General features: G+C 50.8%; 3 protein-coding genes across 3 annotated transcripts; all 3 read right to left on the bottom strand.

Moving 5' to 3' along the window:
• Nucleotides 1-5,600: 5,600 nt before the first annotated feature.
• Nucleotides 5,601-9,281, bottom strand: HOXB13 (homeobox B13). The gene is made up of 2 exons (XM_045985919.1): nucleotides 8,545-9,281; nucleotides 5,601-7,706 (listed from the first exon to the last, which is right to left on the bottom strand). The coding sequence occupies exons 1-2, from the start codon at nucleotides 9,152-9,154 to the stop codon at nucleotides 7,453-7,455; spliced, it is 864 nt and encodes a 287-aa protein (XP_045841875.1). The 5' UTR covers nucleotides 9,155-9,281; the 3' UTR covers nucleotides 5,601-7,452.
• Nucleotides 9,282-20,450: 11,169 nt separating this feature from the next.
• Nucleotides 20,451-21,093, bottom strand: LOC123929894 (fatty acid-binding protein 5-like). The gene has a single exon (XM_045986044.1). The coding sequence runs from the start codon at nucleotides 21,068-21,070 to the stop codon at nucleotides 20,663-20,665; it is 408 nt and encodes a 135-aa protein (XP_045842000.1). The 5' UTR covers nucleotides 21,071-21,093; the 3' UTR covers nucleotides 20,451-20,662.
• Nucleotides 21,094-43,894: 22,801 nt separating this feature from the next.
• Nucleotides 43,895-67,419, bottom strand: TTLL6 (tubulin tyrosine ligase like 6). The gene is made up of 13 exons (XM_045985667.1): nucleotides 67,379-67,419; nucleotides 66,325-66,443; nucleotides 66,053-66,183; nucleotides 64,404-64,560; nucleotides 63,325-63,468; nucleotides 62,578-62,663; nucleotides 56,610-56,835; nucleotides 54,469-54,644; nucleotides 51,901-52,089; nucleotides 50,872-51,046; nucleotides 49,613-49,882; nucleotides 44,918-45,284; nucleotides 43,895-44,427 (listed from the first exon to the last, which is right to left on the bottom strand). Exons 2-13 carry the CDS (start codon nucleotides 66,343-66,345, stop codon nucleotides 44,168-44,170), a joined length of 2,202 nt encoding a protein of 733 aa, XP_045841623.1. The 5' UTR covers nucleotides 66,346-66,443; nucleotides 67,379-67,419; the 3' UTR covers nucleotides 43,895-44,167.
• Between the last annotated feature and the right edge of the window lie 2,343 nt (nucleotides 67,420-69,762).

Raw genomic sequence — 69,762 nt, 5'->3', positions numbered from 1 at the left:
TATATAGGGGATTTTGCTACCTAAAAATAAGATAAGAAAACACGACTTAGGAAAGAGTGAAAATGAAAAAGCTGCCATTATGTCGATCCTGACTACTAAACTGCTCTCACTTGCTGGAGAGCCTCAATAACCGGGATTTTTAACGCAGACCTGGCGAGTTTTCCGCGGAAGACAAAGAACAGACGCTTGTTGATAAAGCAGTGCAGGCTTGGCTGGGAGAGGCCCGGCCTCTCCGTTCCGGATCCTTCCACAACCCTCCCCTGCCCCCTTTCTCTCCGCCCGCTCCGCGCCCGGATCCAGCTCCCCGAGGGGTGAAGGAATGTTTATGGCCTGGCTCAAGTTCGATGACAAAACCCTGCCTGGAGGGGGAAGGGCAGTGAACTTCAACCGTCAGTCGGACAAAGGCCGAGCGCAGGTCTAGGACCAGGCTAGAATGGGGAGCCCAGGGTCCTCAGGAAGGGTACCAGTCCCGCTGTCTCTTTTACCCTGCCTGGGGCCTGCGGTGCCCGGCCGGTAGCCGACGCGGACGCCGACATTTGGTGCAGTCCCGCCAGCGCGGGAGTGGGGCGGTCACCGTAGGAACGGCGACAAGCGGCGGCTCACTGCGCAGGCTTCGCCCAGCTCTCAGAACCCGGTGCCGACGCCCCTGCCCGCTCCTCTGCCTGCTCTGCCCAGCCAAAGCCCCGACCCCACCGATCTCTCTGCACAACCTGCGTTTTCCAGCCTCCTCTCGAGTTTTGCTCGCATCTTCCCTCCCGGATTTATGTTATAAACATCTTTCGACGACCTTTTCTGGGAAACTCCTCCAGATGCCATGGGGAGAGGGGCGAATCTTTCTCACTCCTTGAGAGAAAGACTTGTTCTGGGTGTAGTCATGGACCCCACCATGCGACGTCAGAGGTCCCATCTGAGGAAGCTGTAGACCCAAGATCTGGCGGCAAGCAAGAGGCAGGGCTCAGTGGGATGGGAGATGGTCTTTCCATTGTCTCTCCAAAAGCCTCCCACCCCCAGGGGAAGATTCTGCACGCGCGGTAGGCCCTTGGTAAAAGAGTAGTGGATTGAACTAAATTTCCGTTTGCCATTAATCACGGGTTGTTGGTGGTGTTATTTGCACTCATGCAAATCTGCCTGGTGCACCCAGGAGAAGGTAGGTCTAGGGAGTTTAAGAGCACCTGTGTGGCATCAGGAGATGGCTGCTGATGCGAACAGGTGTTTGTCAGTGTCGAGGGGGCCCTTGTGAAAAGGGGCATGCAGGAAGAGACTGAGATTCCTGATCTCTCCCGGTGGTAGACAGAGGATTTTAGACATTAAGAGATCCTGCTTGGGGCTCCTGGGTGGCTCAGTGGGTTAAAGCCTCTGCCTTCAGCTCAGGTCATGATCCCAGGGTCCTGGGATCGAGCCCGGTATCTGGCTTTCTGCTCATTGGGGAGCCTGCTTCCCCCTCTCTCTCCCTGCCTCTCTGCCTACTTGTGATCTCTGTCTGTCAAATAAATAAATAAAATCTTAGAAAAAAAAAAGAGCTCCTGCTTTGGGGTTCAGCTCTGCTGCAGCAGGCCGAGGGACACTGATCAAGTAATTTACCCTCTCTTGGTCTCAATTTCCTCATTTCATGAAGTGTGCGCTCAATTGTAGGTTTTGTCAGTGTGAGAGCAGTAGCTCTGAAGGGGGCATGAGCAGGAGGAGTTCACTTGCCATGGAGGGAAAGGGGTACCGGTGAATCCAGAGTGCGCGTGTAGATTACTGTGTCCCCCTTAAAACCAACGGATTAGCAGTGTGAGTTCCTAAGACTTGGGCAAGCGCCCCCCTCCCGCAGCGGCTGATCCGGGCTCTGAGCCCTTGTCCACATATGCCAGTGGATCCCCTCCAGCTGCTCCTCAGATCCTGGTGCTTACCAAGCTTCTGGAAAGGATTCAGGAATGGTGGGGGCGGGGGGGGGGGAAGGGCAGCGGTTCAGAGACTAAAGTAGATTGAATTTTTTTTAAAGTTTTATGTATTTAAGTCATCTCTACACCAAACGTGGGGCTTGAACTCAACACTCGGAAATCAAGTCCCACGCTCTTCCCACGAAGCCAGCCAGGCGCCCTCCGATTTATCTTTTTAAGGGCCAGAGCCTTTCTCTTAACGGTGAGTTAGTCAATCATCAGTGTTTTCATTTCAGTTAATTTTCACTGAGTTTTCAAAAACAGGTGTGTTGCAAAGAATTCTGATTTTTAAATAAGAACAATAGCAGTAGCATTAACAATAATATTGATTTTTGTCTCTGCCAGGACTCCATCCAGTCAGAGACCAACAGCGGTCATCTGGGGGTCTGGCGGCTGGCGCTCGCTCCCACCTGCCAGCCTCTCCCCTGCCCAGGCCAAGCCCGTCCCGCATGCTGCGAAGCGCTTTCCACTCCCACAGCTGCCGGTCTCTCCAGGAGCCAAGGTGGAGATGCCCTTGCCTGGTGGTCAGTCTCTGGGCTTGAGTCCCTTTTACCCGCCCTTCCTTGCCCGCCTAGATCGCGGACTCTCTGCATTCCTGGGAAGACCTCTCCAGAGCTTTCTGAAGCGGGTCCCAGACAGAGTGGCAACGCCTTCGGCCCATGGGTCAGTTCGTTTACCTTATTACGGAGAAACGCACTCTTGGAGGTATAGAAACTGGCCAGTCCCTGGTCTGAGGAATGGGTGCACCACACTCGTGTTCTCTCTGCAAAGGCCGCGCCCGGGATTCAGCTTGCGTCGAGGCCTTGAGCTCGGCAGGCGCCGGCCTGGAGATTTCAGCCTCCGAGGGGCGCAGGGCTCGGCTGGCTCACCTTAGGCTAGAGGAGAAAGGAGCGAGCGCGGCACTGGGTGCCCCCCTCCCAGCAGAGTCTGGGGCGGGGCTCAGGGAGAGGGCGCACAGCGGAAGGCTCCCCACTTCGGGCGAAGGCCGGAGTGTCCCCTCCCCCAGTGGCTACAGAGGCCTCCTCGCCTCCCCCCAGACTCGGAGTCCCCAGCCCTTCTTCAGGTCCCTCCAGACTTTCCCCCCGCGGCTTGACCTTCTCCCGCCTTCCCAAGACCGGAGGTGCCCTCCACCCCCTCCTCCCCCTTCCTCCCTCTTCCTGCAAAGCGTTTAAGAGAGTCGGGGCGGAGGCGGTGGAGACCACCTACCAGAAACTTCAAGTTCAATGGCAAAGTCCCTGCGCCTCCCTCCGGGCGCGGGCAAAAGCTGTCCCTCTTCCTCATTCTGGGGGCCACTGAACTCTTGCTGCCGCTGTCCCCTCTCTCTCTTCGGGGGCAGTTTAGGGGAGGGGAACCAGTGGTGGAACTTTCCTTCCCCCCCATCGATCACCCCCACCCCCTTTCTAGACAGAGGCAACTTGTAGGGGACGGAGGCAGAAAGGCTGGCATCGGTGCCCCGCTGGATGTTTTTAAGTCTATCTCCAGGCCCAGATCAGCGGCGGGGGGCGGTGGGGGGGGAGGGGGAAAGGTGCGCGGCGCGGGGGAGGGGCGGGGAACAGAGTGGTGTCCCACTCAGGTGAGAGGCCAAGGGCCGCTCTAGGGCTTTCTGCCCCCTTTCCTGCAGAGGAACTGTTCAGGTCTGGGAGAAGATACAAATTGCTTCAAAAACAGCAGCTCGGCCTCCTTGGCCCCGCGCAGCAGGCGCCCCGCGCTTTATTGCAGGTTTACGTATCTAACCCACCATTGTAGCTCCGCGGCTTCTATTAGACCGGACGCAGGCGGCGGCGCAGAGCTTCCCCCGAAGGAAGCCTAATTAAAGTGCAACACTTAGGACCTCGGATAAAACTTTAATGAAGGGGAGGCGGGGAGGGCAGTTTTCGCGTTGGAGGAGGGGAGCCGGGCCGCTGGGAGCGCTGGCGGGGCTCCATCAGGGCCTTTTTCCAGCCGCGGGGGCAGCTTCCGGCTCCGGAGCGACTCACAGTAAGACGCGGGGAGGGCGGGGGGCACAGCAGTGCGGATTCTCCGCGGGCCGCGGCCTCGCGGGGTCCCCAGCGGCCGGCAGCGTTCGCCAGCGTGAGTAAAGGACCCCAGGTCTGGAGCCCCCTGCCTGGCTCTCCGCCGGGCTCCGCGGGAATTCAGATTCGAAAAGAGCTTCCAGAGGTCGCGTCTATGCAGCTCTCCACCAGTGCCCCTTAATTCAGCCTCCGGAAGCCTAATAAAGTAAAACTGCTTTGGAGTTAGACCTGATTTCTGTCCTGGAGCCGGCATAGACGCGACCCTCTGATCCCGTTTGGACGCTTGCTGAGACTCGAAGCCCGAGGTGTTTGGCTGGGAGTCCGGGAGAGGGCGTGGAGGGCAGCTCGGAGGGCAATTACGCCTTGCGGGTGGATAAAGACGCTCGGGGCTATTTTCGGGAGTGTATTTGTACGCTTCCCCGTGCATGTGTTTATGAGAATGTTGTCTGAATTTGCCTATTTATGAACGTTGTGTTCACATGTTTCAGGCTGAATAATTTTTAGCAAGACACGCTGCCCAATAGCCAAAAATGGCCCTATTCCAAACCAAATCGCTGCAGACAAGCGACTGCGGATAGATGGGTTTTGTTGAACTGGAACACAAATTAGCGAGAGATTTTAAAATGCTTGGTCTCGGTGGGGGAGGGTGTCTAATTTGCCTCGGGAATTAAAATGCTGTTTGGAAAAGGATTTCATGAAAGGATTTAAAGCCAAAAGAAATTTAAATTTGTTTTGTTTTGCACAGGTTCCATACAAGTTCATCCCTGGGCGGGGTGGGGGTGGGGTAGGGAATATGAGGGGGCGGTGTCGCCGAGAACCGCTCTGCGGAGGAAGATAACACTCCAGCCGTTTGAAGTCCTAGACCCGGGGCAGAAGGTGCCACGGCCCTGCTCCTGGAGGCCCGACTGGCCTGTTCATTCCACATCTCTCATGCTGCCTTCCTTGCCTCCCTCCTGGGTCTCCCGCTCGCTGGACCGATCCATCTGCCGGTACGCTGGCCCAATTCCAGGCAGCTCCGGGTCCTGGCTCTCTCACAAGCTGCCCCAAACTCTCCACCCCCGGAGGCCCGAGACCCCAGGCATCCGGAAGCCAGATGATCGGTTGGGCGGTTAAGGCCCGGCCGCCCGGCGAGTTTCCCTGAGATAGCAAACTTCTGCCGGCAGGGGGCGCCCTTGCCTTTGTAATAGTCCACAAAGTCACACTGCTAGCCAAATAAATCTCTAAAATCCCAAATCTTTTGTTCCTTCTGAAATTATTGCGAACGAATAATAGAACGAAACTTTAAGTCCCCGGTAACGGTGTGGAGGAGTTAGAGCCCTAGGAGGGCAGAGTCTCGAGGTCTCTTTCAGGCCTCCACCTAGGTTTGCTAGTTTAGTCCTAAATTGTCAGCTCTTTGTGGGACATTTCCTCTCCTCGTGTGGGGACCCTGCACCATGGAGCCCCCTTCATTTGTCCCACACCCTGGTCCCCTGACCATAGGCACTGAAGTCTTGCCATTTCTGAAGTGGTGAAGGAGGGGTCTGCACCACTATTCTTGAGAACCTGCAAAGTTCAAAGCTACTTGCTGGAGAAGGCTTGAAGGACAATGTGAAAGGCAGGAAGTAACTTCCTCTGAGCCAGGCGCTTTACCAAAGAGCTTAAACTGGACCACGGGGCTTGGAAGGGGGTTTTTTTGTTTGTTTGTTTAATCACAAAATTGACACACACCCCCAAGCCGACAGTCTCTCGAGACCCAAGAGGGGAGGGTGACAGGCAATCTTTGGGGCCTTTCCCCTTAGCCCTGGGTTCCTCTTTGGTAAATAGATTTTAGGAGAATCTGAGTTGCTTCCTATCTCATTCCCAGGAGAGGAGCCAAGACTAGGATCCCACCCAACGATGGGCTGTAAACACCCCAAACCCTGGGCAACACAGGGCTTCCTGGAGAACCAGGAGGCTGAGCCAGCTCTTAGAGGCCATTGAGAGGGTCACCGCGGGCCTCACAGGCTGCTCCGATGGCGGCTTGGATCGTGCGTGGTGCAGGTCCTCTCCACTTGGAGCCTGGGCTCTGGATCGCTGGGGGTGTGTCTGCTGGATGCCCCAGCCCAGGCTACAGGAAGACCCCGGGCAAACCCGCTGACTTGGCTGCGGGGCCATGGTCTTGAATCCCACAGGGCCCTGGGCCCAGGTACACGACAGGAGGGAGGCGGCACAGAGGTAAAGACTCCATGTCAGGGTCCTGGGCTCTGCAGCTCTGCAAACAGCCCCAGGTTTCTGGAATTCGAGACTATGAGTCTCTGTCTACGTGGATGGAGGAAAGAGAGTTGGCGCCAACGTAATCTTCCACCCACCCAGGGTTCAGGGCACTTGGACTAAACCAGCGCAAAGTGACAAGGAAAGAAATCTTCAGCCCCAGTTGCCTAAGATGCCTGACCTGGGTCTTTGGGTTTCTGCCACCTGCTGTTCTCCCCCCCCCCCACACACACACAAAAGGGCCTGCCCCATTTCCCAGGCCTGAGGCCCCCTGCAAGCCTCTCTTGGTACCAAGGGGAGGCAAGCAGAGGGGGAATGGGTGGTGAACGGTCATTTTCTGGTTTTCTCTCCAGCCTGGCTATTCCGGCGTGTTTGCGACGTGCCTGCCAGTAGGGTCACTTTCTACTCTCTAGTTCTGTTACTATTTGTGCCTGGGAGGGGCACGTCTGCAAGGCCACAAATACCTATCTCATGCAGCTCCCAAATGCCCAATGAACCATAACGTGGACAAAACCACTAGGAAGTTTAAGGGAAGACTTGGAAAGTTTAGAGAAGGAAATGAGAGATGGAGAATTATCCAGGCGCTTTCTCAAACTCAGTTTTTCTGGAGGAAGGAGGACTTGGACTCAGGAGGACAGCTCTCTGGCTTTGTTTTCACCCAAGGACAAAATCTAAGAGTTCACAGTGGGGACTTTTGGGACGGCTGGGTACAACCTTGGGAGTGGACAGCGAGGGAGGGAGGGAGACGTGCCCTCCAGGGTTGTCCATCCTGCCCAGGGGTCATCTTAGAAAAATGCTAAATAAGAAACAGTAGTCACAGGGATGAATCTGCCTGTTCTCCTCTCTGCTGCAGTTACTGGGATGGGGGATGGGATTTGGAAAAGTAAGTGGATCCAGAGGAAGATTCCCTGCCTTGGGTCTCCCTCCAAGTTTATTCATAATCAACTCAATCCATGCAAGCAGTTTCTAAAGTGCTCTTCAGAGCTCTAATTAGAAAATACGAAACTATCATAGTAACTCATACTGGTTATGGTGATTACTGCCACCACCAGGATGAATGATTGGGACTGCCAGCGGCCCTGTGGGTGGTATGTTACTCTGGTGGACTGAACTATAACTCTGGGCCTCACTGGTGTCCTAGAACACACGGGGGCACCCAGGCCAGCCCTGACAGCCCAGGGGTTGTAGCCTGGGAGCCCCTCAGCAGAGTCCTGCGCTCCAGTCTGGCACCCTTGGGCTCTGGGTCTCCCCAGGATACTCCCACTTCTCCCCCACGCCAGAGATCTCCCTCACGGATTAGTGGTGGTCTTGACCTTGGCAAGGACTTTCTTCTCCTTAACCCGGCGGTTCTGAAACCAGATGGTGATCTGGCGCTCTGAGAGGCTGGTGGCCGCTGAGATCTTGCGCCTCTTGTCCTTGGTGATGAACTTGTTCGCTGAATACTCGAGCTCCAGCTCCCGCAACTGCCCCTTGCTGTAAGGAATGCGCTTCTTTCGGCCACGTCGGAAGGCACAGCCATCTGGAGGGTACTGCCCGCCTGACTCTGCGCCCAGGAGAAGGAGGGAGAGAAAACCTCGTTCAGACCTCTGCCCGCAAGCCCAGGTGGAAGCCCCCCCCCCCCCCCGGCCCTATAAGCTAAGTAATCCTGCAGGAGCACCCAGATCACCCTCTGGACATGCGTACACTCTCACTCCCCCAGAGCACCAGGGGACACCTTGACTTCCGGCTGGTTTCTGATGACTGCTTAGGCTTGGAAAGACCAGGCTTCTGCAGGCCACCCTCACCTATCACTGTGCTCGCGATTGACTGCAGGTCTGCAAACACACCCATCACACATGGCCAGACCTTTGCCCACACTCACACATACCCACCCTCCCATGCATTTTCAGCCTCTTGGCCTCTCTTATAGATCCTGCAGGCAAATTAAGTAGAGAAGGGCATGCATTTACACACACACACACACACACACACACACACACCACACTTATACACACAATATGCACACATATACGCACCCCTAAGTTATGACTTCAGGAAATCTAAAATTTCCTTTGGAAACTGAAAAATTCATCTGAGACAAAATGAGGGCTTGAATTCTCTACAGAATATCCAATATCTGTGTTCCTACCCACCCCACCCCCCCTACTCACTGAATTGAGTCATTTTGGTGGAATTAAACCTGGGATCTGAGAGGTGGAAACAGCCTGAGCCCCAGCAGCAGCAAAAAGAACCAAACACTCGGACCTAATGAAAAGCTGGTCCCAAGGCCTCCTAGGTTGGCAAAGCCCACAGCCCCGGCTCCCTTCACTTCCTCCCATGCCAGCGCGGCCTACAACCTCCCCATCAGCACCAACGGGACCCAAAATAGCGGGGCAAGTTACCTGCAAATGCCGCCTTCCAGAAGGGACCCGGTGGGTTCTGATCCCCCTGGCAACACATCTGGCCGTTCCAGCCCCCGGTGAGGGCCCAGGGCTGGTAACTGTCCACAGGCAGCAGGGAGTCGTGGCGGGGCTCTCCCGGGGCGCCCAGAGTCTGCACCACCGACACATCCAGGTAACTGGCCATTGGCTGGTAGGGTCCCGGGTACCCCGGATAGAAGGCAAACTCGGTGGGCCGGCTGGGGTAGTCCTCCCCGGGCGCGGCAGTCTCGGCGGGGTAGGCAGCGAGGGTGGCCGCCTGGGCACAGGGCTTCAGCGAGCTCCGGGACACCCGGCAGGAATAGTACCCGCCTCCGAAGTAGCCATAGGGCACCGCAGCGGGGGCCGTCCCCTGGGGCACCCCGGGGCACGGGTGGCACTGCTTTGGCGGTTCCGCAGAGCCCGGCAGGTCCAGGGGGGCATAGCTGACGGCGGCGGGCAGCAGCGGAGGCGCCCCGGCGGCGGGGTGGCTGGGGAGAGGGGAGCGGGCGGCTAGATTCCGGCTCCCTCCGGCTCCCGGCAAGACTTCCACGGCCTTGGCCCCGTCCAGGGTGGCATAATCGCCGGGCTCCATGGGGCCGAGGGTCGGCTCATGGGGTGCCGGGGGTGGGGGATCCGGGGGGGCACCCAGCTCGCTCTCCCCACTCAGGCCCCCAGGAATCCAAGGCTTTTTAAATCGCTCCCAGCTCGCAGGGCGCCTGCCTTCCCTCCAGCCTGGCGGTCCTGACGCAGGACACGCAGGTGCCAGGGCACGCGCGCTGATTGGCTGCGGCCCTGGGGAGAGAAGCTCATAAAATCTTCATGGCAGAAATTGCGAAAATACTTTACCCTGCTTCTGTCTTTCTCTCTCCCTTTCCCTCCCTCCCTCCTCCCACCCCGCCTCCTTCCTTCTCTTCCTCCCTCCCTCCCTCCCTCTCCCTCCTTCCCTCCCTCCGTCTCTCTTCCCCTCTCCCTCTCCCTCTCTTTTATTGCATTGGAAAACAGGAACAGCAAGGAAAGCTGCTTCCCAGTTTGGGGAAACCCAGCTCTGTGGCGGGAGGGGGCGGGGAGAAGTGGGAGGAGAAGGGAGAGAAGACAAGGAGCCAACCCCAACCTCGGCCCGCCTCCTCTCCCTCCCTGTCTCCTGCGCTTTGGCAGGTTTAACGAGAGAATAAAAAGCTCTCCCCATAAAGTGTGCGTCTCATGGGGTGGGGTGGGGGGAGTCGGGGGTGGGGCCGGAGGCCGCTCTGCGCCTGAAAGGGGAACCTGGGAATGTGCGTGAACTAGAGGAGGCTGGGAAATGGAGACTATAAGGTATTTCCGTGAGCCCCTGGCTTGGGATCCTGGGTACAAGCATCCCAGCTCACTCCAGGTGGCCCTCCAATTCCGGATGCACGTGATACGCTGCCCAGGGAAGTGCCTAGGAAGCCCCTTCCTAAGGATTCCAGATACGACCCAGGTGGCTCCCAGACCCGGGTGGTGCAGAAGTGGTGGGGCAGGGACAAGATCTCGGAAGATCTGGGGCCTGGGACGTGCAACGTTCAGATCTGAAAGGAACATGGAGTTTCCAGACGTAGCCTGTGAACGAGGGTCTGGATTTTAAGTTAGTGATGTGGAAAGAGATTCGGAGAGAGGCTACACACATAACCTGAATGTCCAGAGAGAGACAGAGACCCAGGGACCGCAGCACAAAGAGAAAAAGAGAAAAGCTGGAGGAAGGAATGGGAGAGGAGCTTACAAAATCCTGAAGTACCAGCCAGAAAAGAGGTCCTCTTCTCCCCCCTTTTCTGGGATTTAAAGAATTTCTGGGAAGCCAGGCCTAATTGGCCATACATTAGTTGCAGGAGTTTTGGACCCCACGAAAGAAGGAGGCTGCCCTGTGCAGAGATGTCGGGCCTCTCTGCCCGGCAGCTCTTCTCTTATATTGACCTGGCACCTGACCCTGGCACATTCCTACCCAAGCTGAGTGTCCAGAAAGCCCAGGACCCCTATCTGCTTCCTCCAGGCTTTACATTTCCTTAAAAGGGGAAAGGGAGGGAGAGAATTGCTGGAGGTTCCTCTATAGGGCCCCTTTGTACAGTGAAATTCAGAAGACTCAAACCAATTTCTTTCACAGAGCTTCAGAGGTTTTGTTTCCTTTGCTATCCCTCCCAAATCAAATCCTTCTGACTCTACATTTTCTCCAGTTTTTCTGGAGAGGGCAGGAACTTTTCCACTCCACACCAAGGTCATGGCAATTATATAGAACAAACCATTCTGACTCTAGGTGGGCTCAGCCATGCTCAACCTTATCAACCTGAACCTGAACCTGAGCCATCTTTCAGGAAAGGGCCCATGCAAACTGGAATTTCCCCAAGCTATGCGGCTGTACTGAGATTACAACTCACCCTCAACGAACATCGAACATCGGTAGTAATAGAAGACATCAAGCACAAAACCCCCGATAGATTTAATTGTATTTGAAAACAATATGAGAGAAAAAGGAGAAGATATCTCTTTGATGCTTTCTAGTTTCTTGTCATTGCCTCTTGCTTGTGTAACAACGAAAAGCAGAACTACCAGGATTCGTACCTACAGACTAAGACTTCTTCATTTTATTGTTGTGTTTTTTTTAAGTATACCCTACACCCAATGTGGGGCTTGAACTTATAACCCTGAGATCAAGAGTTGCATGCTTCACCAAATGAGCCAGCCACAAGCCCCTTTTCACTGGTTTTAACTTGGTAGATGACAGGACAGGCATATAGATCCCTAAATTTAGAAATAAATAATTCTTTTTTAAAAGATTTTATTTATTTATTTATTTGACAGACAGAGATTACAAGTAGGCAGAGAGGCAGGCAGAGGTGGGGGGGGGTGAAGAAGGCTCCCTGCTGAGCAGAGAGCCCAATGTGGAGCTCCATCCCAGGACCCTGGGACTAGCCAAAGGCAGAGGCTTTAACCCACTGAGCCACCCAGGCACCCAGAAATAAATAATTCTAATCCTAGCTTATGACCCAGCAATTCCATTCCTGGACATATACCCAACAGAAATGAATGCTTATGTCCATCAAAAGGCAATTACTAGAATGTCCAAAGCCGCCCAGTTTGCGGCATTTTGGAGCCCAAAAATAAAAACAAGCCAAAGGTCCATCGGAAGTAGAACAGGTAAGTAAATCATGCTCTAATTAAAGAATGGAGTACTATGTAGCAATAAAAAAAAAACTACCACTACACACAGCATGAGTGAGTCACACAGATATGTGAATGAAAGTAGCCAGACACAAGAGAGCAACTTTTGTATGATTCTGTTTCTGTTCAGTTCAAGAACAGGCAAAACTGGGGCACCTGGGTGGCTCAGTGAGTTAAAGCCTTTGCCTTCAGCTCAGGTCATGATCCCAGGGCCCTGATATGGAGCCCCACATCGGGCTCTCTGCTCAGCAGGGAGCCTGCTTCCCCCCTCCCCTCCCCCCCCACTTGCGCGGATCTCTGTCAAATAAATAAAATTTATTTTTTTTTAAAGAATAGGCAAAATTAATCTATGGTGATAGAGATCAGAAGAGATTACTCTGGGGAGGGAGGTTCCTGACTGGGAGGTGACATAAGGAAAGCCTTCGGGGGTGCTGGAAATGTTCTGGAGCTCAGTCTCCTTGCTGGATACCTGGGTGTGTTCACCTTGCTAAAATTCAAGCTGTACGCTTGATATTTCTGCACTTTACTGTCCTTCCGTTTTACCTTTATTTTTTAGAAGGAAAAATAATTAAACACAAGAATGTAAAGATTCCTAGCAACACTGGCTGTCACTGTGATTTGGGGATGTGAAGTGTTCTAGTTCACATCCGTGGCCGTCCAAATAAGCAGACAAATGCCCCGGGCTCTGCATTACTGTGGAATGTGGAGAGGATGAACTCACACCCAGCCCTCCCTAAGCTCCCCAGCTGTGCTGTGGACCCCTATATAAACAGATACAATTCAGTACAAATAAATACCATAGGATTTTTGTTATACTCTACAATTTATTTAGTATCTACTAGATCCCAGGGAATAGTTCTGGCTGTCATGTTTATTAGCATATGAACATGCGTTCCCATGATCTGTACAGCATATTTATGTGCATCTGTCTGTGACCTATCATAGACCTTAACTGGAGTCAGCTAAGGTAGGACTAATTGTCCTTATCTGTAAAAATTATCTGGCTCCTCCTGGGGACATTCACAGGAATGCTGTGAAGATTAAGTGAAATTTTACACTTGAGAGCATTTTATAAACTGAATAAAAATGAGTTCTATCTGTGCCTCTCTGTGTGTACCTGCGTCTAATCAACTCGGTTGAAAAGGACAATTGCCCTGAAAAGTACCTGTCACTTCTCACTAGCCTCTCTCAGGCCTGAGTACGTCTGAGGTGCCCACAAAGAGAAACTGAGGTTCAGGGCTTCCAAATCCACCGTGGAGCTCCACGGGAGCTCCGCTGAGGTCTCGGACAACTCAGACCTCCTGACCTCCCACCCTGAAGGGGGGGAGGGAAGGAATGGTGGGAGGCGGGGGCGAGCCAACCCTTCCCCCAGCCCCACAGGCTCCTTTGTGTCTTGCTGGGAGCCTCCACGCCCACCCTCCCTCCGGGACCCGAAGCCGCTCCCCACCCCCAGCTCCCTTTACGGACTCAGCCAAACGCCCTAAAAGCCTCAGCGGCTCCTTTACATACCGCCCAGACACCTCCAGGAAGGTCAAGGCCAAGTTGAAAGTTAAGAGTCTGTTTACCTCCGGGAGCCCATTCAGCGCGGCCCCACAGACCGCCTATGACCTTTACAGCCGGGCCTTTGAGCGCAGCCGCCGCGCCCCCAGGGGTTCCGGCCACTGGGACTTGGAACCTCCGTGTCAACTCCCTCCCCCGCCCGGGCTCCGGCCGCCGGCCAGCGGGGAGGGGGCGAGAGGCGCCCCGTCGCCCCACTTGGGGCATCTGTGAAATTATGTTTGTTTGTTTGTTTGCAAAGCGAGGTGAGCGCCCCGTAGCTTCGTTCTCCCACCTGGAACAGTGTACACGATCGCGACAACCGCAGGCCTCAGGGCGGCCGTGAAGAATAATGCGAATTTCTCTGTGGCGGCGACAATTCATTTTCTGGAAAGTTCGGGGCTCCGCTGCCACTAAACTGCTTGGACTCTCTCTCTTCCTTTATGAAAGGGCCTAATTGCGGGGAGGGGAGGGGTGCCCTTTTCTTTCGTCGTTTCTAACATTCTTTCTTCCCCTCTGTATTTTCTTTCGTCCGGTCTTTAGTTTCTGGGTATCTTTCTTTTCTTTTTTCTTTTATCTTTCCTTTTTACATGCGTAGTTCCCTTTATGCCTTCCTTCCTTCAATTTTAATGAGCTTTCTTTTTGCGCTTTCTTTCTTGCGTTCTTTCTTTCTGTTCGTAGTGCTTACCTCCTCGCCCACCCCCATCTCCTTGTCACTTTATTTATCCTTTGGTCGCCTTTGCTCTGTCTGTCCCTTACACCATTCCCTTCACCCTATCTGTCCCTTACACTATTTTTAATTCGTTTGCTTTTTCTTCCTTTCATTTTTCTTTCGTTTTCCCCCTTTTTCCTTTCTCCTTTTCTGTCTTTCCCTCTCATTTATTTCTTTGTTGTGTTTTTTTTATTTCTTTTTCCCTTATCTCTGATTTACTGCTCTCTGTCCCCTTCCCCCCAACGCCCGCTCTCGTTTTTCCTTTCCAGTCCTCTCAATTTTCCATTGTTCTTCTCCAAGTCTAGAAGGGGTCGGCTGGGAGCCTGCCCATGGCAAGGGCGATCGGCTCGCTGGCCTGGAGCGGGTTGTGGCAGCGGAGCCCTGCCAGCGGCTGGGGGTGAGAGGGGGCCCAGGCCCTTCTCTCAGAAATGAAGTCAGGCGGGGCCTCCCCCGACCTTAGAGAAAAGGTTTTTGGAAAAAAAGGATGGCTGGATACAGGAGCTGCAAGAACCAGAGATTGGAGGCAGGGATCTGCAGGAGGCCACTATTACCGGCACCGTCCCTCCCCACCGAGGGAACCTCGGCAACAACCCCGGGATCAGGGCCCTCTCAGGACAAATCCAGATGCTTCAGAAGCAGGGACTGAGGAGAGAGCTACAAAAGGAGCCGATCAGGGCCTCCAGTATGGAACGCTGGATCTGAGGAGCAATGAAAAGATGGTCTCCTAAGGGAAGCGGCTAGCCCCAACCGCAGGGCCTCTGCCGCCCGCCCTGCTGGCGCCTGGAAACTAGAGGAAGCGCCAAGCCAAGCCCCAGAACCGTGAGTGGGGTCTGGAGGGGAGGGAAGCAGGGAGGGAGGAGAGGGGGCAAAACTGAAGATCGCTGAACCTCCAGTCCTCTGGTCCAGCCGCTGTGGGCCAACCAGCCGGCTGTGCCCTGCCTGCCATGTGTGTCGTGTCCCAGCTTGGAAGGCCCGCTGGCGCTAACGTCCCCAGCCCCCTCTCCCCACCCGGGCTTTGCTGGGGAGAGACTTCAGTCATCCCCCCCCCCCACTCCTGCACCCCTGCACGGGGCACTCAAGCCAGAAAAGCCCAGCACAGATCTGGCCCAAACCACTAGGAATTTGGGGCCTAGAAGGCGGCACTGCAGAGCCCAAGTCTTAAGGAATGTTTTCTTGGACAGTCATTTCCACTCTGCGAGCCTGTTTTCTCATCTGCCTGTGTAAGGAGAGAAGGGCCGGACCAGCTCTCTAAGTCCGCTTCAATGTTCCCTTTGGCCGCAAGAGCAGGCAGCAGGCAGGAGCAGAGAAGGGAGCATTTCTGGAGGTTGCGGGCCTTAGTGGGGGAGGAAAACTGCAGAGAGAGCCACAAATAGGCCACTGGGCTGGCCACTGATGATTCTGCAAGGATCTAGGGTGGAAACCACTTACTAGGTCCTTGAGGCGAGCCCTGCCCTGAGACCTGGCTCTGTGGGTCACCCTGGGTCACCCTGGCTGACTAAGTTGGGATGGTCAGTCCTAGGGTGTAAACTCCCCAGTGACCCATTAAATGGAACCAGACTGGTGGGAGAGATCGCCTCCTCTACCCTTATCCCTGAGGAGCCCTCCAGCCTCCCTGATCATACATAGGCTGGAAGTGGAGTAACGGGGGAGGGGGCGGGTAGTTCTCAAATGGAGACTCACAACCAACGTCTTTGGAGTTTGCAGCAGCTTCTTGGGTCCTGAGAGACTCTGCCTTCTTTATTCTAGCCCCTGCGATCCTGGATGGGACTCAGGAATGGGGAATGTATCAAAAAACCTATCTATCACTTCCAGGAAGTGATAGGAGTCACTCCCCCCCCCCATCTCCATGTGTTTTTTTCCCAAGGGTGGGGGGATGGCTGTAGATGATAATTATCAGGTTAAATGCTGGCTACTGTTAGAGCTCCCGGTGTATTGACCCCGCTAGAGATGAAGACTGAGTTTTCACTCTGCAATCAAGTGGAAAGTCAGCACCAAGGCACTGGCCCCTCGGAGTCCAAACCTTCCCATTTGTCCTAGAGCGAAGCTGTAGGTTGGAGACTTCGGAGAGAGTAAGTTTGAGAGATTGGATTTCTTGCTCTGGTTCCCTCATTTCCCTTGCGGAGAGGCCTGAGACCTTCCCAGTGGTCCAGAACCAGGAGGTGTAGCTCACCTCCTTCCCCCCGTCTCTCCCCCACCACTGTAGCAAAAGATTTCCCCTTTGCTTTTCACTAAGCTATCTGTTCCAGGAAACAAAGTTGGGAGAGGAGAAAGGTAGGCATTACACACACATACACACACACACATGCACACACACGCACACATGATGTAATCTATGCCTACTAAGACCTGTCCTGCCCATGGTGCTCATGGATTCCTTTCTTGGAAGAAGCATAACTAAGATGGCAGGGGAAAGTGTCACCAAGGACTCAAAAAAGGCTTGAAAATAACAAATAACCCTAGTGCATCCAAGAGCGTTTGGCTGTACACACACACACACACACACACACACACCATATGCTTTTCTGAACCTCAGCCCCAGCCTGAAATGAACATCGAATAGTTCCTGGTTACTGTCTAAGTACTCTGACCTGGAGAAATGTCCATCTTCGGCAGGCCACCAAGGTTCTGGGCCAGCCCGTTATCCCAGACCCCAACATTTAAGAGTCTGGAGAAATCTGGCAGACTGTTGCCTGTCTACATTGACTATAAATGTCCAGAGCCGATATTGGGCCATACACAGGGAACCCCTCCATTAAGGTGAGATTTGGGATTGGAACAGAGCTGTGGACTCTGGATCACATGGGCTTAAATTAGTATTTCTTCCCTTCTCACCTCCTTCAGGGATTTTCTAAGAGCTCTGAGAGGATAGATGAAATGTCCTCCACTTTATTTTTTTTTTAAGATTTTATTTATTTATTTGAGAGAGAGAGAGATCACAAGTAGGCAGAGAGGCATGTGGGGGGGTGGTGGAAGCAGGCTCCCCGCTGAGCAGAGAGTCTGATGCGAGGCTCCCAGGACCCTGAGATCATGACCAGAGCCCAAGGCAGAGGCTTAACCCACTGAGCCACCCAGGCGCCCCAAATGTCCTCCATTTCAAATTGGAAAACCACCTGCCAATTTTTTAAAAAATATTTGATTTCCACCAAGTCTATGGCTTTGTCCACAGTCAGAGGAAGCTGTAGCTGCTATTGGCCCTGGATTGGCCCTGGATGCCAGAAATCCTCCCCCTGAGACTTCCCCCCAAGAACGTTGCTCTCCCTCAAGTTGTTTCTATGGCTGGGGCAGGACTTGCGAGAAGATTCTGATCATGGAGGCTGCTCTCTGCAGAAACTTCGGGGGACATGTGGGGCCCCCCTTTCTCTCTTCTCCCCTTGAAGAAGAGGAAGTCCCAAATTCTGCAGTGACTCGAACTAGTCTGTTGGTGTTTGGGGTTGGGAGGTCCTTAGAGATCACTCCGTTTTAGCCCGTGGTGTGTTCAAGTGGTTGGGTGGCAGATGCCTAGGGAAAGAAGCTGTCTTGCCCAAGTCAGAATGAATCGACCTCAGAACGAGTGGCCCGTTCCATGGCTCCATGGTTCTGAGCTGCCGTAGTAGGAGCAGGAGGACAGATGAAGAACACAGAAGGTAGACAGCTCTGGTGGCTAGGTGCGATGCTGGAACTTGCAGGGATGCCCTAACTGTCCTCTCCATGCTTGCCCTGGGGGAATCCCAAAAGCCAGGCTGGCTGGGACATGAGCATGTAGAAGGTCTACAAGCTTCGTTTCATGTTTCCCAGGTTCTATGGGGGCCAAAACTTGGCTGGGACTGCTGGTCTGGCTGTTCCAACCCCATTGAGCAAGACCAGGATTCTTAGTTTCTTATTCCTAAGGTTAGCCTAGAAATTTCCCCTGAGAATGGGGCTCAGCTGCAAGAGGCCCAGATGGAGGCCTGGACAAGAGCCATGGTAAGCAGGCCCCCATCTCTTCATCCCCCCTGCCAATTCCTTACTAACTCCTCGGGTCTGAGAAAGCGCAGCCCAGGTCTCCAGCTACATGCTTGTGTGTTTGGGGGTGATGCCCACAGGGATTGGGGGTGCTTGCCCTCCAGCCTTGGATCAGAATCTCCCACACTAGCCTACCTTCAGGCACACCAGGTGTGGTGTTTCTAGCCTCAGGAATCACCTGTCCCAGGGGTGCTGGCCAAGGCTCGGACGAGGGCAGTCACAGTTGGACAGCGGACCAGCTCTTCATCCCTGGGCGCTTTGTAGTCTGAGATCTGTGCTAGGCGGCTAGGTGGCAACCTCCAGAGAGGAGATTTCATAGGAACCAAAGGGCCCTATGAACAACTCTCCGGCTAGAGGAGGGGCAACCGAAAGACTTTTCCCTTTTAGTCCAAGAGCCTTGGACTTTACTTCCTTTACTTCCGGACATGTAAACACCTGGTGGGGCAGATTTTTCTGGAATGCGGCTGAACACTCCACACCCGGCCAGGCTTACCCGCCAACTCTCAGATGGCCCTGCGGACGAGTGGCTCAGATGGAGCCGCTGGAGAGTGTGGGAGCCTCCTCCTAGACCGTCCTTCCACACACAGAGACCTCTGTGCCAGGTTGGAACCCTCACCCTGAGGCAGAGGCCTGGCCTCCTGGCGGAAGATCCCGCTGGACCAAAACCTGCTTTGTTTGCTCAGAGAGCCATGTGTGGTAGGCTGCTATACGCAGCTTAGGACGGCATTCCCTGCACGCCACTTTGGCAGGTCTGCAGACCCCTGCATCCCTGCCCCCTGCCCCTTGGGCTCCTGTGGGGCTGCCCCTTCAGAATTCCTGGGATCCTAATCTAATGTGTCTGGCACAGCGGACTGTAAGTGCCCTATATGTAAATTTCGTTTAATCCCCACAACACGAGAACTGGGTTGGGCAATTGTTATTACCGGTTTTGTAGAGAAGAAAACTAAGGTTGGGGGCACCTGGGTGGCTCAGTGCGTTAAAGCCTCTGCTCAGGTCATGATCCCAGGGTCCTGGAATCGAGTCCCGCATCCGGCTCACTGCTCTGCGGGGAGCCTGCTTCCTCCTCTCTCTCTCTCTGCCTGCCTCTCTGCCTACTTGTGATCTCTATCTGTCAAATAAATAAAATCTTAAAAAAAAAAAGAAAACTAAGGTTGAGGAGGTTAATTTGTCCAACTTCTAGAAGCTAATGATAAATGCTGGACTCCAATACGTGTCCTTACAGAAACCAAATCCTGGCTCTAACCACTTCACTTTCTCTTCCCTGTTCGAATGCCAAGCTGTTTCCAGTCTTTGAAATGGAAATAAGGGGCACCTGGGTGGCTCAGGTCGTGATCCTGGGGTCCTGGGATCGAGCCCCTGCACCTGGCTCCCTAGTCAGCAGGAAGCCCGCTTCTATCTCTCCCACTGCCCGGGCTTGTGTTCCCTCTCTCGCTGTCTCTCTCTCTGTGTCAAATAAATGAATAAAAATTTTTTTTAAAATATTTTATTCAATTATTTGATAGACAGAGATCACAAGTAGGCAGAGGCAGGCAGAGAGAGGGGGACGCAGGCCCCTGCCGAGCAGAAAGCCCAGGACCCTGAGATCATGACCTGAGTGGACTGGCAGAGGCTTTAATCCACTGAGCCACCCAGGCGCCCCTAAATGAATAAAATCTTAAAAAAAAAAAAAAGAAAAGAAACAGAAATAAATCTCATTAAAAAATACAAACTGATACTGAGGATAGACCTAAGATATTTGAGAGATCCTCAAAGGGAAAAGGGAAAAATAAAGGGGTTTGAGAAAAATAAAATATTGACTCCAAAATAAAGGAACTCTAAACACAGTAATTTTAGACCAGTGACACCACCCCTCCCGATTTTCAAAACCATAAAGGTGGGGACTAAATTCAAATCCCTCTCTCCACCGCACTCTCCCCGCCCTTTCACTTTGGAGTTCAGTCTAGATGAGCAACAAGGAACGACGCTGGGAAATTTTTACCTAGAGCTGAATGACTGAAGACCAGACTCCTTAGCTTCTCTGCCTGCTGGGTTGTCCACACCCACAGCACCTAAATCACTTTCCAGAGCTGTCCTGTCCTGGGGGGGAAAGCTGTTTAGTGAGCCTGAAGATTCTGCACCTGTTTCCATGTCCTCACTCCTTGAAATGGAGGGTGAACGTTGGTGCATGTGTGCGGTTTTCTTGGAGATGGATTCACAACTTTACTGATTTGTTTTCTAGTGGCAAATTTCACATATACAGAAAAGTGAACAGTAGGGAAAAAAAGGTAAAATTCACATATGTTGAATAGGATAATAACCCCTTCTTTATACTTATTATTCAGCCTCAATTATCATTCATAGCCAGTCTTATTTCATGGGTTTTTTTCTAGAGTATTTTAAAGCAAATCCTTTTACCCAAAATTACTTCAGCTGGAATGTTTAACAGAGAAGGACTTCTACCTTTCTTTCTGTTTTCTGGGGTTTTTTTTTTGTTTTGTTTTGTTTTGTTTTGTTTTTTTTGGCATAGCACAAACACATTTATTTACTAACCAAAGGGATGATCCTAATTAAATCAACACTTTGAAATAGTTGCATGTAAAATGTTTGTGATAAAGATAACTGAACACAGTAATGGGAAAAAAAAAAGCAGTATGGAGATTTGCTCATTGAACTGAGCTTGTTCATCCTCACAGCTAATTCCTATCCAAAATGATGATGGAATTTTTACTCTACTTTTTCATAGACCCGAGTACAGGTGACATTGTTCATGACGCATTCCACCACTAATTTCCCATTTTCCAATTTTCTTGTGATTGTGCTTTCCTTCCCATCCCATTCCTGATGTTGAACCAATGCGCCGTCTGTGAAGTTGCAGACCGTCTGAGTTTTTCTGCCATCAGCTGTAGTTTCTTCAAACTTCTCTCCTAGGTTACATGAAAACTGGGTTGTTTTCAAAGTGCTCTCAGTTTTTATGGTGAGGTTTTTGCCATCAGAAGAGATGATACAATCTGGTTTGGCCATTGCACCCACTTTTCGCAGAGCCATTCCCACTCCTACTTCCTTCATGTATTCGTCAAAGCCTTTGCTCTCCACTAAGCGCCATCTTCCTACCAGCTGCTCAATGGTGGCCATGGTGGGTGCGGGCGGGCTGAGCTAGCAGAGCAGAGCCGGGGCGTTGGGAAGCGTGGCTTCTTGGGTTTTTTTTTAAGATTTTATTTATTTATTTGACAGAGAGAGACAGCGAGAGAAGGAACACAAGCCGGGGGAGTGGGAGAGGGAGTAGTAGGCTTCCTGCTGAGCAGGGAGCTGGATGCGGGGACCCTGGGACCATGACCCCAGCCAAAGGCAGCCGTCTAAGGACTGAGCCCCCCAGGTGCCCCTCTGTTCTCTTTTAACAAATCCTCCATATGATTATCACATGTAACAAAATTAACAATAATCCCTTAATACTATCCATGTTTCAATTTCCTCAGCTGCCTCAAAGTTCTTTCCATGATTGGTTTTTCAAAGCATGACCTAAAAAAAATCCATACCTTATATTTGATTGCTACATTTCTTAATTTGCCTATGACCTGTACCAGCTTCCTCCTTTCCTTTTTCTCATGCCATTTATTCATTAATTGGGTCAACCCAATTCTCAAAGGTATTGGTCATCCTCCAAAAAGATGACTGCCCTATGTTGCACCAAAGGACTTATCTTTACAGATTCCTGCCCTGTTGTTCAGTATAGCTTGTGTCCTGGAGAGCTATCCTGGTTCCCTCTGCTCCCTCCCAGAGAGAGTGGAGCAGGGCCAGGCAGAGCCCCCTCCCCACCACCACCACTTCCTGACTCCCTTCGGTTCCTTTGTTGCTCTTGGAATGGGAAACCTTCCTCTCTCTCCCTCTCCCAGACACACAAGTCTAGGATCCTCTGATGAGTCTTTGGGTTATCCAGCTCTCAGACTGTCAAAGATAGAACATATAGTCCCAGACCTAGAGGCAAAATTGCTGCCATTGGGCCAGGACTATCCAGTTCCTTCCTTGGGGATGCCGCCATAGACCTTCGTGCTCCCCAAGGGAACCAGAGCACCCTCAGTTTCTGAGGTGGAGTGGCCGGACTAGCTTTGCCATCTCTTATTCCTTTCTGCCCCTAGGGCATCACTGACAGGGGGACCTTGAACTTCTTTCCCTGCTCTGTCCCGTGTTGCCAGCTGTGTGCCCTTGGGCTAGCCATCTCCTCTCTCTGACCCTCAGTCTCCTCATCTGTAAAATGGAAGTGATTTTCTCCGCCCCACCTTCCACACGCGGCTGCAAGACAAAGAGGAAGGAAGGGAAGACTGTCAAGTGTGCTATACATATGTAAATATCGTGTTGTTTCTCTCGCAGTTGGTGGTATCTGAGATGAGGATTTCTACCCGGAGAAGAGGAACCAGCCTACAGACTTGTTCTGGCATCTCACTAGAACAGGACCTCCCAAACTGGAAAGAGACCTGAGCTTGGTGATGTCCAGCCTGCGCGGAAGCTGTGACTTCTAGGCTCGGAGAAGAGTTTCAGGATGCCGGCTCCTCTTTCCCAGGGACTGCCAAGGAGCTTAGAGCCAGGATTTTGTCTCATCCCTGAACTCCCTTCCTACAGTCCACACCCCTTCCCTCTTTCCAAGGCTCCCAGCTTTGCTGTATCACCCATCCCAAAGCCCCAACTTGTTTCCAGGAAGAACTCCAAAAAACACTGGTGGGGCCCTGGATACAGAAGCTGAAGTTGGGGGTGGTGGTGGTTGCAAGCCAGCTGCTCTGCTCTAGACTTCCAAGCTCAAGTCCCACCCACCACTAGAGATTTTGCTCTCTGGGACCTGGTGAGAGGGAGGCTCCAGGAGCTAGAGCAGAACGCAGCGCAAACCTCATTCATTGAAGAGTACTCAACATTTTTCATTTCCAAACTACACTTAGCTCATAAAAAGCCGGCAAATGTAATAAATTCTCTCCTGCAGGACATGGTTTTAATTAATTATTGGGTTATTCAAGGTGAGTCATGTGTGAAATACAATTTGCCCTCGTAAACGGAACCTCGCATAATCCATTCTGAGTAACAGGCTGCTTGTGATCCTCTCTGAGACATACGCAAAGCTTATATGGATCCTTTGAAAGTCTTGGGGTGAAAAAGAAGCGTGACTGTGGCTTAGAACGAGTTTATTCATCTCAGCAGCAGTGCCCTCGCGGGGGGGGGCAACTGGGGGAGCTCAGGGAGAGCGAGTGAGTTCAGCCAGCTAGGGGTATTAAGAGATTGAGTCTGATTTTCTCAACGCTGGTTTGATAGCATTTCTTTCTTAGAAAATTTGGTGTTGGGGCACCTGGGTGGCTCAGTGGTTAAGCCTCTGCCTTCCGCTCAGGTCATGATCTCAGGGTCCTGGGATCAAGCCCGCATCAGGCTCTCTGCTCAGCAGGGAGCCTGCTTCCCCCTCTCTCTCTGCCTGCCTCTCTGCCTACTTGTGCTCTCTCTCTCTGTCAAATAAATAAAATTAAAAAAAAAATCTGGTGTTATATTCCCCCCCCTCATATATATTTATATACCTTATTCACTTGTTTGGCAATATCTACAGGAACATGTGAAGCCATCTCACTGCAGAAAAGAAATTTATGCTGACTTTTCCTTCCGCTGACCTGGCAGCCTCCTGCCAGGAGGCTGCTCTTGTTACTGAAGCCCCTGGGTCTTTATCATTCAAGGTTCATGTTTGCCTTATAGCACGAGGTCTCCGCTGTGCAGCCTGGAGTCTCCATTTGGGAGTTAAACTCGCTTCTATCTAACTTAAAAGCCCTTTCCTTCAGGCTCCTCATCTACAGAACCGGCTGCTTCCCTCTGGAGAGCTGGATCCCTACAGAGACATTAGCATTGCGGGGCTGGTTCCCGGCACCAGCGAATCTACAATTTTAAAACTTTTTCTCCCCCTGTGATTGGAAAGCTGATGCTCCGGAAGTACAATGGTGGGGGACAGTCAGGGGACTCTGGGCAGTGACACCGGTATGTCAGACTCCTCCCCCCTGACCAAGGCAGGGCAGAGTGGGGTGGGGAAGGTAGGAGGAGGGCAGGATTCAATGCTGACTTTGAGCCGGTCACCCAGACTTCAACCACAGAAAGGGGGGAAGACACCAGCACTGTGTCTGGTTTCCTGCCCCAGAGAAGAGTATGGGTCTTGGAGGGGCAAAAAGACGGGAGATTTAAGGAAGAACAGCAGATGCCTTGTTTTCTCTTACCTCATCTTTGGCCCTTGAGTTGGGTGTGGAAGGGTCTGCCAGGGGCCCTGTGCTGAGCCAGTTTTGAGCTAAGAAAGGGCTCCCCCAGCTTTTTTTTTTTTTCTTCCTGGTCTTCTCTTCCCTTTTGCGTCCTTTAATTTCCTTCCCTGATTTGGATGCCAGAACTTACTTATTTTTTAGTAAAAGAAAGGCTCGATTCTGAACACCCCCTTAACTCCCTCTGGACCCCCGAACTCTGTCCTGGCCAGTACGTCCTTCCAAATGCTGGGTGAAGTCACATCTCAGCTGGAGTCTTGGTCTGGATTTTTTTTTTTTTTTCCATTCACAGCCAGGCCAACAAGACTACAAACTGAAACAAAATAAAATCCTCTTCCGTCTCTGACCTCCTTGAATGTTCAGTTTCAGGAGAAAAGAAATTTTTATACCATTTCAAAGTATGTGAATTTAATAAACACAGGTGGTGGTGGGTCACCCTCCCCATGAAGGTAAACTTTACCCCCAAGCACCTGCCGGTGAAAAGACGGACTGAGGGAATGACAGGCAGCAGCTGAGTCCTCCCATTCAGGTGCCCTGACCTAGAATTTGAACAAGCCAGTGAGGCGGTAACCAGTTAATTCCATCACCAGACCTGTGGGACTGGACCCAGAGGACCCTCCCTCGCCCCCCAGAGAAATGGATGCAGAGTGTAACAGAGAAACAGGAGCATACATAGATGGGGGCCGGGGGGGGGGGTGGAGGATGAAATTTGAAGTTAAAGAACGTAGGGAATTTCAGTGCAAATTCCCTGAGCAAAGGGGAGTCTTGGCAAGCAGGACAGGGGGGCAGCAGCAGCTGGGATCGTGCAGAACCCATGTCGACACAGATACAGATCACCCAGCTCAGCACCCCCTAGGCTGGCTTTCCAAGACGTCAAAATAACCAGCCAGCTCAGCCAATTCTGGGGGAAATCAGCCAGAGCCATCACCTGGCTTTTCTTTGACCAAACACTATTTGATTGGCTGGAATCTTTACTTGACCTGAGTTGTTAACTCCTGTAGGGAGTCTGTCAGGACCCCCTTTGCCCTCATCCAGGAACAGACCCACCCGCATGGGGGAAAATCCCTCACCTCCGTGGACTGAATATCAGAGAGAAAACGGCCTGGTTCATTTGTTTATAAACAAAACAATCTAGAGTGATCCTGAAGTTTTATCAACTCTCACCTTACGTCGGAAACAAGACCAGACACCCACCCACAATTTTAACGTCCCCCAAAGCCAATGAGATTTTGTTTTTATTTTTTATTTTTAAAAAATAAGAGAGCAGAGAGATGAGAGAGAGAGAGAGAGAGAAGCAGACTCCCCTCTGAGCCGGGAACCCGATGTGGGGTTACATCCCATGATCTGGAGATCATGACCTGAGCTGAAGGCAGACACTTAACTATCCGAGCCACCCAGATGCCCCTAGTTTTTATTTTTAGTATTAGTCTTATTCTTGGTCATCTCCTCTCTGGTGTGACAGAGTCACAGCCACACGGACACAAAGAAAGCTGGCGCACTCCTGTTCCAAGCCTCCCCCAGTTTTAGCCACACCAGTCAAATGGGGGGAGGGGAAGGGGGGTGGGACAGAGGAGTAAGAGTCCAAGGACCCTACTGGCTGACTCTAACCGTCCTTCATTTAGCAGTTTCTTTGGAGGGAACTGACGGGTGCTGCCAATGCACAGCACAGTCCCCGGTAAGGGACAGGAAGGAGAAAAGAGTGGACATTGTGGTTTGGGTGGGGGGTAAATCCAGTCACTTTATCACTCCTGTAATATTTGGGTCATTTTAGCATGTCAGAGGCTGCCTTTTGAGAAAACACCAGAAGGTGGGGAGGCTGACGCGCTAGCTCTCAAGTCAGAGTCCTCCTCCCCAGGGCTCCTTGTGGGGTTCCTGGGGGCGGGCTGCTCCTGTCCTCCAGACCCCCTCTCCTAGCCCAGGTGTTCCTCACCCCCCCCCCGCCCACCATTACCTGTTTGTTTCCTTTCGCACGTTGCATCCTCCAGCCTTGCCAAGGATTCTATTAACTAAGAAACCATCCCCAAGATCTCCTAACCCAGCAAAAGTCTTTAACCTCGCGTGCCTCCGTTTCCCTCTATTTTTAGCGAAGGAGACTCAGCAGACCGCCCAGGCCTCGGTCTAGGCAGGAAAGAGGATTTGGGCAAAGCTGTGGGGAGGGGGTTTGACCGGAGGCCCAGGTTTCTCCCGCACGGGTCGGAGTCGGTCGCTCGTCGCTCCAGGGACCCGGAGAGCAAGCGCGCAGAGTCGCCCCCACCGAAACGGGTGGGAGCCGCGGACCCAGGGGCGCCCGGCTCTCGCCCCTGGGGGAGGCGGGGAGCCAGCTCAGTGCAGGCAGCGTGAGAACCTCAGGGCCCCAGGCTCCCCGACCAAATCCTCGGGTGACCGGCACTAGGGGCCGACCTCCTTTTGGATGAGGCGCGGGAACCGGCCCAACCCGGTGAGATTGCCCCGAAGCGGGGCCCCAGCGGCCGGGGCGGGTCGCGGAGCGAAGGGCTCCAGGTTTGGGCCCTCACCTCTCCCCTGAGGGTCGGGAGAAGGCTCAGAGGGGCGCGGAGGGGACGCATTTCCCTGGAGACGCATTTCTTTCGGTCAGGGGTACGGTGCACGCTCTCTCCGCAGGGTGTGGGTCTCCAGATGTCCTGGGCCACCCCCCCCCCCCCCCGCCTCCGCGGCCCAGTTGGCCCAGTAGCGGCGCCTCTGCGGCCCCCGGCGGGTCGGAGATCTACAGAGCCTCCCGCCCCGGGCGGGGGGAAGTCGGGGAGCCCCCAACAGGCACATAAGGCCTATGTTGCCACCGTTAGACTTTGGCTTTTTTAGTCTGAATGGTGCAAATTGTTCATTTGTTTGAAATGTTCAATTGTTTGAAAAAACAGGTTTTTTTTCATTCTGCATTCGGAGGTCTCAGCTGTACAGACCTGGTGTTCGAGCTGAAAGAGCGAGCTCCTACACACCCTCCCCCCCAATACATCTTTGCACGCAGACTACGAGCTAACTACCTGCTTTACCATCGTTCTCGTTCGATTAAACTCTGTAAACTTGCTTCAGAAAAAAACAACTTTGTGGGGTTTTTTTTCGCGAATTAAGTCAACGATCTGATTTTTGTTAGTTCTAAGTATCTGAGAAAAGTCCACACTTTGGTTATCATCTGGATTGTGTCGAGGAGACCTTATAAACAGAAATGTAATTCGTTTTTAATTTTTCTGCTTTCAGTTTTTTAATAAGAAACTTCTATTGCTTCTATAACTAAAAAGGAACACCATTAAAATAATAATTGCTGGATTTTAATCTTTTAAAAAATCAGATAATGTATGCTTAAGGAAAAATTCAAAAGTTACCTTAGGACATACGTTGAAAAGAAAAGTAATTCTTTCTCCCACTTCTTAACTCCTTCCCAGAAGCACGGTGGCTGCTTTTCAAATACAGCCTTTGCCACAAACGGCAGCATACTGTACACAAAGCCTTGTATTTTGTCTTTTTTAAGATTTTATTTATTTATTTGACAGAGATCACAAGTAGGCAGAGAGGCAGGCAGAGAGAGAGAGGAGGAAACAGGCTGTCCGCAGAGCAGAGAGCCTGATGCGGGGCTCCATCCCAGGACCCTGGGATCATGACCTGAGCCAAAGGCAGAGGCTTTAACCCACTGAGCCACCCAGGCGCCCCGATTTTGTCTTTTTTTTTTTTTAAATCACATTGATAATGGTTCTGTATCTTTACTAATGCCTCATTTTTAGTGACTCCATTTTATTGCATGGATGTGCTGTAATTACTTAATCAAGGCAACTACAGATAGCTATTTAAACTGCTTCCAATTTTTTTCTTCCTTTTTTTTCTGCTACTATATCCAATTGTCACGACTCTGTATATATGCAATGTATCTGTACGGTATATTCTTAGAAAGGGGTTGTATCAAAAGCCTTGTGCATTTTTAATGTTCACAGAGTTTAAACTTATTTTCTTAGTGTTACTGTTTAACAATTTGCGTGTCCCTTTTTAGAGAACTGTCTTTTTGTGTCCTCCCGTTTTCTATGTTTTTTGTTGATCTAGATTCTGACTGATTTGTTTTGATGATACTTGGTTAAAATGCAAGATTGTGGTTTTGTTCTGTCGATAGGGTGAAGCACGTGACCGAGGATGTGCAGTTTATCCATCCGGACGTACTGGAGTTTTCCCAACAATTTTTTTCTGGGAGATGGAGAACAGAATGGAGGAAATGGGGTATAGATTTTGGACTATTGCCCACTTGGATTTTCTCTTGCAGAATTCCATCTGTATTCGAAAACGGAGGGGAGTTCTTTTTCTTAATCATCTCCTCGTCTTCACCACTGTCCTTAAGATTAGAGGACACAGGGGCACCTGGCTGTCTCTTTCATCTTGGGTTGTTAATTCAAGATTGAAGATTACTTTAAAGAAAAAAAAAGATTAGAAGACACAGAAAAGCCCCTCGTGGGACTCTGAGGGAAACTTCAGTGCTGCAGATAGAGCCCTCAGGTCCAGTGCCCCCGCATCCTGGCTCCCTCCGATCCTCACCCCAGGGCAACCCTCTCCCCAGCTCACCAGACTCTCACCCAACAGCTTACAAAACACTAAAAATTGGGGTAGTGTCTAATATATGGCTCCTCCAGACATCCGGTATCTGGGCTTCTGGAAATTCTACATTTTCACGAGGGGTCTGTCTTCTAGGCCTCCAGTTTTCTGGGGAACAGAGAGAAAGCAGCCAGTGCCCCTGGCCGCTACCTCCCACTACCTAGCGACATGCGATTATTATGTCCCCAGAAGACACGTGGGGGACTGCAGACTGGCGGGGGCGTGGGGAGGGATAGGAGGGTCAGTGGGGCTGGTGTTGGGGGGCAAGAGGGGCCAGCAAGGGGTCAGAGGGATCCAAGGGACCCCAGAGACCACTCTCAGCCTCAGGATCCCCGCAGTGAGCCGACCACCCCTCATCCCGCGGCGCCAAACTCCAGGTCGGGGCTCCGTTGTCCCAAGCTAGGTCGCAAAGGCTGCCCCTTGAGGCTGCACGGGATTTTCGTCTGGCGCACTTTTCAGCCGTAGCCAACGCCTTGCTGGGGGGCTTACTGTTCAGCCCCACGCTCCCCGGCGAGCCCTTTGGAAGACAGAATGGTTTGCATCCGTTTATGCACTTGAGATACCAGTGGAGAAACTGGACAAAACCCCTAAGGGGATCTCTAGAGGGAGGTCAAGAGAGAATTCGGGCCCTGCAGAGTCCCATCGATGAGAGCCAAGCCCTCCGCCCTGGGGGGAGAGGATGTTGCCAGCATTTCCTGAGCACTTACTTGGAGCTGGGAACTTGCTAACAACTTCTGATGTGCCAGGTTCTCCCTTCTGGTCAAATGCTTCAGGGCAGTGTTGAAGATTTGAAAATGAGATATATTCCCCCCTTGGTTTTGTTATCGAGTTTGATCTCTTCAGAATTGTTGGAAGTGACATATAGACTGGGGAAAATCAAATTTTAAAGGTTTTCTTTTTTTTTTAAGTATTCAGGTAATGACTTAATATCTATTTCTTTTTTGTCAAAAGACCTCTCTCTCAGGAGAAGTCTTCAGGGCTTTATTACCTAATTTCTGACCAAACGACATTTAACTTCTTGGTCCTCTTACTGCATTGTTTTAAGTTAGAAAATGTTCCGATGTATCCAAATAATTGTTCGAAGTGGTAGAAACTGCACACTTGGACCTAAGAGCCGAGCTCCTCTCTGGAAAAGGGGGGGTGGCCGCTGCAGGAAGGACGAGCTCCCATCCCCACCCCATCCGCCTGCTCCCGTGGATGCCACGTCCCCACATCCCCACCCTGCTTCCTTGGCCAGAGCCTGTCTTCCAGGGGTCTTTTCCAGGAACCTTCTCTTTCCTTGGAGAAGGAGTGGGGAGAAGAGAGCTAAGAAAGGATTTGAGGGCAGAATCCATGTTGCTGGTGGGAGTGGGGGTGCCTGGAGCAAGCAACTGTAACAGTGACCAGCTTGCTTTCTTTCCTTCCTTTTTTCTGTCTTCTTAAAGCTCTATATTTATTTATTTTAGAGAAAGAGAGAGTAAGTGGGGACAGGCAGAGGGAGAGCAAGTCTCAGGCAGACTCTTGAGACTGGATACTCAGTGCCCAGCCCAACATGGGACTCAATCCTGCGACCCTGAGATCATGACCTGAGCTGAAACCAAGAGTCAGTGGGAGACTTAAACAACTGTGCTACCCAGGGAAAACCTCCATCCCGATACTTCCCAGCAACTGGTTGTTTTGGAGTAGACATTTTCACCTATCCTTTTTCGTGTGTGATTTCTCCTTTTTGTGTGTGAGCGAAGTTTTAACAAGGCAAAGAAAAAGGAAAAAACGAGAGCCCTATTCGGATATGCAGTCCCAGGGGACAGTCCAGCCCTTCTCCCTCTCCCCGTCATGTTCAGGGTTGAGCTGAGAGGGATTTTAAGTTTCAGTTTCTGAAAACGTTGTTGACCTTCTCCGACATCAACTTCCCCTTTCTGTCTTTTGGGTTTTACTGGTTTCTGGAAGTCTTCTTCTCGGACAGGGTCCACACGGCCCTGGGGAGATGAGCTGTGGCATAGTGGAGGGTGAGGGGACACTATTTTAGACCACCCGAATGTGGCAGAAAGTTCGCTCCCGGTCCAGAAGCGTGAAGATGGGAAAGGGAGTGTGTGGCGAAGTTCAAATGTATGGTGTGTAAGAGTCCAGTTCCTGGGGAAGCTAGGGGCACACACCCAGGCAAGCCCTTAGCCCCAGGTTGGAGAAAGGACAGGCAGGAGTCTAGAAAGGCAAAGAAGTTAACGATGTTTGGCCGTCTGGGGGCTTATCAGTGCATCGGGGTCAGGCTGGGCACTGAGGCGACCGTGCTCAGGCAGAGGCGGCCGGGGTGGGAGCTGGGCAGGTGAGGAGGGGCTGCGTGGGGCCCAGGCCTCCCCACTGACCCAATCTGGGACAGCGTGGTGGCTGGGCCCCTGGGGACCTGCCCTTACCGGGCCTCCAGATGGGAGGGGGTAGCTGGTGAAATATTAACCCCTTTTGGGTTCTGCAGTGGGGACGCTGCCAGTCCTTGGAGGGTATGGAGAAAGAGAGATGGAAAGCTGCACCCCCTTCTCCTTCCCTGCATCCTGGGACTCAGATACAAGACTTTCAACCCCCAACCCCCGGGTGGGGTGGGGGGAAGGGGCAAGTTCTTGGGTTTCCTCTGCCTCCAGGCTCCTCCTCCGCCAGAGGGAAGAGCTGTCAGCCTGGTTAAGGGGTGGAAGGTGGCTGAGCAGAGATACCAGGAGGGGACGCCTCAGGCAGGGTCAAGAAAGTCTTCTAGTGAATTGAGGGGGAGCAGATTACGGGCACTCCCTCTCCACAGCCCTCCATCTCAATTGGGACCAGAGGATGGGGGGTGTCCAGGGCCCCTTGGAGTTCTCTCACAGTAGTGCCCACATCTGGGCCAAGCTGATAGAGCGGAGAAGGGGGTCGGTAGCGGGAGGGATGCCCTCAGGTCTGGGGAGTTGCAGAGTCATTTATTGGCTGGGGCGGGGTGGCGTTTCCCAGTCTCAGTCTCCTGGCTCAAGCTGGGGCGCTGGGTGGGGGCCGGGCTCGGGTGCCTCCCTGCGGTGAATCAGGCTTCTGACCTCAGCCCCAAGCCAGCCTCACTCCCGAGGGTAAACATCCTCTGTGCTCTGGAAACTGGTGGGACCAGAAAGGCGAAGGGGGTTGAGGTTGAGGGGAGGCGGCGGGTAGGAGAGAGACTGAGAAGAGGGGGATTCTGAAATCCTGTCTGTCTCCTGCCAGGTGACAGTGTGGCCTTCCTTGTGGGCAGCTGTGCTGCCTGCTTTCTCCTGCTGAATCAAGAATCCATTGCTCAAACCTAGGAAAGTGCTTTGGAAAAGGTCCCAAGCTTGGGGGGCTAGGGGGAGAAGGAAAGGGCTCAGAGGTGCTGGCCCTGTTCCCATTCCTCCAGGATCACCTGAAGGACATCTGTCTGAAGCAAGACTGGGTATGTGTGAAGGGTTAAGGACGGAGGCAGGAAAAGAATGGAAATCCTCATTCCTTAAGGAAGGACTTGGTCATTAGACTTTAAGAATGTGGTTACTATGGCATTCGTTTTTTTAACGTTGAAGATGATGTGCGAAGAGTCTGTTTTGACTCAATGCAAAGTCATTCTTAGAAGGGTAGAAAGAAGCTGTCAAGTCAAACAGACCCAGCATAGACCTGGATCCCAGAGCCCACGAGCTTCAGGTCCCAGAAAGTGTCTTCATCGCCCTGAGCACAGTCTCTTTGCCTGTAAGAGAAGGTTGATACTAACATCCACAGAGTTGATGCTGGAATGAAATCAACCAACGAGGGACACACCCAGCACAGCAGAGCCGCAGGGTTGCTCTGCCGGCCTCAGCTTCCTCTCAGACCTTGCCAAGCCCCAACTGCATGTATCCCAGAGAAACCCTCAGCCACTTGCCCTTTGCTTAGTAGTCCCAGCCAAATGACTGGAGGCACTGAGAAGTGGATCAAAGGAAAAGCCATTCTCGGCTCTTCTCCTCAGCCCCCCAAGGAAGGGAGGGAGGCAGGGAGCTCAGTTCCCTTGGCTCTGGTGCAGAGAGGTAGATGTGAGTAGATCTTAGCTACTGTGGCCTAGAGATACTCCACAAGCCTGTGTTTTCAGCACCCCGCTTTAAAAACAAACAAACAAACATTTTATTTATTTATTCGTCAGAGAGAGCACAAGCAGGGGGAGCAGCAGGCAGAGGGAGAAGCAGGCTCCTCGCTGAGTAGGGAGACTGATGTGGGACTCAATCCCAGGGGATCATGACCTGAGCCAAAGGCCAGGCTTAACAGGTGGAGCCACCCAGGCATCCCACTAGCACCCTGTTTACTTTAAAAATGAAAATAATTCAGCAGAGGACGGGCTGAAAACCCTTCCTGGGTTTAGGACATCAGAAGACCTTTCTCGGAGCTCACCTCTGGACGATTTGCCCTGGCTGCACCTGTTCCTAGTCTGTAAAACTGGGGAACCGCCATTCCTACCTTGTCTGGGGGGTCCTTATGAGAACAGTGACAGAATGGAGGTGACTGCCCTGGAATGCTCTGTCCCCTGCATGGTATTACACTGAATTCCAGGCTAGAAACTAATCTTGAGTGCACAGTTCTAGTTCAAGCAACTTGAACTTGGCCTGGAAGGGTCTCACCAAGGTTTTGCGTGGTCTTGGAGCCATGCCCCAGTTCAGCCTTGCCTTCCACACATAGTGCCTCCAAAATTATTCCGCCTCTCAGGGCCCAGTTTTCTCGTCTGTAAATGGGGATTGAACTCCCCCCCCCCCAATCAGGTAGTTTGGGGAGGAATAAAGCTTCTAAAGCGCTTGGCTCCGCTCCTGGCACATAATACGCGCTAAATAAACAGCAGGGACGCGTATTCCTAAATAGATACCGGAGGCCACTAATTGCAATGCCCCCTGAGGGGGACTTTACCTCCAGGCTTTGGGGTATTTGAGCGGGAGCCGCTGGGGCGCAGCCTGGAGAGCAGCGGGAGGGAGGCTTTTCATAACTGGCTGTCTGTCCGGCCTTGAGCATTGTTACTGGGAGCTCTGGCGCATCTCCTCCAACCTCCGTCGTACTTCCTCCAGCCCGGAGCGGATCCTCCTGGAACCCTGCTGGGGCGAAGGCCGGCTTCTCTCCGGGAGCCGCGGGAACCCGCGCTGCCCGTGGCCGCCCATCCGCCTCCCTACTGGGACGCCGGAGCCGGGTTGCGCCAGGCTGGGCAGCGCTTGGAGCGAGGCGTCCGGGAGGCGGGCAGGGAGCAAGGGTCCACCCGGGATTATTCCCCGCCGAGGAGCGCGGAGCTCAGCACCCCGAATCAGCCGAACTCCTTGGGTCGCATGGAGCAGCAGCGTGGGCCTGGATTGTGGGCAGCGAGGTGTTCTTCTCCAATTCTGTGCGAACGCCCGGATGCGCCTTTTCCGCGCACACTTTCTCCAACAGCTCCGCACAGGCCTCTCTCTCTCTCTCTGATGGATCCCCCGCTCCACCCTGCTCTCGCCAGATACAGGGAATGGAGATCGCGCTTCAATCATGCCCTCCGCCTCCACTGTCCCAGACCTCCTCTGGCAAATGGCATTTCCCGGTAGGGTCCCCAGAGGCAGAGCAAATGAAAATGCCAGGGAAAGAGGGCAGGTTATAGGGTTTGAGTCTAATAAGGGACGCCCTTTTCCTTCTTCGGTGGGTCTTTCTCTCCCCTCAAACAGGAAGGTTGGAAAAGAACTTGGAATTTTCAAAGAATCAGGAAATTTGCTGAGGAATGGAGACCCAGGAGAGAACAGGCAATCCAACAGCTTTCTTCTCTCCCTACGAATCCAGCCCACAGGAACGCAGTCCCTCCATTAGATATGAATACAGCTACTGGGCATCTTTCCATGAAATATAAATTTCCCAACCAGGCTGCAAAGAATATGAATTTTCATAGGTACATTGAGCCCTCGAACCACCACGAAGCCAGAAGAGTATCTATTTTGGCTACATCTGAATACAACCAAATTAGAACATGAAAACCAGAGAACTTGATTCAGATCTTCTATGTTTAAATAAAGAGGGGGAAAGCACTTTTGAAATATGCAAATAATGGGAAACATTCATAAATATATTCATCTCACTGGGATTCTGGTAGGTTGGTGGGTGTGGCAGACAAAATCTAGGACATCAACTAGCTGTTTTCTGGTCTAAAAACAAACATAACCCGGGACACACACCTCCTTTGAACCTCTGCTTCTCAGTTATGAAATGGAAAGAAACCAAGTCCCATTTATTTTTTTAATGATTTTATTTATATATTTGACACAGAGAGATCACAAGTAGGCAGAGAGGCAGAGGCAGAGAAGAGGGGGAAGCAGGCTCCCTGCTGAGCAGAGAGCCCCAATGCAGGCTCCATCCCAGGACCCTGAGATCATGACCTGAGCCGAAGACAGAGGCTTAACCCTCTTGAGCCACCCAGGCGCCCCACCAAGTCCCATTTAGGTGGTGGAAATTGACTTTGGAGAGTTCAGGGTGGCGAGGTGGGAGGGCAGAGGGAATGGGAAGTGCAGCGGGCACTGAGTCAGAGACTCTGAGTCGGATCCTGGCTCTGTGTCTTTGGTGGCGCTTAGCCTCAGTGTTCTCATCTGTGAGAGGGGGATAATACGGATCTCACAGCACTGCTGTGAGGAATAAGCAAAGTAATACATGTGAAAGTGCTTCATCAGTATCAGACTTTCCCTGGCCTATCCCAAATTGAAAGGGGACCGAGGCAAGGAAAGCAAGGGTCCAGCTTGTGTCCTCACCCATGGATGGACATACGCATCCCCACGGCTAATTAATGCCCTGACATGCGGCTCTGCTGGCTCAGTCTCCCCCATACCAGATCCAAGGGGAAGCAAGAGTCCGCTGCAGCGGGCCTGCCTCAGCCCCTGTTTGCTTTGGCCAGACCTCTGCTGGGTTTGCCAACAGGATTTTGGTGTTTGCTCTCCTGCCTGGCATGACTGCTGAGGCAGCTGGCGCTCTGTTCCCAATTACTACGCCAACCAATGTTGTATCAAGAGGGATCTGTCTCAGCACGCCTGTTCCACGTCCTGCTGCTCCCACCCCTTTCACAGTTGGATGGGGACCCTTTTCATTTTTAAAGCAGGATGGAGAGTGATGGCACAGTCTTGCCCTTTAAAATGAGGCATCTGGGTGGCTCAGTTGGTTAAGCATCTGCCTTTGGCTCAGGTCATGACCCCAGGGTTCCAGGAGGGAGCCTGCTTCTCCCTCTCCCCTGCCTGCCATTCCCCCTGCTTGTGCTCTCTCTGTGTGTCAAATAAATTTTAAAAATCTTAAAAAAAAAAAAAAGACTGTGCAAGAAGTACATTCAAAGATTGAGAGGAATCAAGAAATAAGCCAGGAAAAGAAATCAGAGAGTCAGAGAGACCAGGCACTGATTCTAGATTTTTTTTTTTTTTTTAAGGTCTTGTTTTGCTTTCCCACATTCCTTTCCTCATGTTTTCTGGGGATAGTAGGTAGCTCGGGAGTAAAGGGGAAGGGAGATGCTTGCTGAAGCTCACCCCATATGAGCCGGAATCTATGGTTCAGGAGAGTCATGGCGGACGTAAGATTAGCAAGGGCATGATGGGAAAAACGCATGCGCAGAGCGATCACAATCCCTTCCACTCCGACGCAGCAGCCCTTGGGGCCTCCAGCTACCTCCCCCAGCACACACTGGGCACTCATAAGTCATGAAATATCCTCCACATGACACATGGCCTGCTTGGCTTTCCCAGGCTGCTGGTTAATAACTTAAGAGTCATGGCTGAAGAACGCAAAAATAATTGAAAGCAATGCTTAGTAAATTGCAGTTCCACGGTCTTCATTGCCTTCCTAACAATTTGCAAAGCCCATTTCATTGCTTTTTTAGATTCCTTGAATTGAAATGGCAGTGTGTGCTGTAATTAAGCTAAGTGACATGCCAGCTGTAAAGACAAGGGTTGTGAATGATTACATTTGGCTCATGTAATCATCCAGTACCAGTGGGGGAGGACACTGGAACGAACCAGCTGCCAATCTGCCTGACGTCCATTCCGGGCCAGAGTGGAAGGAAAACTAGAATCTGTGGTGGCGAACCCCCTCCCCTGCTTTTTTTTTTTTTTTTTTTTTTTAGATTTTATTTATTTATTTGACACAGAGAGAGAGAGAGATCACACGTAGACAGAGAGGGAGGGGGAAGCAGGCTCCCTGCTGAGCAGAGAGCCCAATGTGGGACTCCATCCCAGGATTCTGAGATCATGACCTGAGCCAAAGGCAGAGGCTTAACCCATTGAGCCACCCAGGTAGGTGCCCCTGCAGTGGCACTTTTAAGGCTAGGGAGAATTTCCCCCAGCTGGTGTAAGGAGAGCTGGGGGTTGTACAGTGTGGGGTGAGTCGGATAAGTGGTTCCCAAACGTGGCTATGCGCGTCAGAACCCTCTGGGGGAGCTTTCTAATCCAGGACGACGTCCTCCCCCAGACTGACTATTCTGACTTTCAGGAGGTGGGAGCACACGTGGCTTTTCACCTGCCCAGGTAGTTCTGAGCCTAGAGAACCTCCCCAGTCCAAGATGGATGTTTTTAACCATCTGGTCATCAAGGAAAATAATTTTTGCACTTGGAGGGTTTTCCTTCAGTGCTGCTCTTTCTTTCTTATCTATTTATTTATTTAAAATACTTTATTTATTATTTGGTAGAGAGAATGACAGCAAGAGCAGGAACACAAGCAGGGGGAGTGGGAGAGGGAAAGCAGGCTTCCCACTGAGCAGGGAGCCCGACGCAGAGCTCGATCCCAGTATGCTGGGATCATGACCTGAGCTGAAGGCAGATGCTTAACCATCTGAGCCACCCAGGCACCCTGAATGCTGCTCTTTTAAATACATCTGGGAACAGGAACTCATCCATCCGCTTTATGAAATGTATACTCTGACTTCCATCCCCCTAAAGCTCTTTCTCCCAATGTTTCTATTTTCTTTGAGGGGACTCAGTTCTTTTCTTTTCTTTCTTCTTTTCTTTTTTTAAGTAGTCTCCATGCCCAACGTGGAGTCCAGTGTGGAACTTGAACTTACGACCCTGAGATCAAGACCTGAGCTGAGATCAAGTGTTGGATGCTTAATCAACTGCATTACCCAGGCACGGGACTCTCTTTTGAAGCTGTCATTGTTGTTCCCTTTTTCTACTCCCTTCCATTCACTCACCTGTGATGTCCCAGATCTACAGTGCTTTTCTTGCCTGCCTCCTTCTCTTTCCCACAGCCCACCATCCTAAGAGGGGCTGAAAGGCTTGAAACCTGGGCCACCAGAAGAGCCTCCTAACCGCTTGCCCAAGGGTCTCTCCCTTTGCCAGTCATCCATTCTACCATCTTCTACCAGATTCGACTTCCTAACCCTAAAAGCCCACATTCAAAACCTCCAGTGATTTTCCACTGAATTAAGTAAACACTTCCCAGTGTAACATTTTAGACCCTCAGTATTCATTGATTTAGCAAATAGTTATTGAATTTTTATCATGTCCGAGGCACTAGGCTAAAAGCAGGAAATATAAAGATTTAAAGACATGGTACAGGTCCGCAGAGAGACCACCACATAAATTGGTTCACCATCACAAGGATGAAATAAACAAGGGCACCAGGGTCTCCAGTATGGCCTCATACACTATCTTCCCATTGTCACTTCCCAAGTTTCCTTTTAGATCAGCCAGATTGGACTAAAGTTTACTTCTCAACCATGTTCAGGGTTGTTTTTCTTTTCTTCCAGACCAGTATGCCTCATATCACACCTCATATCCACTTTTTAAAATCATATTATGCGGCACCTCGTTGGCTCAGTTGGTTAGGCACCTGACTCTTGTTGGTTTCAGCTCAAGTCATGATCTCGGGGTTGTGGGATTGAGACCCACGCCGGGCTCCACACTCGGCGGGGAGTCTGCTTGGGATTCTCTTCTCCCTCTCCTTCTACCCCTCTCCCGCCCCCAAATAAATCTTTTTAAAACAATTTAAGATTGTATTTATCTTTCCCTGCTATCTCAAATATCACCTCCTCTGAAGAAGGGGACTTGATCCTCTCAGCTGGTGCGAGGGCATTTCCTTCTCAACTAATGACACTCTCTGTTAGTGGCACTGAACTCAGGCCAGCGGTCTGTGGACCTGTCTTACTCCACTGCACACTCCATGGGGGCAAGGTCGCCCACAAGCATTCAGCAGACTGTTGCTCCGCTTAGCCCTGAGGGTGAACAGGCAAGAGGTGCATGGGGGCTGCCATTTTGCCTTCTCTTTGGATAACCCAAAGTCTCTGAGCAGGCCTGGCTACAGAGTGGGGTGGGTACCAAATGAAAATGTGGGGCTCCTTGTTCAAAAAATGCTCAGAATTTCAAGAGGGTGGCAACAGAGCATTTAGCCAAGTACCGGGCCCTTCTAAGGGTGGAGCCCGGGGGACTACACAGATGGCATGCCCATCTGAAGCTGAGCCTATTTCCTTTTAGGATCAAAGATGCTGGCACCAAATTGTTCCCTGGAAAGACAAATAATTTTGACTTCATCTTATTAAAAGAATTCCTTTTCATCAGGTTAGGAACTTTGAATGGCTGGGGCTGGTGACTAGGTAGAAAAAGGGAGAGATGTAGAGGTTCTAGAAAGCCCCATTTCAGCAAGTCTTAACAGCTTTTGTGTGGTCCAGGCTATAATCTATGGCAACCTGATAATGACAATGGAAAAACTGGCCTTGAATCAGTCCATTTGGAGGCTCCTAAATGGCATTGGGAAGGGCTGGCAAAGGGAGGGTTAATTTTTTTTTAAATCATCTCTATGCCCAATGTGGGGCTCAAACTCACAACCCAGAGATCAAGAGTCACATGCTCCACCGACTGAGCCAGCCAGGTGGCCCAGTTAATTTTTTGGTAGTCTCCCTAGTTGTAATCAGGGCCTCCTTCTTCTGCCGTCCAGGTAGGACTTGACTTACTTAAAGGAAGAAGTCTACACCAGGAGGCCTTGAAAACCAGGCCTTAAGGTGCTGTGTGTATATGTGTGTCACAACTGGACACAAATGGCTTCTCCATTCACTATTCCATCCCCTACTTTGGATAACTGAGGAGTACTCAGGGCTTCAAGTATCCCAGAATCCCCTGACATCCTTGAGAGTGGAAAGTCATCCCACCAGGACTTCATAAAGCAAATCTGAGTCAACATTGTGAAGCAGATTCTTGACTTCAGACATCAACTTTCTTCCACCCCTGCCCCATACTCCTTTCCTTCTCCAAAGCTCATTCCTGGGATCTAACTCAGAAAGAGCAAGTGAGGCAAAGTCTTGGATCACATTCTTGGAGAGGACAGAGAATGAACAAAATGAAATGGCATGAAAAAAATGGCAAAATGAAATGTTATGCCTGGAGTCTAGCCAGGGTTGATGTTGGGCAGACACATGGTAGCCACAGGGCTCTCAAAAGGGCCCCCTAGACACCAGGCTCCCAACAAGGAGGGCAAGGATTACCATTCAACCAAAGAAATTCTTCAAATGCTCCCAACGTGTTTTCGGTGAATTTGGAGCATTCTTAATGAGGAGAGCTCAGGAGAACTCTCTCTCCTGCTTCCCCCTTCCCATTCTTACTCTGGATCAGCTCACCATCCCAGCATTGAACACGGCAATTTATTTTATTAGTGTACACTTCAGGGGAAGATGTATCATTTCTGCAAGTAAAAACACCTGCAGGCTGGGTAACTCTCACCTCACTTCTTCATCAGAAAGATTGATGTGGATGTGGACTGGTAAGGGAGGTAGCAGGAAGGTGTTCGGCCACAGGTGGGAGGAGTCTGGTCTGTACCTGGTAAAGTTACACCTGCACCAATTCCCTTACTCAGGGCTCAGAATCCTCCAACAGGCCTTGCCCTTTCTCTTTCTTTTCTCTTTGGGGTCAAAAACCAAGTGACGCAGATCTGTTGGTGGACTGAAGGCTTTGGATTCCTGGGAACTCTGAGTCCTTCTCTGAAACACTCCTCCTTTCACACTGCTCTATCTGGGGTTGGGTAGGGGGGAGTGTTTTGGATGATGGGGCCATCTGAGGGACCCATAGGAATGCTACTGGTGGGGAAACTGGGCTGTGTCCTGGGGCAGAACCAATAAGTCTCAGAAGTTATGGCCCTACAGCACTGTAAACTAACTGGGAGGGCACAGAAGACAAGGCTGTTGGTCCCATGGTGTTAATGGGAAGTCGTTATAAGACCAGGATATCTAGACGAGGAAATAAAATTTTCGGTTGACTCTATGGACATTGTAGACACTTTAAGAAATGATAAATCATTTCCTGGGCATAAGAGATGGAAAGAGGGAAAAATGACAGAGATCCAGTTTGATTCTGAAAAGGAAAAAAAGAGAATTTTTCCTTAGAGTTTCCTTTAAAATGGCCTTTAGAATATTCAAGCCAATTAACTCCTGTCATCATCCTCTCCAGTAGATCAGGAGAAACTCCTAGATCCGCATCCACAGTCACCAGAAACTCATTTTACCTACACACCATTCACCTTCTTGCATCCTTATAGTGCCAGATGCTATGGTATGGACCATTTAAGAGCGGCCAAGATGGCTGGACAGAGACGAGAAGCGGTAGCGGTTAAGTGCGTGGGCGTAGGATCTCTCAATGTCCTTGTGCAAGTTACTTAACCTCTCTCACCCTTGGCTTTCTCTTTTGAAAAAAGAGAATGACAACAGCACTCGCCACACAGAGTTGCTGAGGACTGAGAGAAAGTAGGCAAAGCCTTTAGTCCACCGAAAGCAAGTGTGTCTTGTTCAGTCCCGGCTGGGCTCATCGCCATCAACGTGGTTGATGACCATCATCATGCTCATGGATCGTCACCACCAGTGCAGCCAACGGGTACTCACTCGCGTGCCAGGCATCCCGCGTCGGCAAGCTTTTAATCATGTTAAAACCTACAAAATGTGCTATTTATCCCCTAAAACTCAATTATGGACAGATCTGAAATCCAAGCTCATTGACCAACACACTGTGAAAGTGGATCCAGAGGAAGGACGGTGAGATTATAGTGATTTAAGGAGAAACATGGAGGAATGTGTCAGGCCTCCCTTCCTCACATGGGGCAAGATGGAAGAAATATCACGTTCTTCTGTCCAGAACCCATCACGTCTATGAGGTTGGGTGAGTCATTTACTGTCCCCAAACCTTGATTCTCTTCCTCTGCAAATTGAGGATAAATCATAAATGTCTTCTTGTCAACCTCACAATATTGACCTGAGGATTACATGAGACATGGCACCTCTCCTTGATGTGTGGAAGGTATTACAGCAACCGGGAGAGCCCCTGATCCACAATTTGGACCTCTCCTCATTCCATCTTTCATTCAACCATTCGTCATTATGACGAAGCCCTGTTCTTTTTTTTTTTTTTTAAGATTTATTTATTTATTTATTTGACACACAGAGAGAGATCACAAGTAGGCAGAGAGGCAGGCAGAGAGAGTGGGAAGCAGGCCCCCCGCCGAGTAGAGAGCCCGACAAGGGACTCCATCCCAGGACCCTGAGACCATGACCCAAGCCTAAGGCAGAGGCTTAACCCACTGAGCCACCCAGGCGTCCCCAAAGCCCTACTCTTAAGCCACATCATCTTTCATTTGTACATCAATGCATTGATAGCCGGGCATTGCCCTGTATATAACCAGATTTTATGAGTTTGCCTTGTATGTGTCAGTCCTTTGCAGACTGATGAATTGGGGATTTTTAGACGCCATCATTTGACATAAGAGCAGAGGGCCAGCTCTGAGATCTGGCGACCCTACACAACATGCTAAGAGGCCCTGCCTGGTCTTGGCTACCCTGGCTACCTGCAAAAATAGAAGAGCTATTTACTACGCCCTTAGCTCAAACTGAAGACTACTACAAACGCTATTGGAAAGAAAGATGGTATGGTTTGGGCATCGGAACCATGTGACTCAAATCCTTGCTCTGTCACCAACAAGCTATGGGACCTCCCAAAAGTCAGGCTTTATGCTTTTTGAGCCTCAATTTTTTTTTCTTTTCTAAAAGGCACAGTTGTGATTGGAATGAAATTAGATAAAAAAAATTATATGTAGAAGTGTTCTGGCACCTCTATGGTAGGCTCCCAAAAAAGGGGGTAACTATTACCATCATTAATATTCATTAAAAAGTTACTGCCTTCAGCCACTGTCCACTACGGTAGTAAAAGTCTATAACAGAAGACTCCGTGTGACAAACTGCTCTTAGAAATTAGAGCCAGAGAAACAAGTCTCTCCTACAGAACTAGCTACCGATTTATCTTTCCTTTTGAACTTATTTTCACTCACTTAGGAGAAAATATCAAAAACTTCACTGCCAACAAAATCCCAGAGCTTCTCAGGGAGCCTGAACCCGAGCTGGACTTTGCTGAAGAATGACACAGACACGATATAATGAGCACTGAGTGTTGTATGCAACAGATGAGTAACTGATCTCCACATCTGAAACTGACGATACACTCTATGTCAACTAACTGAATTAAAATAAAATAAGTTTAAAAAAATTCCATCTCAAAAAGAAGGGCACCTGATGTCAGGGGTTCAAGTAAGTGAGAAGCTCTTGTTTCTAGCTCACTATGACCCAAACCTGGTGTTGGGTCACCAATCCCATAAGTGCCAGTACGGGGACACCTGGGTGGCACGGTCGGGTAAGCCTTCGACTCTGGTTTTTAACTCTCTTTCTCACTAAAATAAATAAATCTTTAAAAAATTTTTTTTAAATTTTAGTACTGGAAGATTACAAATCGAAGATAGTAGGGGTGGCTTTGAGCTCCATAAGGGCAGGCCAGTAGGCCAGGCCTGGCTGTCACAGGTTCCTCTGCCCAGGCCTGGGTCTAGATGCAGGACAATGCTCCCTACCACACCTGAGATGCTTATTCGAGAGATAGATTCCCAGAGCCTCATCTCAAGTCTCTTGCATCAGAACTTTCAGGGGGTGTGACCCAGAAAATTGTAGGCTTAACAAGCACCCCTCCCCATGTCAAGGGAAGTTTGGGAAACACCAGACCAAGTTTTTCTCTGATGGTGGTGAGAAGGGCATCAAAATCATGGAGAAGACCTCCTCAAATGCAGATTCCTGGACCCCCCAGGACCTACTGAATCAGAATTTCTGGAAGCAGGCCGTGGACATATGCATTTTTACAAGCACCCAAAGTGATGTCTATTGGCTGATGTTCACTTGTTTGCCCTCCTGCTGCGTGAGCTACCGGTCACGGGGGAGCTGGGTCAAACTGGTGGTCACAGTCCGCTTTAGTAGCAGGAGGGAGGGAGGTCATAGCAGAATCACACATTGCAAGGGGCTAGGGGGCCACATTTTGATTGAGGTCCATCTAAACTGTTTACTGTCTTTTATCAATCCAGACACCCACCTACCTCCCCCACGTTCCAGAAATACACACCTGCGGTGCTTGCCAGGGAAACAAGTCCATGAAGGGAATACAGGTCGACCCACCTAGTCCCTCTCACATCCTTTTTGGCCAGAGACCAGGCTGCAGCTGTAGGCTTCCTGACACGGGTCTCTCGCGGTGCTGCTGTGGCTCCTGCCAGGCCTCGGATCCAGTCGGGCTGGGGTGGCGACCACCAGCAGGTCACTGAGGGTCACTTCGTGGCTGGGAGGACTGTGCAGGAGCAGGAGTGAGGACAGATGCAGCTGTCTCTTCTTGCCAGAGCTTCGGCTGCTGAAGCAGCACTCCCAGGGCAGGCAGCGGTTTTCTGGAAAGGCAAAATCATTGGCATCACCCATTTGTAAGGCTGGGCGAAGGGCACATGGCCCGCAGAGGCCGCCTCCCACCGGGGTTCCCTGGCTTCAAGCCAGCTCAAGTTCCTGAATCAGAATCAGCCTCTGCTCCTGTCCTTCGAGCAGCTTCTCTTCCCTGTTTCCCTACTTCGTGCCCTTCCGCTGATTCCGACTCAGCCAGATGCCCCTCACGTCAATGACAACCAGGAATCAGGAATCGTCAGACAGGGAGCTTGCCAAAAGTAGTCTGTTTTTACCTTTTTTTGTAATTTCAGTAAGACCAGAGACTCCCTAAGGATGAGAATGATGTCTCCCCTACCAGGTGGGGAGGGGGGTGTCTTCCTAAGGGGGGAAGGACTGCATCCCCCCACTGCCACCCCAGACTGGGCGCTCCTCAAAGACAAGGACTGGTCCTGTTAGCGACCCCTAAGCTCTTGGCACCCGCCTGGCCGGGCTGGCACTCACGTGACTTGTGACTCGGCCCCAGCTTTGGGCTATAGCAAGCTGGGAACAGGGAGAGCTTCTCCCTCAGTGGGACCTTGGTGAAGAGCTCTGACAGCAGGGGCTGCTTCTGAGTCTCATTCTCCAGCGCTGGCCAGCTTGGCTTCAGACTTCGTGAGAAGCTCTGGGATTTTGCTGGAAGGCAAATTTTGGATATTTTCCCCTGGATGAGCTCTTGCGGGAAGGGATGCTCCTTGTATTTAAAGACCACCTTGTGCATCTCGGGGCTACCGCAGCCAGAGCTGGTTGTCCCGGTCCCACCAGGCAGAGGCTCTGGGGAGTCTGCGACCTGAGTGGCAAGAGCTGGGCATGTTTCTACGGAGGTTAAGGGCTGGAAGAGAAAACAGTCCAACGTGAGATTGTGGAAGCCTGACACACCTTCCTATACCTTCTTGATTTAAATAAACAGACTAAGGAAGTTAAGTTCATCAGCAGCAAGAAAGATTAGGTTAGAATACTCTCCTAACCAGGAATTGGCAAAACACTAGGGCAGAAGATGGAGGGGATGTCCGTAGAGCTTCCTCTGGTTTTTGTTTTGGGGTTTTTTGTTGTTGTTGTTGTTGTTGTTTTTACAAAAGAGAGATTTTATTTTTCAAATTTATTTATTTTTATTTAAAGATTTTACTTATTTATTTCATAGAGAGATTGAGTGAGAGGGAACAGAAGCATCTGCCTGAGATTCTCTCTCTCCCTCTGCCCCACCCTCCGTGTGCATGAGTGTTCTCTCTTTCTAAAATAAATAAATACATCTTTAAAAAAAGATTTGATGGGGCACCTGGGTGGCTCAGTGGGTTAAGCATCTGCCTTCGGCTCAGGTCATGATCTCGGGGTCCTGGGATCGAGCCCCACATCGGGCTCTCTGCTCAGCAGGGAGCCTGCGTCTCCCCCCTCTCTCTCTGCCTGCCTCTCTGCCTACTTGTGATCTCTGTCTGTCAAATAAATAAATTATTTTTTTGAAAAAAGATTTGAGCATTTCAATGCATGTAAATTTAATCTTAAAAAAAAAGAAAGAAAAACAGGCTCAACATGAAAAAGGTCACAGAATGAGATAAATGACCCAATCACATTTAAATGAACTTTAAATGAATATATATATATTTTTAAATCCCTACTTTGCCAGGAAACATATTAACAAAAGATGGTGGATAGGAGAATGGGAGGTGAGCATAGAGATAAGAGGGAAACATAAATAAATGAAAGATGTAAAGTCTTTGAATGAAGCAGGGCTTTTTATTAAATTAACCCTATGCACATGAAATCCAAAAAAAAAAAAAACCCCAGTAAAAAATTGCTGCTTATTTTAAAAAATCTCTTTGGACTTAAGTAATACTACTTTACACTTAGATTAATGAGAGAAGAACAAAGACAGTCTTAAGAAGTCACAGTAATAGTAAAATAGCAGCTAATGCTTCCTGAACCCTTTGTGGCAGGTGCCACTCTCTACATTTTCATGTATTTTTCCATTTAAGCCTCAAAGCAATCCACTGGCAGTTACCATTATTAAATTTCCATTTTTAAAAGATTTTATTTACTTATTTGAGAGAGACAGAGAGAGTGCAAGAGCGGGAGGAGGGGCAGAGGGAGAGGGGGCAGCAGACTCCCAGCTGAGCACAGAGCCTGCCAACAGGGGGCTGGATTCCAGGATCCTGAAATCGTGAGGTACACTGAAGTCAAACACTTAACCCACTGAGCCACCCAGGTGCCAAAATTCCAGTTTTTTCAGTTGAGGAAACTGAGGCTTAGGGAGATAAAAATGACTAGATGCAAGTCATAGAGGAGACTCCAGGATCCAAACAGAGGCAACCAGACCTCAATGCATACTCTTTACTCTTTTCTTTTTTTTTTTTTTTTAATTGCAGGAAAAAATGCAGATGCACACACACATGACATAAAATTTGCTTCCTTAACCATTTTTTAAAAATATTTTATTTATTTAAAAAGAGAGACACAGCGAGAGAGGGAACACAAGCAGGGGGAGTAGGAGAGGGAGAAGCAGGCTTCTGGCAGAGCAGGACCCTGGGATCCTGACCTGAGCTGAAGAGCTGGATGCGGGGCTCAATCCCAGGACCCTGAGATCATGACCTGAGCCAAAGGCAGAGGCTTAACCCACCCGGACGCCCCTACCTTAACCATTTTTAAGTATACAGTAAGTAGCATCAGTAATATCCCCATCGCTGTGCAACAGACCTCCAGGGAGACTCCCTGCTGAGTAGGGAGCCTGACCTGGGGTTCGATCCCATACCCATGAGCTCAGGACCTGAGCTAAAATCAAGAGTCAGATGTTTAACTGACTGAGCCATCCAGGTGCCCCTCACTTTTTAAAAGATTTATTTATTTATTTATTTATTTATTTATTTGAGAAAGAGCAGGAGGACGGGCAGAGGGAGAGGGGGAGAGAATCTCAGACTCCATGCCCAAGGGGCGACTTGACCCCACGACCCCAAGATCACAGCCTGAGTGGAAACCAAGTGTCAGGCACTCAACCAAACAGGCCACCCATAAATCCTTCGGCCATTTTAAAATCAAGTTATCTTTGGTGTGAGTTGTAAGAATCCTTTATATATTCTGGATACGAACCCCTCATCAGAGACCTAGTTTGAAAATATTTTCTCCCATTTCACAGGTTGCCTTTTGACTCTGTTGACTGTTCAAGTTTGATATAGTCCCACTTACCTACGTTTGCTTTTTTTTTAAGTTTTGTTTCCTTCCTTATTATTTATCACTTAAGTATAATAAATACTTAATAATAATAAATTACTTAAATAAATTTAAGTAATCTCTACATGCAACGTGGGGCTTGAACTCACGACCCTGAGATCAAGAGCCACACGGTCTTCTGACGGAGCCAGGCAGGCAGCCCTGCTTTCGGTGTCCTATCTGTGGAGTCCAGTGTCATGAAGCTTCAGAGCCTAATCTCTTAAAGGTGTCTATCGAATGGTGCTTGTAAATCTATTAATAAGCCATGAAATTAATCTAGTGGGTCGTAACAGGTATTTTTATTTATTTATTTATTTATTTTATTATTATTTTTAAAATTTTATTTACTTATTTGACAGAGAGAGAGATCACAAATAGGCAGAGAGGCAGGCAGAGAGAGAGGGAGGAAGCAGGCTTCCTGCTGAGCAGAGAGCCGGATGCGGGGCTCGATCCCAGCACCCTGAGACCATGACCTGAGCCGAAGGCAGAGGCTTAACCCACTGAGCCACCCAGGTGCCCCTATTTATTTATTTTAAAGATTTTATTTATTCATTTGAGAGAGAGAGAGACAGAACACAAGCAGGGAGAGAGGGAGAAGCAGACTTCCCATTGAGCTGGGAGCCCAACATGGGGTTGGATCCCAGGACCCTGGGATCATGATCTGAGCTGAAGGCAGATGCTTAGCCAACTGAGCCACCCAGGTGCCCCAGGAACTGGTATTTTTGAAAGAATAGCACAGAACAGAATAAAAAATATCAAAGAAGTCACCATCTGTAGTATGGCTCATCGTTGTTTTAGAAGCTTTTTTCCAGTGTGTGTGTGTATGGACGGATGAAACGAAACAGATTTCTTCTGCGGGCTATGGTTAGGAACTTGAAAAGCGTTGCACTCCTCCGTATTGCACTTGGACCTGGCAATGGCCCAACAAGGCCGAACATTTTCCAGTATTTACAATAAGTCATCACATAGCCTTCGGTGGGCCTGACTACAATAAACACAAAAGGACCCATTCTAGAGCTGTGAGGACCACATTCATGCGGCACCCTAGTATCCACAAAAAGAGAAAATCAACTGTCACATTCAATTAATGTTCTTGATGTGAACTTTATGGGTGATGTTTGTTTTGATTTCCTTATTGTAGAAGAGTTATATAGATTCTATATATCTGGTTTTCTGCTTGTAAATATCTATAAAAGTTATTTAGGGCTACAATGGAGATCTGAAAGAGTGTTCTCTCCTTCAACAGGTGTCCATACATGAATGGAGTTTGAGAAACACTGTGTAAAGGGATGAGCTGGGTTCAACACTGCCACAAAGCTCAGAATGTGACCTTATTCGGAAACAGGGTCTTCGCAGATATCATGAGGCAGGTGAAAGTGAGGTCATATTGGATCCGGGGGAGCCCTCAGTCCAATGACTGGTGGTGTGCTTATGGGAAGACCACATGAAGATCTACAGAAGAGACACTCAACGAGGGAGCCTGTGTGAGAGCGGAGGCGGAGGTTGGAGTCCCAGTGCCACAAGCCAAGGAGCGCCAAGGATTGTTGGCAGCCACCAGAATCTAGCAAGAATCAAGGAAGGAAAGGAAGGTTCCTCCTTCTAGAGCCTGCAGATGGGGCACGGCCCCACCAACACCTTGTTTTCAGACTTCTAGCCTCCAGAACTGTGAGCGAATAAATGTGTGTTGTAAGCCCCCAAGTCCGTGGTGATTTGCTCCAGCAGCCAGAGGTGAGAACACTCCTAAAGATGGGGTGCAGAAGACGGCCACTGGAAAAGCCCTAAAAGTATGGGCCCATTCTCCTAGCACGTAGGCTCTCGTACTTGGGCTTCCCAGGTGAGGCTTAAGTGCTTGCTCAAAGGGAGACTGCAAGTCAGGAGGATAGAAGGGACCAGAAAGCAAGACTCCAACCACTGCCCCCTGAGTGAGCAGAGCCCTCTGGGGAGGTAGACCGCTCTACTCACCCCTGTGCTGGGAAATATGTTCACTGCAGAGGCAGAATTGACCTCCTTGATTCTGGAGATGGGTTGACTGAGCTCCAGCTCCGGGCAGCTGAGAAGGTTCGAGTGGCTCAGGTCAGGTACAGATGTGTAACGCCTTGCAGCTATAGGCTTGCAAGGGGGAGGGCTGGCCCCTTCCGGGTCGAGGCTGCCGTCTGTCTCATTTGTCTTTGCATCTCTGACACTCAGGAAGAAGTCTGGTGTGCAGGATATCAGTGCCATTGGCTGGAGATGCTGGGAAGGAGGAAACCAAACACAGCCCGTGGGAACCCAGCTCTGTCCACTTCCAGATTTATCTGCACCAAGGGTAGGTGCCGAGGAGAGGAGGAGGAGAAGGAAAGCAATCGATAGCAAAGTCTCTCTAATCTGAGGTTCTTATCCTGGGGTGCAGGGACCCCTAGAGGGCTCATGGAAGGTTTCACAGGATCTTCGAGCCGCTTAAACCTGTAGTTTTAGAACTTTGTATACTTTATGGTAAGAGAGTATCATTTATATATATCATTTATATATATATATAAATATATATATATAATCAGTTACTTAAAAGACCTATGACTCTAGCAAAGTTACAAAATACAAAAAAAAAATAAAAATATCGTGCTGTCATCCTGTCCCTTCAGGTGCGGGTTCAAGAAAAAGGAGAGGGACCAAAAAGCCAGCTGAGTCTTTCCCCTGAGCCAGAAGCAATAGTGAGGCAGAGAAGGTCAATCCAAAGATTCAGAGACTGTAAGACAACGGGACAGCTGCCCCCGGCCCCGCCACATCCAGGGCTGGTCCACACTTCGAGCAGAGAGCAGGCTGGAAGGACCTCGCTGTGGTCCCTTACCCCACTTAATGGTGAGGGTCCTGCCTCTGTGAAGCCCTTCTCTGCGGCCCCCTCTCTCAGCCGCACCCCTGGCCTGCTAGAGGGGAGCACTCCGGCCCAAACGGGGCTTGGGACTCATGAGTAGAATGGTCCCGGTGCCCGCTCCCTACACAGGGAATCGGGCTCAGCCTCCCAGCTGCTTTTCTTCCCACTAGAGGAGACAAGAAGGGCAGAGCAGCGAGAGTCCTCTGAAGGATGCCCGGCTCGTGGTGACTTCCTGTGGCCCGGCCCCCCCGTCAGCCCGCTTTGCTCAGTGCGTCAGGGCTCTGAGCAGCGGTCTCCTGAGCACCCCCCCACGGAGCGGCCCCAGCCGGGGAAGGGTGTCGGGCACACACGCTCCTCTCCCAGTGGGGTTTACTTGTTTGAAGGTGAAGGTGGCGGCCTGGGGTTTCTGCGGGGGTTTCTGTCGGCAGCTCTTCGTCCTCTTGCCCCTCGCTTGCTCGCCTGCCGACTCCCCCTGCATCTCCACCTTCTTCTCCTTCATTGGGAAGGACTTTTTCTCCTGCTTCAGCTTCAGGTCCTGGATCAGCTGCCTGTCCAGGTGGAACAGGGAGGGTCGTGGAGGTCAGGGATGGGCTGCAAAAATGGGCACTCTCCCACCCCTCCCCGAGGAGTGGTTGATGCTTGGCAAAGAGTGCGGTGTCGTCCCCCCAGGGTGTCCAGTCTGCTCAAACGACTGCAGGGCCTGGCGCAGGAGGTGGAGGGGAGGGGACAGCCATGCTTCCCACCATACCATTCCCTGTCTGGGGAATAGCATCCAAGGAGTGGACACAGTCAGGGCCTCTACCCGCCTCCTCCACCTTCTCTCTCGCTCTCCCCAGCAGGCCAAATCCCACACGTGGCAGGGGCTGGGAAGAGGGTCTGGGTAGGGTGCCAACCCGTGGGGCCCCTACATTGGGCCACTTTATATCAAGGGCCTTTCTGGCCAATGATGTAGTGGGAATAGCACAGTCAGGTGGGTCAGGAGATGGGGATCCCAATCCCTCTTTGGTCATCACCATTCTATGACCCCTGCTGTGCTCCGACCTCCCCGTCCATAAAATGAGGTAATGGGTAGGGATTGGACAGGACAGGATGAGTCCCTTCCAGCTCTTAGATTTCAGGCCCATGTGAATCCAGGAGATATCTCCCTGGGAATTCTGGAGAAGGGTGAAGGTGCCTGTCCCGGGAGCGAGTTTCTAGAAGCAGCTACGTACTGAACACCCCACACCAATGATGCCTATGATTCCTGGTCCCTGTGAGACTAAAGCAAATGCTCCCCTGACAATTTCTAGGTTGGGGATTGAAGCTCAGAGACCCTCCTTGCCATCCTAGGTCGGTCACCCAGAAGGTCAAGCACGACCCAACCCATCCCAACACCCATCCATCTGGCCCGGAGCCTTCCTACCGGGCATACTCCTCCCGAGCCCTGGAGGTAATAGTATTCTGGAAGAGGGAGTTGTTGTCCTGGAAAAACTTCTCATACTTCTCCGAATTCAGAGTAGGATAAATCAGGCGGAACCCCCCATGATTCTCCTGCTCGTACTTCTCAGTTTTCTCCAACTGCACGGCCTGGAAACCCTTGACTTCCTCCATCCTGTGGGGGAACAGAATGCAGGGCTGCCGTAGATTCTCTCGGGATGAAGCCTGGAAGGGACGCGCCAAGCCGGACGTCCCATGAGGCCAGGCCGAGGCCTTGCACACAACAGCGGTCAACCTGTATTTGCTAAATAAACGTGTGAACGTTTCCCTGAAAGGAGATCCTAGCCCTCTCGGGATGGCCACTGTCCCGATGCGCCGAAAGCTGATCAGAACAGTCTTTCTGTATGACACCCTCTCCTCACATAAAACCCCATTTCCCCTTGGCTCAGCTCTGAGGAGGCAGACGGTCATCACCTCCCCGTTCACAGCCCCTACAATCCTCCTCTGGAGAACGGCAGCTTGTGTTTGGCTACATTTGAGGGCCTTTTGGATGCGCTTTTACGAGAGCTGTGATGATCTCATTCTCCTTCACAGCCCCTCGGGGAGGTGGAGGTCAGGGAGGGAGGAATGAGAAGCCCCTCTCACAGCAGTGAAACCGAGAGCCCTGAGCTACCGGGGCCAACTCATGACCAAGAGAATGACTCAGGGGAGGGCCCCAACTCCCCGCTGGCGGATGCCGCCTCCTCCTTGAGCAGTGGGGAGAGAGCTGGCCCAGCGGAAGGCATTCTGGAATCCTAAAGAGCACACTCGCCGCGCTCCGGCCCCAGGCCTGCCCCTTCCCAGCAACGGGACCTTGCACACAAGCCAGTTCCCCTTCCAGAAGCCTGGTCTCCTGAGCCCCAGCGACAGGCCCACACAAGAGCCCCTGCTACCAACCCGCCTTGGAGGGAAGACGGAGAGCACAGGCAAAAGTGCTCAGAGAATCCCAGTGTCCTCCCAGTAGACAGAGGCTACTGTCCCAGTTCCCAAAGCTCTGTCCCCAAGAATCAGCGGACTCTGCTCGTGTGGGCATGGCAGTTGCTGTGGGATCTGAAAAGCAACAAAGGCATGTCCTCGGCCGGGTTTAGAGTCTTCAGACACTAGAATCACCCCCACAGAATGAAGGCCCCTATTTACAGGCAAATGCTGCCAGGCAGGGTGGGCACGCTCGCTCCCGCCAACCCAGGGACTTGCTCCCGCCAACCCAGGGACGTGGGGAGGATGGGGGGTAGGGGGTGAGGGGGTACGGGGTGTGGGTAGTAGGGCTTATGTGTCTTTCCATAAAAATAAAGCAACAGGGGCGCCTGGGTGGCTCGGTGGGTTTAAGCCTCTGCCTTCGGCTCAGGTCATGATCCCAGGGTCCTGGGATTGAGCCCGTCAGGCTCTCTGCTCAGCGGGGAGCCTGCTTCCTCCTCTCTCTGCCTGCCTCTCTGCCTACTTGTCATCTCTGTCTGTGAAATAAATTTAAAAAATCGTTTAAAAAAAAACTGTTTTTTTAAAAAAAAGCAACAGTTTTATTTTTTGATTGGTAATCCTTGAATCTTCCTGTTGTATTAGTAAACTCATATCCATAATGTACAGTTCTGTCTACAACTTAATCTCCTATTTTTAGGTACAAAAAAGAGGAAAAAAGGCTCACAGTGAAACTGTAGAAGTTGCCACATTCTGCAAATATAAACTGATTTCCCAAATAGGATTATCATTTGTTAGAACTGACTCCACTCCCCACCAACTCCAAGCAAGATTCTTTTTTAAAAATGTAACGACTTTTAAAAATTGAAGTATAATTGATATAGAACATTCTGTTAGTTTCTCAGGTACGCAAACACGGTTAGCTACTTGCGTGTATTGGGAAATGAACACCACAATAAGTCTACTTAACATCTGTCACCATACACAGTAAACAAAGTTTTTTTTTTTCAGGGCACCTGGGTGGCTCAGTTGGTTAAGCATCTGCCTTCGGCTCAGGTCATGATCCCAGGGCTCTAGGATCGAGCCCCACGTCGGGTTCCCTGCTCACCATGGAGCCTGCTTCTCCATCAGCCCCTCCCTCTGCTCATGCTCTCTCTTTCTCTCTCAAATAAATAAAAATACTTTTAAAAAATGTTTTTCTTTTAAGATCTTAGCAACTTTCAAACATGCAACACAGCTTTACTAACTATAGTCACCATGCCCTATATTACCTCCCCGTGACTATTTTATAACTGAAAGTTTGTACCTCTTAAGCCCCTTCACTCATTTTGCCCACTCCCCCACTGCCAGGCAAGACTTTTCACCACCTCTAATACACACTATTGTGCCAGACACTAAGATGAACCTTTTATTACACATTATCTCATTTAATTCCACCTTATAGATCACTGGCTCCATTTCACAGAAAGAACACTGAGGCTCAAAGAAGAAACATGTAGGCCACATAACTAGTAGGTTGTTGAGGACCAGGACAATGCAGTCTTACTGGGAGCAAAAAAGTCATAGAGAATGGGGTCCCCAGGGTGCGGGGACACCTCTGTACCTGGTCTCCCGAGAACGACATTGCTGCCGGAATCGCCCCCGTTGTCTCTCTTCCTCCAACACTTTCTTTTTGTCACAGTTTCCGAGGTTGATCAGGACCAAGGTGTCATATAGCAGACTGTCTTTCACCTCTTTATCTAGCCAGGAGTCGGTGGAGAAGCTCGGAGAGTGGTTAACCTGTGAGGGCAGCAGGGGGCTGGGCTGTCCAGTGTGGAAGCAGGGAGCGAGGCTCACAGGCCCCCTCCAGGGAGCTCCCTAAGACCAGCAGGGGATTCCTGGCTACCACACGCGGGGAGAGGGTGGGGGAAGGAGAGGGAGTCTGCCCTGGAGCCATAGTGAGGAAAGGAGGAAGCAAAACCTCCTCTAGTTTAACCAGCTTCGATTTCGGTCCTTTCCTCTTGAGAAGCCTCAGGCGCAGTGTCTGGTTTCCCTGCACCTGGTGGGTGTGCTTTCCCACGTACATGGCAAGGCCTCGAGCAGAGGGAAGGGTGCTGTCTAAACGACCGGGCTGGGAGGTGGGGAAGAAATCAGACTGATGTCTTCGGGACCCTCACAAGGATTAAGGGCGAGGCAGGTAGGAGGAGGGAGAGGCCTCATTCCTGCTCACAGAAAAGACCAGATCATTTAGACGCACTCTGTAACATTTGAAGGTTTTTAGTGGTTTCTGAATGCCTGTACCCCACGGCCAATTCCACTCTTTGAGCAAGAGCTCCAAACAGCCATATTCTCCTTCCTACCTATATCTGGGAACAAAGGCCGGGAATGAAGGAAAGGCAAGGCCCCAGGAATGGGACACATGATTCTGACTCTGCCCTCTAAAGACTCTGACTCTGTGCCAACCGACACTAGCCCCTAGAACTTGGCACCTGGTTCCGCCAATCCCCATCTCCTATAATGCAGACTGACGGGCCCCTTAAGGGCTGCTGACCTCAGGTGTAATGGGGAAGAGAGACAGCCACCCAGATGCTTTTCTTCCTCCTCCAACCACTCTGCCATGGGTCTGGGGGAGGCAGGAAACTCACTGAGTGGCTCCCCACTCATTCCCTTGACCACAGACACCAGGACCCAAGTGGCCTAAGCCCCTGAGATCCAGGCCTGGCTGCTCCTGTATGATCTTGAACATCACCACCCAGCTTTGAGGAAGAACACCCCCTTTCTGGGAGATGATTCTGCGACAAAAAAATCAAGTTGTCTCTAGAGTCTTTCTTGTTGTCTCTCGAGTCTTTCTGTGCCTGAGATTAAAGTTTCCAGGTCTGGGTGGACCTCAAGAGGGCACGAGGAGCTCTCTAATTCCTGGCCATCTACCCCCCTCTGGTGGCCACTTCTTAGCTCAGGAAGGAGACCCAGGCAGCCAGGAAGTTGATTAAAATGACTGGCTGAGGATGTGGAGAAAGGGGAACCCTCTTACATTGTTGAAGTTGGTGCAGCCACTTTGGAAAACAGTGTGGAGATTCCTTAAGAAATTAAAAATAGAGCTTCCCTATGACCCTGCAATTGCACTCCTGGGTATTTACCCCAAAGATACAGATGTAGTGAAAAGAAGGGCCATCTGTACCCCCAATGTTTATAACAGCAATGGCCACGGTCGCCAAACTGTGGAAAGAACCAAGATGCCCTTCAACGGCTGAATGGATAAGGAAGATGTGGTCCATATACATGATGGAGTATTATGCCTCCATCAGAAAGGATGAATACCCAACTTCTGTAGCAACATGGACGGGACTGGAAGAGATTATGCTGAGCGAAATAAGTCAAGCAGAGAGAGCCAATTATCATATGGTTTCACTTATTTATGGAGCATAATAAATAACATGGAGGACATGGGGAGATGGAGAGGAGAAGGGAGTTGGGGGAAATTGGAGGGAGAGATGAACTATGAAAGACTGTGGACTCTGAAAAACAACCCGAGGGTTTTGAAGGGGTAGGGGGTGGGAGGTCGGGGGAGCCAGGTGGTGGGTATTATGGAGGGCATGTATTGCATGGAGCACTGGGTGTGGTGCATAAACAATGAGAACTGTTATACTGAAAAGAAATTAAAAAAAAAAAAAAGACTGGCTGAACCAGGGATGAAGGCATGAGCCTGACCCTGGCTGATCTCCAGGAACAGCAGCCAGTTTTCACCCCTCACCCCAACCCCTCTACCTCCAGCAGCCAGGGCTTGAGTTTGTGGTCCAACAAAATGTCGAAGCCCAGGATTTCAAAGCAGGCGCTGTTGAGGGTGTGGTTGGGGAAGCAGGTGTGGTAGTTATGCTTGATGATGGGGTGGGCGGAGATGATCGTCTTGATGATGACATCCTCCATGTCTCTCCAGATCTGCTCCATGTTGTAGCCATGGGTCTCCATGTACACATTGAAGGTGGAGAGCTTTCTGGAAGGAAACCACAGGCCGTGAGGCAAGACAGCACACCTTCTGGTCATCTGAGGCCATCTCCTGCTGGAAACCAGAAACTTCTGGAGAAGTTAAGACCCCAGAGGTAATGGGGATAGATGCCCAGGACCCAGGGTGACAACTAGGGCTATGTCAGCTCAGGAGGGGCCTTCAGGAACCTCGATAGCCCGGGAGTGGGTGCAGATAATGACACAGAAGACCTGGTTTGGGCACTGTCCCTGTGACCCGGAAAACGCCTGGGAGGCTGGGGCAGGGACTGGGTATTCGAGGTGGAAAGCTTAATGGATGGGTGAATAACAAATATTTTTTAAAAAACAACACCCTACATCATGGTTTTGTTTTGATGGCAAATATTTTTTCAACCTTTGGTGGTCATTAGAAGCTCACAGGGAGCCTTTTAAGAACACCAATCCCTGGGTCCCCACCCCCCCCAGCCATCTGACGGGATTCTGGGGGGCACCAAAGACACGGAAACTTTGCTTGAGGACTATCCGCAGAGATAAGGCAGCCCCGGGCCCTTCCACAGATAGGGTTACCAACTGTCCCAGCAAACCAGGATGGTCCCAATTATTTAGATAAAGAAGATGTGGTGTGTATCTACAATGGAATATGAGGCAGCCATCCAAAAAATGGAATCTTACCATTTGTAACCATGTGGATGGAACTAAGAGGGTATTATGCTAAGCAAAATAAGCCAATCAGAGAAAGACAATTATCCTATGATCTCACTCATAGGTGCAATTTAAGAAACAAAACAGGAAATTTAAGAAACAAAACAAAAAATAGAGAGAGGGAGGGAAAAATAAAATTTAAAAAAAATCAGAGAGGGAGGCAAACTCTTCACTACAGGAAATAAACTGAGGGTTGCTGGAGGGGGCGTGGGTAGGGGGATGGGGTAACTGGGTGATGGGTATTAAGGAGGGCACGGGATGGCGTGAGCACTGGGTGTTACATACAATGATGAGTCGCTGACCTCTACCTCTGAAACTAATGATACAGTATCCTTTAATTACTTGGATTTAAATAAACCAAAATTTTTAAAAATAATAAATTTTTTTTTTTTAAAGAACTGAAAGCCTCACATCATGGGAAACCCCTCAGGCAGAGGCTAACTGAGGTGGCTTGTCACCCTATTACAGAGATCAGAGGACGTCTACGGTTCATGAGGAAACATCTGAAGGGTTGCTCTGGTCAGCTCTGAGCTGGGCGCTACAGAAAAGAGGCAAAGCTGAAGGTCTGAGAGACAAGGGTGGGAACACAGACACACCCCCACTCACAGGCACGCGCGTGCGCACAGAGTTGAAATGGGAAGTGAGAAAGTGAGAGGAAGAGAGGCAGGAGCATGAAGAGAAAAGAGGAGAGACTAAGACAAGAGACGTGGCTCACGAGGTTGTTCAAAGAGCTCACTGGACCCCAGCCAGCGGAGCCAAAAAGGAGGAAACAGGAGTGTACAGTTGCTCAGGGCTTGCTGTCTATGCAAAGCTCGGGAAAAGAGAGAACCCCAAGATACCATGCCCAGGGTCATGGGAAGCCTAAGGACCATTTGGGGGGTCAACTCACATAGGAAACAACCAAGGTTGCATTTATATAAAGACACATTAGCAAAGGCCACTCGATACAGAGGCCCACTGCCTCTACTTGCCAATGCCAGGGAAGTGTGGCACATAAATGAATTTTCCAGATCACTTGAAGCCAAGCCATTCAAGTGCAAAATAAAAATGTATTTAATTTGCCTAATTGGGAAATAAATTTTCCCAAAATAGATTATACAGTTCCCTGCTTTCGTATAACAGACACTGCAAATCATAATATAACCTCTTCTTGATGACTCAGGCACATCGCAATGAGCATACATTACTGTATAATCTCCTAATGCCCCGTGGTTAGCCAATTCAATTGAACACATCAGCTATGTGCCAGGAGCCCCGGAAGATGCAGAGGACCTGGTCTCTGACCCCCAAGCCCTGCCAGATTTCCAGTTGTTCTGTCTTCCCCTTCACTGTTTCTGCTGAGTACACGACTGGTGGGGTGGGGGGGGTCTACTGGGGGCGCAGTTGGCCTCTTGCTGGGGACAGGGGAACTGGGGACAGGTGAGACTGTCAACATGAGAAGCAGATCGCCTCAGAAGATGGGGAAGAAGAAGAGAGGAAAGGTGAGGGGCGCCTGGGTGGCTTAGTGGGTTAAGCCTCTGCCTTTGGCTCAGGTCATGATCTCAGGGTCCTGGGATCGAGCCCCTCGTCAAGCTCTCTGCTCAGAAGGGAGCCTATTTCCCTCTCTCTCTCTGCCTGCTTCTCTGCCTACTTGTGATCTCTCTCTCTCTCTCTGTCAAATAAATGAATAAAATCTTTTAAAAAAAAAGAAGAAGAAGAAGAGGAAAAGAGAGGCACAGAAGGAAAGGAGGACTCTGCCAGTCCCATGGAAGGTGCCCAGAAGGCCAGGAAGCCACTCTAACCCTCAGGGAGCTTAAGTAACAATGGAGACCACATGAAAACGTGTGCACCAAGCCAAAGCAGTTATGGGCTTGGTTGATGCTGACCAGAGCATGGTGGGAGCCCAGAGATGGGAAGGTTCCTGTAGGTGGTTTGACTCAGATCCACAGGCTCCTCCTCGGAGATGGACCCCCAGTTCTCTCATCTGATTATCAAGTGAGCAGACACTCACAGAGAAGACGGGCTGCACAGCAGCTCTGTGGCTGGACCAGGACCTACAGCCAGATCAGGGAAAGCAATGTGGAAGCCTAGCAAGTCAGAAGGGCCTCAAGGATGCTCTCTCATGTTTTCTGTTGGAGCTGAGCAAAGATGGAGAAGCAGGAATGGGCAAGGCCTATATACGGAACGTGAGCCAGAGTGTCCTGGAGATCACCACGGAGGGGACGGACAGACAGCGCCCCCTAGTGGTGAAGGGTAGACACTCACGGCGGTTCTATCACCTAGCTGTGGGACCTTGGGCAAGTTACTTAACCCTTTATGCCGCAGAATTCCTAATATGCAAAATCGTGCTGATGATAATAATCCTTAGAGTGTTGTTATGAGGATTAGAGGGGCTGAGGTGTATGTATTTCTTAGAACAGTGCCTGGCACCTAGCAAGCCCTCAACAAATAGAAAGCTTACTACCAGTGTAGCAGGACAATGGAAAGTGGTGTCTGGTCACATTACAGTAGATTGAGCAAAAGAGTTTGAACTTGACCCTCTAGGCACCCGGGAGCTACACTGATGTGGAAGTAAGTAGCAGAGAAGTCCCCTCTTCCCCAGAGGAGGTATGTTCAAAGACCCCCAGTACGCCAGAACCCATCTGTGGGTAGTACCCAACTCTACAGGTACTGGTTTTTCCTACACATACCCACTATAATAAAAGTTAATTTATAAGTGAGACAGAGTAAGCGATTCACAATAATAACTAAAAATAAAATAGAACAATTACAATAATACACTATAATGAAAATAATGTGAATGTCGTCTCTCTCTCTCTCTCTGGCTCTCATAATAGCTTCCTGGGCTGTACTCGCCTTTCTTATGAGGATGATGTGAGATGATGAGACGCCTACCTGGTGAGATGAATGAGGTGAACGATGCAGGCACATGACGTAGCGTTAGGCTACCACTGACCTTCTGACGATGCGTCAGAAGGAAGACCATCCATTACCAAACCTCAGTTAACCCTAGCCGGTGATACAGAACACAGAATAGGGACTACAGAATATTAACAGCATCTCCCTGCGTGGGGGTTTCTGCTTCTGAAGCTCATTCATACACGTCCTCTCAATAGGTCCTTAACAGCATGTCTGAGCTGGCCAGCCAGGATTGTACGTTCCTGTCATTCTAGAGATGAGAAAATGGAGGCACAGAGAGATCGAAGCCTGGATTTAGGGAGGAGAGCAAGGAGGCCGAGCAGCTGTCAGGTCTGAGGCTGAAGGGAGGCCTGGGTCTGGTGGAAAGGAAGGGACACGGGAACACCTGCAGGAGGAACGTTCAGGATTCAACTAGGGAGATGACATCAAACTCTCTAACCTTGCTGGTTGGGAGGCAGAGAAGGGGAGCTGGGCAAGGGAGCCAGTTTAGAAGGCTGGGCTGGGAGCAAGGAGCAAGAAAACGCTGAGTTGAGGGCAACAGATGTCGGGGTGCACTGAGGAGGGATGAGCCTGGAGCTCAGGGAGAAGGGGCAGCGCGGAGGCTAGGGGAGTGGAGCAGAGGGGCAAGGCTTTGCCTGGGGTGGGCGGGAGAGGTGAGGGAAAAGAGGAGGGATGGGGGGTGGGGGGTCACAGAACAATACTGCACACTCTCCCCTGAGCCCTGGCCCCCTAACACCCCCTCCATCGTGGCCTGAGAGTCCAAAGCCTGTCGCTGGGAGGTCTTCTCGTAAGAGAAGGGGAAATGGGGGCCCTTAGGTTACATGCCTTCCGACTCAGGAAAAATCACAGTAAACACCAGCAGTGTCCCTGCAGCCATCACGGGTCATCTGAGCCTCACAGTGACTGGGGCGGTGGGGGGGGCGGTGAAGAAGCGGGGGCTCAGAGAGAGGAAGAGACAGACCCACGTGTGTCCCACTGGCAAGAGTCAGGGCCAGGCCTGAGAGCCAGGCCTCGCTGAGTACTGACTCTCGGCTGAGCTGGTCCCTGGGGTCCGGGTGGGGAGCCGAGGAGGTGGGAGAGCTTCCGGCGCCCTCTGAAACAGGGGAGACTGCCCCTCCAAGCAGGCTTCAGCTGGCGATTTTCCATTTGCCTTTTGGAACTCTGCCACTAGGGGAGTTGTGAAATTTCACGTGCCTCTCTGATGCTTTGAAGCCAAACAGACTGTGTGTTTACCAGGCCTTTGAAGCCCAGGGCAGGGGAGAGAGCCACACCTTGCAATCCGGACTGACCTACCTTCTCACCCCGCTCTACAATTTACGGCTATGTGACCTTGGGCAGCTTAACCTCTCAGAGACTCAGTTTCCTTGTCTGTAAAATGGAGATGGTATCTAACTCAGTTCTGCACTTACAAAGGGCCAATTACGATGCCTCCGTCCTAGCAGAGAGAAGATGCAATGGGGAAAAAATGCGCACAGAGCCCCCAGCACAGGCCCCCCAACACAGAAGGCCTTAGTACATACTGCCTTGCCTTCCCCTTGGGCCTGGCCCACGTTCACTTCCTCCAGTTCCCCCTTTTTCCTAAAAGTCGAATGAGACAGGATCAGATGATAATGTGAATGTGGTAACTGGGAAGACACTCACGCATTCCTCCCCTTTCCCCCCTTCTGGGGAATCTCAAAACCAGCCAGCCACGGTCAGGCCACAGCAGGCATCATGACCTATCACTCGAGAATCTCTGTTGGAGCATCACCCCGGGAAACCACAGGCCAAAGGAACAATGGCTTGACATGTCCTTCTCCCTTGGCTGACTAGCAGTGGATAACTATCTATTGGTTTGGAAATGTCAGAAAGGCCCGATGTAATAAGTGCACATTTTGGTGTGTATGTGGTGAATGTGTGTGTGTGTGTGTGTGTGTGTGTGTGTGTGTATCTGGCTGGTGATGTTTATCTCTCCTCCTCCCAACCTCCCAGGTTTACGATGTAGCCTTCTTTTAATGATTAACAGCCAGAGGGCAGAGAATAAGGAGGCAAAGAAATATTTGCTGAGCCCAGGTGACCCAAGATGGAAACACTAATGCGGACGGACGGACAGGCAGAATCTGAGCTCTGAGTGTGGCAGGGCGCGAAGACAGAAATGAGGCAGCCTCCTTACCTCTTGCTTCCGGTGTGAGCATCTTGGATGAAATTGGAACTGTGCTTATTAATGGAATAATTAGTCAGGTGCATGCAGATATCATCCTGGGGAAAGAGACACAAGTCTGTGTCATCAGGAGGTAGGGAGGCCTCCTGCTTCTTCTCTGTGCCCTCCCCTGCGGCCGCTGGGGCTTAAAGAGAAGGAAAAGAGAGGGACCACCTTGGGGCTTACTTAAACTGGTAAAACAGGAAGTAATATGGTAGTCTTCAGCCTGGGGTAGAAGAAAGTCTAGTTACTCCCGAGATTGGGTGGTTCACTGCCTGAGGGACATTTCAGGAATCCTGGGGGGTCAAAGAGCGAAGGATGGCAGTAGGGGAGAGACAGGGGCTCGCCCATGACCTTCTCTCCTCACGCATCAGAGATCTGGGGCACTGTCTTTGCAGTAGGGAGATCTGGCCACGAGTCACAGCCTCAACTCTTCCCAGTTCTGTGACCTTGGACAAGTTCCTTAAACTCTTTTCTGAGTTGTCATGAGGAAATGAAAAGGAGTTTTCATTTCCTCATTTGTAAAATGGAGATGATAATCTCTGTTTGAGGGCTCCTGAGAGGGCTAAAGGAAGGGATATCTGGACGTCTGCAACCTGGCACATAGTTAAGTGTTCAATAAAGGACGGCCACATCCACAGTACCTGGAGAATGTGGACTGAAGTGGGATTTTTTCATGCCGCTAAGGAAGAGGGGGCAGGGCCCGTCCCCGGAGCTCACCACGTTGTCTGGGCTGGGGTGGCAGTAGGAGGTGGTAGCGAAGCGGGCCAGTCCTTCGTTGTACACAAAGATCCTGAGAGGGTCACAGGAGGTCATCAGCACATAAATCCGTAGGTCAAACTTGAACCCATCAATGATAAAGGGCTGCCAGGAGGGAAGAGAAGTCACATAAGCCTCAGAGGAGAGATTCAGACTTGAAGATTAGTACCTTGACTTGGTTTTGCCTGGTACTACAGAGTGTGGTCTGGGCTGGAGTCAGGGAGGAAGAGAAGGGGACTTGACCTGTGGGAGTCGCTAAACCCCACTGTGCCTCGGTTTCCTACAGCACAAGTAACCACCTCCCAGGGACCTCTGGGCAACCAAGCAAAGTAACATGAAAAAGTTCTGTGATGGGACGCCTGGGTGGCTCAGTGGGTGAAGTGTCTGCTTTCGGCTCAGGTCATGATGCCAGAGTCCTGGGATCGAGTCCTGCATCGGGCTTCCTGCTCAGCGAGGACCCCGCTTCTCCCTCTCCCTCTGCTGCTCCCCCTACTCTCTCTCTCTTTCTCTCAAATAAATAAATAAAATCTTTTTTAAAAAATTAAAAGTCCCGTGATGAAGGACATGTTGTCACCATCTAGGGCTGTGTTACATGGCAGTTCGGCAAGAGAGTGCTCCTGCAGAGCTAACCAGCCCTTCCCAGTCCACGCACACTTCCAGAGGGCTCCCTCCCTGCCGTGGGCTCTGCCACTATGACCTTTGACCTCCAGCCACAGAGCAAACCCGGTTACCATGATCCCTCCAGGACTACTGCCCTCTCCCAAATGAAGTGGGGCATCCACAGACCAACGGTGGCCTCTAGGTGTCATCTGCTAGAGGCAACGGGCCCAGCCGAGTAAGGCCAGCCAGCTACAAGGGTACAAGGGTGATTGATGCTCTGGGCCAGACACATGTCACATCCCTGTTAGAAGGCCTGGTCTGACAACTTTCAAGGCTGAAGACAGGACATGGCTTTGCCCCCGTCACCTGCCTCATTTTCCATAGTGTGGCAGAGATAGAAGGTTGTTGTGGGTGAGAAAGAAACGATCACCATGAAGTACCTTTGAAATATAGAGTTGACAGATCATATCCTCGCCTGGCTTGATATCTTTCACCGTCCGGGTGATGAATATACCTCTCCCTTGGCAGCCCGAATCCGGCTTACAAATGAATGTCTTATTTTTTCTTGACCTGCTGTAGTTCTGCAAATCCCCCCAGCTACCAGAGCAGCAGGGAGGGAACGAGAGACGCCTTTAGCGGGGGGAGCAGTGAAAAGGAACACTAGGTCTTTATCAAAACAAAAAAAACAACAAAAAACCACGAAAGCTATCTAATGCAACAAAACTCCAGAGTCGACAGACACATGTCTGCCTGGCAATAGAAGAGAAAGCCATGCACGCACACACATGGCGGAGAGAGGGTGGGCTTTGGAGGAAACTCGGGCCTGGATTTAAACCCAGGTGATACCACTCACCAGCCGTGTAATCCTGTGCAAGGACTTGACCTCTTTAAGCCTCACTCCCATCATCTACACACTGAGGATAAGGACACCTGTCTTGTATGGAGGTTGATCACGTGACAGAATGCAGGCAAGGCACGGATACATGTGACGTGCACCATGAAGGTAGCTGTGACCCAAGGATTTTGACTTTCTGGGTTTGCAGATGGGAGATGTGGGGTTCAGCCTGGACGGGTTGTGCAACCTCAGATCAACCAGCCTCCTCCCCTGCTCTAGTCCCAGGGAACATCTCCACTTCAGCCAGAGTATCAGAGCACAGCTACTCTCCTTGAACACACCCTGAAGAAACTATCTTCAGAAGAAAGAAACCAACTTAATGCGTTCTAAATCTCAGTCTTGCTACACTTCCTGTCTTGCATTGTCACTCATTGGCATGGCGACCACCGGCGAAGGCACTTCACGGCAGTGTTCCTTAGTGGCCACGAAAATCTGGAGGTGCCCTTTGGTGTGAAGGCAAACATGTTTCCTTCTAAGATGCTACTAAGTCTGGAAAGTTGTTCCGGAAGTCTGGGGATCCTGGAGCTCTTGGTTTGGAAAAGTACTGGGCATAGAGGGCAGAGTGGGATTCTCACCATGTGACAATTCCAGTGGCAATGCCTCTCTGCCCCCTTGTCCTTACCCCGAAGACCAGACCCGGGTCACGTTTGTGTCATCTCACCTTTGCTCTGTTTCATGGTGGTGTGGCCCAGAGCATTTTCTGTACTAAAGCCTGGATGCCCGATTTTAAGATGGATAAAGTGAGAGAGGAGACAGGGAAAGGCTGGCTGCCGTCCATGATCCTGCCAGGGACCAGAGGTCAGGCGTCCCTCCCTGCTCCTAATCTGGGCACTAACCACTATCCCACTCCCTCCAGAAGTGCTCACAGTCCTTAAAAATTCAGAAACTGCACAATTAAAAGGTTGGAACAAGTTCAAAATCAACAGCTTTCAGGGTCAGAACAAATTCTCATCCCAACTGCAGGTGCGGGATCCAAGGCACCCAGCCCTGAAATGTCATCTCATTTTTTATAGCAGAGCCTTGTGTTCTGTTCTCTCAACCTTGGACACACCCTTTATGCCTTCTCTTCCTGAAAGGGAGAGAGAGAGACGGGAGATCCTTTGGGAAGGGAAAGCAGCTCTGGGGAATCTGGAACAAGAGGGAAACGTAAATTGGGGGTGCGTAGTGTGGAAGGGAACACAGGTGGGCGCTCACTCGGCAGGAAGACACCAGGTCCTAGGGAAAAAGTGGAAATCCTTAGGGAACAGCTTCAACATGCGGCTCATATTCCTGGCCAGCAAGTCCTTGCGGCAGATTTCACTCATCCCCGGGAAGTGATTGATTTTCTGCAAAGGAAGCCAGAATTCATGAACAATGGCGCCCGTGGGAGCACCCATGAGATGCCCTCAGGGGACAGTCCTAAAACTGGGAGCCCACTGGGTAGATACCAGACTTATACTGAGGACCGGCTCTGCCCCGGATAATACCTGGTAACTTTTCATTTCCATCACCCTCTCCAGCGACACTGAGTAGTCCGTCCAGTAGAGAGTCCAGTCAGTGGTCTCCCCGCCTTCTCGAAGGCCATACCGCTGGGCGGCCCTGCGCACTGCCATGGAGTTGGAAAAAGGAAGGCCTGTTAGCCCAGGGAGTGGGGGAGGAGCGTGGGGTGGGAAGGTTATGTTTCTCCATTCTCTCAGACCATGTGCTGGAGAGAGACGCCTCAGCTCGTTGAGCCTGGAAGCCACCTTGCCTGGTCTGAATGCACCATTGCCAAGAAAGGAACAAGAAGAGCCATTGAGGCCTTCGGCCAATACCCAGTGAGCCCCACAGAAGGCTCTCTGGGAATAATGTTTTACCCGCCCTGGCTTCCCCTTGCCAGGAAGTAGGCTTCTGGCTCTCCTCCAAACACCAAGCACAGAATGTTCAGGGAATATAAACTAATCCTTAACATCAGCCAGAGCCAAGCTTAATTAGGAAGGTAAACTGACAGGGAAAAAAAAAAAAGTATACGATACATTTCAAAATCACATGTATGCTATTGCGTCCTTCTTCCCCTGTCCCTGTCAGCATTGGTAACACAAACTCAAATGCCTTCAAGGGCCCAGGAGGGAAGAAGTGCCTGCCATGACCCAGGGGAGTCAGCACCAGCCTAAAACATTCAAACTTGAAATTGGCAGAATGACTGTGATGTTCCACAGCTCAGTGTAGGTCTGTAGGTCTGTAGGTCGTCTTTGGTCTACAGACTGTCAGTCTCTAACTCGTACTCTAACAAGAAGCAACAGCTGCCTTCTCTACAATCAGATTCCCAAATCACCCTGGAGAGGAGCTACAGAGAGCTGAAATACACACCACTGGGGCCAAACCCCGTATTTCCTTGGAATGAGATCCCCAACTTTCTCGAATAGTTAATTGAGGACAGAGACAACGGGATGTAGAAACACCCCCATTTCATCCTCAAGAATACACAAGAATGACCCTTCCCAACCCTTTGGGGTAACCCACTGGGTCCCCGTCATGGATCCCTCGAACGCAGGTGCTCACCGCTCTCATACCGGCAGGTGGAGAGATTGATCACCAATCATCTGGAAAAGAGAAAAAGGAAAGCAAGACAGAGACAGACACGCTTGCCAGAACGGGCGACCACACCCAGAAGCCTCTGATCCCAGGCGGGGCTGCCTGAGACCCATCCTGCCTCACGAAGCCTGGTCTGACTATCTCCGAGACTGAAGACACAGATCCCAAGGGTGGCAGAGTGGCGGAAGACACGGACTGTACCAGGACCCTGCCCACAGAGGCAGAGATTCTGTATTGCGATTGCAACAAATTCTGCTTCCAGGAAGCGAACATCTTTTGGGCCAAATTACTTCATGGTCTTCCTCCTCTTGTCCCCCACTAAGGAAGTGGTGAGTTAGAAAGTGGACGAGGGACGCCTGGGTGGCTCAGTCAGTAAGCGTCTGCCTTCAGCTCAGGCCATGATGCCAGGATCCTGGGATCAAGTCCCCCATCGGGTTCCCGGCTCAGCAGGAAGCCTGCTTCTCCCTCTCCCTCTCCCTCAGCTGCTCCCCTGCTTGTGTTCCCTCTATCAACTGTGTCTCTCTCTGTCAAATAAATAAATAAAATCTTGAAATAAAGAAAGGAAGGAAGGAAGGAAGGAAGGAAGGAAGGAAGGAAGGAAGGAAGGAAGGGGGAGGACGAGCTTTGTAGCATCAGTGAGTCTGAGGAGTGACTCGTTGTCCCCGAATAGGAGACACGTCCCTGAATGTAACAGAATAGTAAATAGGAACCAGACTGCAGAAGCCACAGGCAGATCCTAAGAAGTCAGCATCAGTTTCATTCTTTTTAAAATGTACTAAGTTGGGCACCCGGGTGGCTCAGTTGGTTGAGCGGCTGCCTTTGGCTCAGGTCGTGATCCCAGAGTCCCGGGCTCCCTGCTCGGTGGGGAGTCTGCTTCTCCCTCTGACCTTCCCCCCTCTCATTCTCTCTCTCAAATAAATAAATAAATAAATAAATAAAATCTTAAATAAAATAAAATGTACCAAGTTCCCAGGATAATAAGCACTTCCTTAAAACAAGGAAATTGTCAGGTGCCTGGGGGGCTCGGTGGGTTAAGCCTCTGCCTTCGGCTCAGGTCATGATCCCAAGGTCCTGGGATGGAGCCCTGCACTGGGGAGTGGAGGAGGGGGCCGGGGGGCGGTCCTTGCCCAGCAGAGAATCTGCTTCTCCCTCTGCCTGCCACTCCCCTTGTTTGTGCTCTCTCTGACAAATAAATAAATAAAACCTTTGAACAATCAATCAATCAAACTGATCACCAGGTAGATTCTTCTCACAAGAACTGAAGGGGGTGTGATTTTGAAGGCCCCAGGACACAATTTCTCTTCAACCTCTCATCAGAGGCCAAAGTCCCCTCCCCTCCAGGTCCCTTCTGCTCCCAACAACACAGATCCCCACTCCCATCTTTCGATCCTAACCTCTTTTTCTTCCTCTTCTTGCCTTGCTGCTGAGCGTTCTGAAGCCCCTCTTGCTCCCCAGCATTCTCGCTCACAAAAGCCAGGGTGACGCTTTCTTTCGGATCTTCTTGGGAACTGTCCTCCCGCTCTTCCCAGTCTGCCCCTTCTTCGCCTTCCAAAGGCAGGCACGGGAGCATCTCCCCAGCCTGGGAGGAGGCTCTGGGGAAATCCCCGCGCACCCTGGGGGGAGAGCAGAGGGAGCAGCAGTTACCCGGATCCGCCTGCAGGGGGACCCCCTCCCTTGCTCATGTGGGTGGGAGACCCAGTCCGGGACCAAGCACCATTGCGGTTTAGAAAATGCCACCCCACCTCCAGGGTCGGTATAAGCTCAGGGAGAGAGCTGATTCCACCTTTTGTCCTTGGGGACGCTGACCCTGGGGACTCACTCAGCCAACCCTGGCTTTGGCTTTTGCCCTCCTGGGATTTTCAGGAGCAGGCTGAGATGCTATGCACGGCACCAGCTGGTAAACAATCTTATTAAAGTGAGTGAGTGTCTGGAGACGGCCTCAGAACCAAGCCCTAAGGCTTCCCAACTGAAGGAGTGAGTCCCACGGGGTGCAGTTGGGGTGCTCTGAGGAGGTCTGTTAACTGTTTCAGCGCTACACAGAACCTCCTACACCCAGCCTGCTGTTGATGGTGAAGACAATGGTCACTGGGAGTTCAAGGTCAATGCGTAGCTGACTGAACACAGTTCAAGCCCAGGGCCAGGCGGAGACCTTCAGAGATCTCACACACAGCAAAGGTACAGGTGTCTCTCTCACACCATGTGATTCAACACGAAAACAAGACCAGATGGCAAAATACCAACAGGGAGGTCCAGCAAAGTTCTTGTCCCTTCCCCATTCCCATGAGGACTTCTTGGTTTTTTGCTTGAAATTTCAAATATCAAATTCTTTTCATGTTTTCAATGCCCCTGCT

The sequence above is a fragment of the Meles meles genome, chromosome 18 (assembly GCF_922984935.1).
Source record: "Meles meles chromosome 18, mMelMel3.1 paternal haplotype, whole genome shotgun sequence".
NCBI classification, from domain to species: Eukaryota; Metazoa; Chordata; class Mammalia; order Carnivora; family Mustelidae; genus Meles; species Meles meles.
Note: the sequence above shows the minus strand (reverse complement) of the source record. Positions and strands in the feature narration are given on the sequence as shown.

Excerpts from the sequence above, each read along its gene's own strand:
- HOXB13 (XM_045985919.1), bottom strand. The coding sequence starts at position 9,154 with ATGGAGCCCGGCGATTATGCCACCCTGGACGGGGCCAAGGCCGTGGAA. Across the intron at positions 7,707-8,544 it reads CTGGAAGGCGGCATTTGCAG|AGTCAGGCGGGCAGTACCCT; the intron begins GTAACTTGCCCC and ends TCCTGGGCGCAG.
- LOC123929894 (XM_045986044.1), bottom strand. The coding sequence starts at position 21,070 with ATGGCCACCATTGAGCAGCTGGTAGGAAGATGGCGCTTAGTGGAGAGC.
- TTLL6 (XM_045985667.1), bottom strand. The coding sequence starts at position 66,345 with ATGGAAATGAAAAGTTACCAG. Across the intron at positions 56,836-62,577 it reads GCTCACACCGGAAGCAAGAG|AAAGCTCTCCACCTTCAATG; the intron begins GTAAGGAGGCTG and ends GTTTCCTTCCAG. Across the intron at positions 52,090-54,468 it reads TGTCGTTCTCGGGAGACCAG|GATGGAGGAAGTCAAGGGTT; the intron begins GTACAGAGGTGT and ends GTTCCCCCACAG.